Source organism: Zea mays, chromosome 2, assembly GCF_902167145.1.
Source record: "Zea mays cultivar B73 chromosome 2, Zm-B73-REFERENCE-NAM-5.0, whole genome shotgun sequence".
NCBI classification, from domain to species: domain Eukaryota; kingdom Viridiplantae; phylum Streptophyta; class Magnoliopsida; order Poales; family Poaceae; genus Zea; species Zea mays.
The window spans coordinates 240,144,099-240,216,187 of NC_050097.1; the positions used below are offsets into that span (position 1 = coordinate 240,144,099).

The 72,089-nt window shown below is 42.7% G+C and overlaps 1 protein-coding gene and 1 long non-coding RNA gene across 3 annotated transcripts; both read left to right on the plus strand.

Moving 5' to 3' along the window:
- The first annotated feature begins 19,947 nt into the window (after positions 1–19,947).
- LOC103648260 (uncharacterized) lies at positions 19,948–20,396 on the plus strand. The gene is made up of 3 exons (XR_002750040.1): positions 19,948–20,101; positions 20,196–20,269; positions 20,385–20,396. It is a non-coding gene; the product is annotated as an uncharacterized lncRNA (long non-coding RNA).
- A 14,306-nt stretch (positions 20,397–34,702) lies between these two features.
- LOC103648261 (aspartic proteinase) lies at positions 34,703–36,149 on the plus strand. 2 transcript variants are annotated; one of them, XM_008672748.2, is made up of 6 exons: positions 34,703–34,858; positions 35,203–35,230; positions 35,319–35,438; positions 35,606–35,694; positions 35,807–35,937; positions 36,004–36,149. In XM_008672748.2, the coding sequence occupies exons 1-5, from the start codon at positions 34,755–34,757 to the stop codon at positions 35,889–35,891; spliced, it is 426 nt and encodes a 141-aa protein (XP_008670970.2). In that variant the 5' UTR covers positions 34,703–34,754; the 3' UTR covers positions 35,892–35,937; positions 36,004–36,149. The 2 variants fall into 2 exon arrangements, with proteins under 2 accessions (XP_008670970.2, XP_008670969.2); XM_008672747.2 differs by having other exon boundaries at positions 35,807–36,149.
- The last annotated feature ends 35,940 nt before the right edge of the window (positions 36,150–72,089 follow it).

Sequence of the window (72,089 nt, forward strand, 5' to 3'; positions counted from 1 at the left end):
TCGATTCTCCAGACTCTCTCTCAGCAGCAGGCTCACCTGGCAGCCGAGCAGGCCCGTATATCCGAGAGGATGCTCTCAATGTTTCAGAACATGCAGGACAGGCAGGATGCACTTCAGCAGCAGCTTATTCAGGATAGGGCAGAGAATAGGGCATTCATGGCCCTCATGCTTCAGCATTCTGGTATCTCAGCACCTCCGGTTCAGTCTGCTCCGCCTCCTCCGCTTCACGCTCCAGTGGTGCCTTCGATCTTGTCTGGACCCCCTGCTGGTACCTCTCCGCTCCGGCCGGTCACTTTGGCGTTCACCTCTCCGGCTCTCAGCTCTATCTGTCCGCAGCCGCCAGTGCCACCAGCATCTGCTGTTACCACTACCGCTGTGGCAGTATCTGTGACCGCTTCTGTTCCGGTAGCTCCTGCAGCGCGGCCTCCGTCCGAGTCAGTACCAGCTCCAGCTTCTACCGCAGATCATGGATCCGAGACTGACTCTGACCCTCCGCCGGCGTTCGCTCTGCTACCTCGACCTCGACCGGATGCGCCCCCGCCGCCTCCTCCTGCTTCAGATGTTTAGGTTCAGGTCCCTTTTGGTGTTTGACGCCAAAGGGGGAGAGATATGAGTTGTGAGAGCTAGGGGGAGTTAGAGAGTTAGTAGAGAGTCAGAGTCATTTTGATGTAATGTATGTGCTTGCTACTCTCTGTACTAGCTTGATGTTTTTTGGCTCACAATCTCGTCATATACTCTCGTTGCGTATGATTGACTGGTTGTATTATGTTTTCACCTTATATCATATCACCAGTCTTCTAGCTCTTGTTTCATTAATTTACTCTCTCTTTTATATGAACAAGAATCTTATGATGTGTATGCGCTCACTCTTATTATTATGGTACACATTCCTTCTGTCAAAGATTACTGAGTATAACTAACCATTCTTTCTATTGACAGAATCTTCAAAACAAACTACTCTCTCACAACTTGTAGGGTTGTCATCAATCACCAAAAAGGGGGAGATTGAAAGCATCTAGGCCCCTGGTTGGTTTTAGTGATTAATGACAACGTAATATTATATGTGACTAACGTGTGTTTTGCAGAGACAAATGGTAAGTTAGGTCGCATGACAGGTAGAAGTACTACAACGGTGAAAACAATCCAAGAAATAAGAACTCGAAGCGACGGCTAAAACGACGGAACAAAAGGTGAAGGTCTACGGAGTCCGAGTGTCAAGGAGATGTGGACACTCGCGATTTAGTTAGGTCTTTTATTCTCTTTTAGCCGTACTATAAAGAGGGGTTGTCGATGAGTAGTTTGACCAAGAGAGTTCTAGTGTAGTGTTGGTGCACAATCACACTCATATACAGTGCTAGGTGTCACTCTAGAACTCACACACAAGTTAGAGCGAAAACCGATTTGAAAATCAGCTGAAAAACAAGACTTAGAGTTTCTGGCTTTGGGGCACCGGACTGTCCGGTGTGCACCGGACTGTCCGGTGCACCCTCTGCCAGGTGGGGCCAGGCTGGTCCACGGCAGTGTTTTTCCCTTCGCAGAAACCCGAGAGCGCAGCGTTCAGAGATGAATTTTAGTGGCACACCGGACACCGCACCGGACTGTCCGGTGTGCACCGGACAGTGGACTGTTCACTGTCCGGTGCGCCATGAGTCCAACGGCTCTCTGTCAGAACTAGCCGTTGGAAGTATCCGTTGGCGCACCGGTGGCGCACCGTTGGCGCACCGGTGGCGCACCGGACTGTCCGGTGCGCCATCGCGCAGTAAGTTGCCTGTAACGGCTAGTTGGTGGGTGAGGGCTATTTATACCCCCTCCACCCACCATATTCAATGTCTTGCACTCCACATTTATTCCAGCACCTTGGTAGAGCATTGCAAGCACCAAAAGCCTAGTGAGGAGATTAGAGAATCATAATCCGCGCTTGTTCCTCATTAGCGCTAGTGAGAGCCACCTAGAGCACACACCACTTGCATTAGGCTTCTCTTGGTCAAGCGAAAGTCTACGACTTGTTACTCTTGGTGATCGGCATCACCTAGACGGCTTGGTGGCGTTGGGAGCTTGGTGATCACCGTGAAGATCTTGTTGGTGACCCGACTCAAGTTTGTAAGCGGTCTCGAGGGATCCACCGCGCCGGAGTGGCAAAGGATCATCTCGTAGTGAGCACTTGGTTCTTGCGAGGACCAAGGGGGAGCGATACCCTTGCGCGGGTGCTCCAACGAGGACTAGTGGAGAGTGCCGACTCTTCGATACCTCGGGAAAAATTGGAGGAGTCTTCTAAACTTTGCTTTATATTCCGCACTTAATTCAAGCACTTTACATTGTGTATTTGTTTAGCAAGTATTTGAAGTATTATCTTAGCTTTGTTACATTGCTAGTTTTATATTCTTAGTGCTAGTTGTTGGGGTGAAGTTGGGCTCCTGTTTAGCTCTTGCTTAGGTTTTAATTAGTGTTGATTTTTAGAAAAGCCCAATTCACCCCCCTCTTGGGCATTGTGATCCTTTCAATTGGTATCAGAGCCTTGTTGCTCATAGATTAGCTTAACCGCTAGAGTTACGATGTCCGGTGGGGATGGACCTCCTCCCGTTTTTGATGGTGACGATTTTCCTTATTGGAAAATTCGTATGGAAGCATACTTAGAGGCTATAGACATTGGTGTCTATAAAGCCGCCACACAAGGGTTCCCCGAACCTAGAGATCCCACAAATCTTGTAGGTGATGAGTTCAATTATGAGAAGTGGAATGCTAAGGCCAAAAACACCCTTTTTAGAGGCCTTTGCAAAGATGTGTTCAATAGAGTAAGGAATCATAAAAATGCTCATGATTTGTGGATGGACATTTGTGCTCTACATGAAGGAACTAGAAGTGAACGTGAGGAAAGATATCACATAGCCATGCGAAAGTTAAATTCCTTTGAAATGCTTACTAATGAAAATGCAAATGCTATGTACTCACGACTTAATATTCTTGTAGAGGAAGTCAATGGATTGGGGCTTACTCAAATCTCACAACCGGATGTTGTGAGGAAGATTCTCAGTGTCCTCCCAATAGACAAATATGGACACATTGTCACTGTGCTACATCAAATGGATCTTTCAGTTACCACACCTACACAAATTTTGGGAAAGATCAATGCCCATGAAATGTACATGCACATCAACGACAAAGAAGAATCATCTTCCAAAAGAAAGGATTTGGCTCTCAAAGCAAATCATGAAAGAAAAGGAAAAGCAAAAATACAAGTTGAGGAAGAATCCTCAAGTGATGACGACCTTGATGCAAACATTGCCTTGATGGTAAGGAAGACCACCAAGATGTTGAAGAAGCTAAATAGAGAAGGCATCAAATTTGATTCAAGAAAGAAGAAGTTCTTTTCCAACAAAAGAAAGCCCATTTCTGAGATGGACTGCTACAACTGTGGTGAGCTTGGTCATCTTGCTCATCAATGCAACAAGCCCAAGAAGAACAAGTTCAAGGGCAAGAAGGAAGATGACAGCGATGATGAAAAGAAGGAAAAGAAATTCTTCAAGAGGAAGGATGGGAAGCAAAAGAGATTCCACAAGAAGAAGAATGGAAAGGCCTATATTGTTGGCGACTGGCTCACCGACATCGAATCATCAAGTGGGTCTTCTTCAAGTGAAGAAGAGAATGATGAAAAAGTTGCGGCCATCGCCGGGGACTTCTCTTCACCACCACCATCGCCATCATCCACTGCTCACCTATGCCTCATGGCTAGGGGTGAACGAAAGGTACAAAATGATATTAATATTGATGATGATAGTGATAGTGATAGTGATGAAGAATTTGCTTCACCTTCATATGATGAGTTAGCTGACTTGCTTAAAGAATATACTCAAATCATTAGAAAGTCAAAAGCTAAATGTGATAGGTTGAAAAATGAAAATGAATCTTTAAATGCCAAGTATGATATAGTTATAAAGGCTAGTGATGAAATAAAAGAAGAAAATAAAACTGTGTCATCAACCGGGTTAGCGTTAGAAATAAAATCGAGTCCGTTAGAGAGGGCGAAAACAAATCACAAGCAAATGAAAGTGGATGACACGGTGATTTGTTTTACCGAGGTTCGGTTCTTGCAAACCTACTCCCCGTTGAGGTGGTCACAAAGACCGGGTCTCTTTCAACCCTTTCCCTCTCTCAAATGGTCACCTAGACCGAGTGAGCTTTTCTCCTCAATCAATTGGGTCACTTAGACCCCACAAGGACCACCACAACTTGGTGTCTCTTGCTTTGATTACAAAGGTGTTGAGAATAAGAATGGGGAAGAAGAAAAGCGATCCAAGCGACAAGAACTCAAATGAACACAAATATCTCTCTCTCACTAGTTACTAATTGTTTGGAGTGATCTTGGACTTGGGAGAGGATTTGATCTCTTGTTTGTGTCTTGGAGTGAAGTCTAGAGCTCTTGTATTGAATGCAATGGCTGAAAACTTGGATGCCTTGAAGTGGTGGTGGTTGGGGGTATTTATAGCCCCAACCACCAAACCAACCGTTGGGGTTGGGCTACTGTCGATGGGCGCACCGAACAGTCTGGTGCGCCAACCACGTCACCCAACCGTTAGGGTTCGACCGTTGGAGCTCTGACAGCCTGGGCCACCGGACAGTCCGGTGGTGCACCGGACAGGTACCTGTTCACTGTCCGGTGCGCCTTCTGGTGCTGCTCTTGCTTCTGCGCGAACTGTCCGCACATTGTACCGCTTTTCAGGTTTCCATTGGAGTCGACCGTTGCGCTATAGCCGTTGCTCCGTTGGCACACCGGACAGTCCGGTGAATTATAGCGGAGGGGCTTTTCCAAAAACCCGAAGGTGGCGAGTTCGAGTTGATCCACCCTGGTACACCGGACACTGTCCGGTGGCACACCGGATAGTCCGGTGCGCCAGACCAGGGTTCTCTTCGGTTTCTTTTGCTCCTTTCTTTTGAACCCTATCTTGGACCTTTTTATTGGTTTGTGTTAAACCTTTGGCACCTGTAGAACTTGTAATCTAGAGCAAACTAGTTAGTCCAATTATTTGTGTTGGGCAATTCAACCACCAAAATCATTTAGGAAAAGGTTTGACCCTATTTCCCTTTCAATCTCCCCCTTTTTGGTGATTGATGCCAACACAAACCAAAGCAAATATATAAGTGCATAATTGAACTAGTTTGCATAAGGTAAGTGCAAAGGTTGCTTGGAATTAAACCAATTAATACTTTCATAAGATATGCATGGATTGCTTTCTTTCTTTTAATATTTTGGACCACGCTTGCACCACTTGTTTTGTTTTTGCAAATGTTTTTGGAAATTATTTTTCAAAATCTTTTTGCAAATAGTCAAAGGTATATGAATAAGATTTCGAGAAGCATTTTTAAGATTTGAAATTTTCTCCCCTGTTTCAAATGCTTTTCCTTTGACTAAACAGAACTCCCCCTTAATGAAATTCTCCTCTTAGTGTTCAAGAGGGTTTTACAAATTGAAAGAAGATCAAATATTTTAGATACTAATTTTTAAGAAACTCCTCCTTAAAATATAAATACCAATTGAGATAGAATTTCTTAGAGGAATATTAATTTCAAAGATACCAATTGAAAAACATTTAACAATTTAAACTTGGTTTGAAATTTTTTGAAAATTGGTGTGGTGGTGCAGTCCTTTTGCTTTGGGCTAATACTCTCTCCCCCTTTGGCATTAATCGCCAAAAACGGAGTTTTTAGAGCCCTCTTACTTTCTCCCCATTGGTACTAGTAATAAGAGTGAAGATTATACCAAGGTGGAGAGCGGTGCGGAGTGACGGCGAAGGATAAATAATACCGGTAGAGTGGAGTGGAAGCCTTGTCTTCGTCGAAGACTCCATTTCCCTTTCAATCTATGACTTAGCATGAAATGCACTTGAACACACATTAGTCATAGCAAATGAAAGAGATATGATCAAATGTACATAAATAAGCTATGTGTGCAAAGTATCAATTAAAATTCCGAGAATCAAGAATGTTTAGCTCATTCCTAAGTTTGGTAAAAGTTTTCTCATCTAGTGGTTTGGTGAAGATATCGGCTAATTGTTCTTTGGTGCTAACATAAGCAATCTCGATATCCCCCTTTGTTGGTGATCCCTCAAAAAGTGATATCGAATGGCTATGTGCTTAGTGCGGCTGTGCTCAACGGGATTATCTGCCATGCGGATTGCACTCTCATTATCACATAGGAGAGGGACTTTGGTTAATTTGTAACCATAGTCCCTAAGGGTTTGCCTCATCCAAAGCAATTGCGCGCAACAGTGGCCTGCGACAATGTACTCGGCTTCGGCGGTAGAAAGAGCTACTGAATTTTGTTTCTTTGAAGCCCAAGACACCAGGGATCTTCCCAAGAACTGACAAGTCCCTGATGTGCTCTTTCTATCAATTTTGCACCCTGTCCAATCAACATCTGAATAACCTATTAAATCAAAAGTGGATCCCTTAGGGTACCAAAGACTAAACTTAGGTGTATGAACTAAATATCTCAAGATTCTTTTCACGACCCTAAGGTGGACTTCCTCAGGATCGGCTTGAAATCTTGCATACGGAAAGCATAATATCCGGTCGAGATGCACATAAGTAGAGTAAGGATCCTATCATCGACCGGTATACCTTTTGATCTACGGATTTACCTCCCGTGTCGAGGTCGAGATGCCCATTGGTTCCCATGGGTGTCTTGATGGGCTTGGCATCCTTCATTCCAAACTTGGTGAGTATGTCTTGAATGTACTTAGTTTGGCTGATGAAGGTGCCCTCTTGGAGTTGCTTCACTTGAAATCCTAAGAAATACTTCAACTCCCCCATCATTGACATCTCGAATTTTTGAATCATTATCCTACTAAACTCTTCACAAGTAGATTTGTTAGTAGACCCAAATATGATATCATCAACGTAAATTTGGCATACAAACAAATCATTTGCAATAGTTTTAGTAAAGAGAGTAGGATCGTCTTTTCCGACCTTAAAGCCATTAGTGATAAGAAAATCTCTTAGGCATTCATACCATGCTCTTGGGGCTTGCTTGAGCCCATAAAGCGCCTTAGAGAGTTTATATACATGATTAGGGTACTCACTATCTTCAAAGTCGGGAGGTTGCTCAACATAGACCTCTTCCTTGATTGGTCCATTGAGGAAGGCACTTTTCACGTCCATTTGGTAAAGCTTAAAGCCATGGTAAGTAGTATAGGCAAGTAATATACGAATTGACTCAAGCCTAGCTACGGGTGCATAGGTTTCACCGAAATCCAAACCTTCGACTTGTGAATATCCCTTGGCCACAAGGCGGGCTTTGTTCCTTGTCACCACACCATGCTCATCTTGCTTGTTGCGGAAGACCCACTTGGTTCCTATAACATTTTGGTTAGGACGTGGAACAAGATGCCATACCTCATTCCTCGTGAAGTTGTTGAGTTCCTCTTGCATTGCCAACACCCAATCCGAGTCTCTTAGTGCATCATCTACCCTATATGGCTCAATAGAAGACACAAAAGAGTAATGTTCACAAAAATGAGCGACACGAGATCGAGTGGTTATCCCCTTATGAATATCACCGAGGATGGAGTTCACGAGGTGATCTCTTTGTATCGCTTGGTGGACTCTTGGGTGAGGCGGTCTTGGACCCTGATCATCTTCCTTGTCTTGATCAACTTCATCTCCCCCTTGATCGTTGTCCTCCTCTTGAGGTGACTCTTCTTGATCTTCATTTTCATCATCTTGAGCTTGATCCTCATCTTGGGTTGGTGGAGATGCTTGCATGGAAGATGACAGTTGACCTTGTGCTTGTGGAGACTCTTCGGATTCCTTAGGACACACATCACCAATGGACATGTTCCTTAGCGTGACGCATGGAGCCTCTTCATCATCTAGCTCATCAAGATCAACTTGCTCTACTTGAGAGCCGTTAGTCTCATCAAACACAATGTCACAAGAGACTTCAACTAGTCCAGTGGACTTGTTAAAGACTCTATATGTCTTTGTGTTTGAGTCATAACCAAGTAAAAAACCTTCTACAGCCTTAGGAGCAAATTTAGATTTTCTACCTCTTTTAACAAGAATAAAACATTTGCTACCAAAGACTCTAAAATATGAAACATTGGGATTTTTACCGGTGAGGAGTTCATAGGATGTCTTCTTGAGGATTAGGTGAAGGTAGAGTCGGTTGATGGCGTAGCAAGCGGTGTTGATTGCTTCCACCCAAAATCGGTCTGAAGTCTTGTACTCATCAAGCATGGTCCTCGCCATGTCAAGTAGAGTTCTATTCTTCCTCTCCACTACACCAATTGTTGAGGTGTGTAGGGAGAAGAGAACTCATGTTTGATGCCCTCCTCCTCAAGAAAGCCTTCTATTTGAGAGTTCTTGAACTCCGTCCCATTGTCGCTTCTAATCTTTTTAATCCTTAAGTCGAACTCATTTTGAGCCCGTCTCAAGAATCCCTTTAAGGTTTCTTGGGTTTGTGATTTTTCCTGCAAAAAGAACACCCAAGTGAAGCGAGAATAATCATCCACAGTTACAAGACAATACTTACTCCCGCCGATGCTTATGTAAGCGATCGGGCCGAACATATCCACGTGGAGTAGCTCAAGCGGCATGTCGGTCGTCATGATGTTCTTGTGTGGATGGTGAGCATCAACTTGCTTCCCTGCTTGACATGCGCTACAAACCCTGTCTTTCTCAAAATGAACATTTGTTAGTCCCAAAATGTGCTCTCCCTTTAGAAGCTTATGAAGATTCTTCATCCCAACATAGGAAAAGATTTGACCCTATTTCCCTTTCAACAACAATTTAAACTAATAACTTGATGCCCTGCTTATTTTAGGGAAATGAAACTGACAATTGTTGCACAAAGCTCAATAGATACAATTCAATTAATGCAACACTACTATTAGAAGTTGTCATCTGTTAATTGCAGGCTTTTAGTGAAACATGCCAACCAGAAGCTTGTATCCATGTGATGTAAAAGAGGTCAAACATTCCTATGTTCTCCGTCATCTTGGGCATCATGAAGACCATAAAACCAACCATCAACCCATGGGGCTCTTCAAAAGTGACATGACATAGAAAGGCTCCTTAACCTTGAAAAGGTTGAAAATGAAACATTTAAAGAGGTTGCTTTCATAATACTTGACAAAAGTAGAAAGTGAAGAACATAGTAATTACAACAATGAACCCTTTTAGCCCAAAGCAATAGCAAGTTGGGAAAGGCTAGATCAAACACAACAAGGACCAGCAGTGAGAAGCGAGGAAACAAGTATACACAAAATTATTTAGCAGTACCTACCTCAAAGTATTGATCTTCTTTCAGAGATTCCAAGACAAACTCATTTAGAACTCTTCTAGTTTCAGCCAATGCTGCTTGAATATAATCAGGATTCCTTGCACTGGCATCTACTCGAACCTATCATGCACTAGAAAGGAGAAAATACATGTGTCAATTTCCATTTACCTTACATAAGACACTGTGGACGAAACTGGTATTTTAATATAGTAGAGACTAGTTAGATGTCGTGTGTTGGTACAGTTTTTATATTGGGAAAAGTCTAAATTACTCTTTTCACGTATATATGATGTCTATACAACTCCCTAATGTTTGAGCTCGTTTAATACACCCTTAGCAAAATTTGTCTTTATTTCTGTATAAGAATAAGTCTATATAACCCTCTGATGTTTATATGGTGGTTTACTTCACTCTCTTGCCTCAAAACTGATTGTTTCACCATCTCAAGTTTATAAAACTAGTTAAATAACTCCATAAGCAGTTTTAGTTGGTGGTTTTTGAAAGGGAAATGACCTTAACCATTTTCTCTAATTGATTTTGGTGCTTGATGACTATCACAACCTTATGGACTAGTTTGCTAAGTTACAAATTCAGGTACTCAGAAAACGCTTCAAAAAGGATTGAAAGTTGCCTAGAGGGGGAGGGGTGAATAGGCAAGCAGAATTTTTTCCAACAAAAACTAGAAACGAACTGGGTAAAATCGGTTCAACCGGTGTCAAAATCGGTTCAACCGGTTTGCATGAGCTCAACTAAAGAATGAGATATAAAATTGAATTGATCTCGAAATTCACCCAATTATCTTTGTTAATGAGATGTCCTAGATGATCCACAAGGTTCAAAGTAGTAGATCTAAAAAGGGCACTTCTCAAAATCCACACACCAAAAATATATGAATAATTCTTCCACGGAATAGTGAGAGAACGAAGAACACGAACAAACACAATGAACAAGAACACAAGAGACATAAGATTTATCCTGAGGTTCGGTCACACTAGAAAAGGTGCCCTACTTCCTCGTTGAGGCACCCACAAAGAGTCGAGTCTCTTTCAACCCTAATCCTCCCTTCGCCGACCATAAATGTCAAGCCCCCACACTATTTTTTGCTCAAATAAGCGGATAATACAAACTTTCTTGTGGTCTTCCACAATATTTGGAGACTCACAAGAGACACCTAGTCGTCTAGGAGCTAGAAGCTTCAAGAGTAATGAATCCACAAAGAACTCGATGTAGTACCAAAACTCGAATCAAGAAGAACAAGAAGGATTTGGAGATGAAGCACAAAAACATCAGCTCTCAATCTTACTCAAAGATTTCTCTCCAAATATTTGAAATGTGGGAGGCAATAGGTGTGAGAGAGAGGGTGGGAGGTGTTTCTCAGGTTAGAAATGGAGTTCAAGTCATGTTCTTGTCTGGGGAGAGAGGTAGGAGTGAGTATATATAAGTGGGGCTTCAAAACTAGCCGTTGGGCTGATTTTGCTGTGGAGGACCGGTTGAACCGCCCCTAGGACCGTTTCAACCGCCTGGGCATGCTGACAGTCTGGCAGACTGTAGGTCAGACTAATAAACATGACCTGACACCGGTTGAACCGCCCCTAGGGCCAGTTCATCCGTCTAGTGGTCAGACTGATAGTCAGTCTGCCAGTTAGGAGGTCAGACCGGTCAGATGACCCTAACACCGGTTGAACTTGTCCTGGACACCGGTTGAACCTGCCTGGTCCCCGGTTGAACTTGTCCTGGACCCCAATTGAAGTTAAGTTCAACTTAGCTAAAAAAGCCCAACTCAGCTCAGAAAGTTCAACTCAGCTGAAAAAGTCAACTCAACTGAAGAAGGTCAACTCAACTGTAAAAGCTCAACTCAGCTAAAAAAACTCAACTCAGCTGAAGAAGCTCAACTCAGCTGAAGAAGCTCTACTCAGCTGAAGAAGTTCAACTCAGCTGAAAAAGCTTAACTCAGCTGAAGAAGTTCAACTCAGCTGAAAAAAGCTCAAATCAGCCGAAGAAGTTCAATTGAGCTGAAAAAGCTCAACTCGGCTGAAGAAGTTCAACTCAGCTGAAAAAGCTCAATTGCTTTTCAATAGAAACACTCTCTGTTTCTCAATCCTAACAACAGTCATACACAGAGTGTCCAAGGGATTTTGGTTTTCGAAATAGCTTTTGAATTTTGAGGCTTGAGATTTGGCAAACACCAACCTTTTTTGGACCCCTTGATAGTACGATGATTCCTATACTCAAGTTAAATAAAATATAATTAAGTAAACTCCTTGAGTCATTGGTGTCTCCTATGTGATTTCTCCATGGTGTTGCTTCATAAGGATCACAAACATCTTTGTCTCACCTTTTGAAGCAAACACAAATCAAGCCTGTGACTTGAACCATTTCACCAAATACGAGTTCAAATCATGGCTTCAAGTCACCTTACTGATGCATCAATACAATATAACTCTTCATAGCTGATTAGTTCATCGACTTAGTGCAAATACTCTCTTCTTCACCTTAGCCATTGGTACCTCGGTCCACAAGCCATCGCTTGGCCTTCACCTTCGCTTAGTCTATTGAAACCCTTTCCTTGCTATCTTCACCCTATCCAATCATTCTTGAGTCACATCATATTGAGCATCCATTAAGAGAATCATTTTCTTTAATATTGTGAACTCTGCTTAAATGTCTTCTGGATATAAATGCAAAGGTCAATCAAGCTCTAGTTTGATTCTCATAGAAGCATATATGGACTAATAGTAATATAGTCAAGCCAATTCACGATTCCTCATATCTTATTCACTTTGGCTTGACCAAACCTCTTAATCACTTTAAAAGGGAAATAGGGTTTAACCTTTTCCTATAAATAATTTTGGTGGTTGAAAGCCCAACACAAATAATTGGACTAACTAGTTTGCTCTAGATTATATATTCTACAAGTGCATGAAGGTTCAACACAAACCAATAAAAGATCAAGTCAGGGTTCAAAAGAAAGGAGCAAAAGATACCGAAGAGAACCCTGGTCTGGCACACCAGACTGTCGGGTGTGCCACCGGACAGTGTCCGGTGCACCAAGGCCGTACAGATACGAACTCGCCACCTTCGGGTTTTAGCAGCGCCGCTCCGCTATAATTCACCAGACTGTCCGGTGCACCAGCGGGGCAACGGCTAGCCAGCGCAACGGTCGACTGCAACGGTCGAGTGCAAGCTACAGTGCGCGGACAGTTCGCGCAGAAGTCAGAGCAGCCGCCAGAAGACGCACCGATCAGTGAACAGTGCATGTCCGGTGCGGCACCGGACTGTCCGGTGCCACCAGAAGATAAAGCTCCAACGGTCAAAACCGTCAGAACCCTAACGGTTGGGTGACGTGGCTGGCGCATCGGACACTGTCCGGTGGCGCACCGGACTGTCCGGTGCGCCCATCGACAGCAGCGTGCCCCAACGGTTGAATTGGTGGTTGAGGGCTATAAATACCCCCCCCAACCACCTCCACTCCAACCATCCAAGCATTCATCACACTCCATTCAATACAAGAGCAAAACACAACACTCCAAGACACAAATCAAAGCCTTCGATCCGATCAAAGTCCCCAATTCAATTCTAGTCTTTAGGACTTGTGAGAGGATCGTTCTTGTGTTTATTTGTTGCTCTTGTTGCTTGGTTGGCTTTCTTCTTCCTCATTCTTGTTCTCAAGACACGTGTAATCAAAGCAAGAGACACCAAGTGTGTGGTGGTCCTTGTGAGGGTCTAAGTGACCCAGATTGATTGAGGAGAAATCTCACTCGGTCTAGGTGACCGTTTGAGAGAGGGAAAGGGTTGGAAGAGACCCGGTCTTTGTGACCACCTCAACGGGGACTAGGTTCTTTAGAACTAAACCTAGGTAAAACAAATCACCATGTTCATCCGCTTTACTTCTTGGTTGATTTGTTTTTCCCCTCTCTCCTGGACTTGACATTTGTTCTAACGCTAACCCCGGCTTGTAGTGTGTTTAAAGTTGTAAATTTCAATTTCCGCCTATCCACCCCCCTCTAGGCGACTCTCACACTTCAACCTCTATTCTGATCATATTTATGCATAGTGATTTCTCAGGTCTTGTTCATTTATTCAAACCAATATAAAGACCATATTATATCCATTTGCATTATCTCATTGGTTATTTAACCTTGTGTTGAACCTTTGTTCACTGATCATTATACACTATTCAAGTATGTTCATCATACTGAATTTTCTATTCAACACTTAGCAAACTTGTTAGACCTTTAAAAGTGTTCTTATCCAAATCACCAAAACCCACAAAATGGATGTGGTGGTCCTTGTAAGGGGTCTAAGTAACCCGTTGATTAAGGAGAAAAGCTCACTCGGTCTAGGTGACCGTTTGAGAGAGGGAAAGGGTTGAAAGAGACCTGGTCTTTGTGACCACCTCAACGGGGAGTAGGTTTGCAAGAACCGAACCTCAGTAAAACAAATCACCGTGTCATCTGCTTCATTTGCTTGTGATTTGTTTTCGCCCTCTCTTTTAGACTCGGTTTTATTTCTAACGCTAACCCGGCTTGTAGTTGTGCTTAAAGTTTATAAATTTCAGATTTGCCTATTCACCCCCCCTCTAGGTGAATTTCAATTGGTATCAGAGCCTAGTACTTCATTAGAGTCTAACCACTCGAAGTGATGTCGGGAGCATCCGCCAAGAGGGAGATTGGGACCGGTGGCGACAAGTCCGCAAGCTCGGGGAGAACCTACTCAAGGGAGTCCGACCACAAGCACAAGGAGGAATCCTCATCCTCCATCAAGACACAACGGAAAGGTGACAAGAAGAAGAAGATGAAGAAAGTGGTCTACTATGAGATCGACTCTTCGTCACCTTCCACCTCCGGCTCCAAATTAGCATCTGCCACTTCTAAGCGCCATGAGCGCAAGAAGTATAGTAAGATGCCCCTCCACTATCCTCGCATTTCCAAACGCACTCCATTACTTTCCGTCCCATTAGGCAAACCACCGATTTTTTACGGTGAAGATTATTCTATGTGGAGTGATAAAATGAGGCATCACCTAACCTCACTCCACAAAAGCATATGGGATATTGTTGAGTATGGAGCGCAGGTACCGAAGGAAGGGGATAAGGATTAGGATTTGGAGGAGGTCCACCAAATCCGGCACTTCAACTCCCAAGCCACTACTATACTCCTCGCCTCTCTAAGTCGAGAGGAGTATAATAAGGTGCAAGGGTTGAAGAGTGCCAAAGAGATTTGTGACATGCTCAAGACCGCGCATGAAGGAGATGAGGTGACCAAGATCACCAAGCGGGAAACGATCGAGGGGGAGCTCGGTCGATTCATGCTCAACCAATGGGAGGAGTCACAAGCCATGTACAACCGGCTCAAAACCTTGGTGAATCAAGTGCGCAACCTCGGGAGCACAAAATGGGATGACCATGAAATGGTCAAGGTTATTCTAAGATCACTCGTTTTTCTTAATCCTACACAAGTTCAATTAATTCGTGGTGATCCTAGATACAAGCTAATGTCTCCCGAGGAGGTTATAGGAAAGTTTGTGAGCTTTGAATTGATGATCAAAGGCTCCAAACAAATCATTGAGCGAGGCGCCACCTCCACACCCGAGGTGCAACCCGTCGCATTCAAAGCGACGGAGGAGAAGAAAGAAGAGTCTACATCAAGTAGGCTCCCCATCGACGCCTCCAAGCTCGACAACGAGGAAATGGCGCTCATCATCAAGAGCTTCCGCCAAATCCTCAAGCAAAGAAGGGGGAAGGATTACAAGCCCCGCTCCAAGAAAGTTTGCTACAAGTGTGGTAAGCCCGGTCATTTATTGCAAAATGTCCTATGTCAAGTGATAGTGACAGGGGCGACGACAAGAAGGGGAGAAGGAAGGAAAAGAAGAAGTACTACAAGAAGATGGGCGGTGATGCCCATGTGTGTCGGGAATGGGACTCCGATGAGAGCTACACCGACTCTTCGTCCAACGAGGACGCCGCCAACATCGTCGTCACCAAAGGCCTTCTCTTCCCCAACGTCGGCCACAAGTGCTTCATGGCAAAGGATAGAAAAAAGAAGAAGGTAAAATCTAAAGCTTCCACTAAATATGCAACATCTAGTGATGATGAGGATGACTTGCTCACACTTTTTGCCAACCTAAACATGCAACAAAAGGAAAAAATTGAATGAATTAATTAGTGCTATTCATGAGAAGGATGAACTTTTGGATAGCCAAGAGGGCTTCCTTATTAAGTAAAATAAGAAGCATGTTAAGGTAAAAAATGTGTATGCTCAGGAGATAGAAAAATGTGAAAAATTGACTAGTGAGCTTAGCATTTGCTATGACACTATCTCTAACCTTATAATTGAAAATGCCAAATTAATTACTAAGGTTGAGAAATTAAATGTTTGTGATGATTCTCTTGTCAACCTTAAAAATAAAAAATACTAGTTTGACTGCTAAGATTGACAAGTTGAATGAATCACTTTCTAGCCTTAGGATTGAAAATGATAAATTAATATCTAAGGATAAAGATTTAAATGTTTGTAATGTTTCTATTTCCAATCTTAGAAATGAGAATGATATTTTACATGCTAAGATTGATGAATTAAATGCATGCAAACCCTCTACATCTACTCTTGATCATGTTTCCATTTGTACTAGATGTAGAGACATTAATGTTGATGCTATCCATGATCACCTTGCCTTAATTAAACAACAAAATGATCACATAGCACAACTAAATAGCAAGATTAATGAGCATGAGATAGAAAATGAAAAATTTAAATTTGCTAGAAGTATGCTTTATAATGGGAGACGCCCTGGCATTAAGGATGCCATTGGCTTCCAACACGGAGACAATGTTAAGCTTAATGCCCCTAAAAGATTGTCTAATTTTGTTAAGGGTAAGCCTCCCATGGCTCAGGATAACGAGGGCTATATTTTATATCCTGCTGGTTATCCCGAGCACAAAATTAGGAGAATTCATGCTAGGAAACCTCATAATGTTTCACATCAGGCTTTTATGTATAAAAATGAGTCTTCTAGCTCTAGGCAGTCAACCCATGTTAAATTGCCTAAAAATAAATCTCCTATTGCATAAAATGAACCTAATGTTTCATTTAAAACTTTTGATGCTTCTTATGTGCTCACTAACAAATCAGGCAAAGTAGTTGCCAAATATGTTGGGGGCAAACACAAGGGGTCAAAGACTTGTGATTGGGTACCCAAGGTGCTTGTTTCTAATGTCAAAGGACCCAAGACCGTTTGGGTACCTAAGAACAAGGCCTAAACTTGTTTTGTAGGTTTATGCATCCAGGGGCTCAAGTTGGATCATTGATAGCGGGTGCACAAACCACATGACTGGGGAGAAAAGGATGTTCTCCTCCTATGAGAAAAACGAAGACCCCCAAAGAGCTATTGCATTCGGGGACAGAAATCAAGGTTTGGTCAAAGGACTTGGTAAAATTGCTATATCTCCTGACCATTCTATTTTCAATGTTTTTCTTGTAGATTCTTTAGATTACAATTTGCTTTCTGTTTCTCAATTATGCAAAATGGGTTATAACTGTCTTTTTACGGATATAGGTGTTACTGTCTTTAGAAGAAGTGATGATTCAATAGCATTTAAGGGAGTGTTAGAGGGTCAGCTATACTTGGTAGATTTTGATAAAGCTGAACTCGACACTTGCTTAATTGCTAAGACTAACATGGGTTGGCTCTGGCATCGCCGACTAGCCCATGTTGGGATGAAGAATCTTCATAAGCTTCTAAAGGGAGAGCACATTTTAGGACTAACCAATGTTCATTTTGAGAAAGACAGGGTTTGTAGCGCATGCCAAGCAGGAAAGCAAGTTGGTGCCCATCATCCACACAAGAACATCATGACGACTGACAGGCCACTGGAGCACCTACACATGGATCTATTCGGCCCGATTGCTTACATAAGCATCGGCGGGAGTAAGTATTGTCTTGTAATAGTGGATGATTATTCTCGCTTCACTTGGGTATTCTTTTTGCAGGAAAAATCTCAAACCCAAGAGACCTTAAAGGGATTCTTGAGACGGGCTCAAAATGAGTTCGGCTTAAGGATCAAGAAAATTAGAAGCGACAACGGGACGGAGTTCAAGAACTCTCAAATCGAAGGCTTCCTTGAGGAGGAGGGCATCAAGCATGAGTTCTCTTCTCCCTACACCCCTCAACAAAATGGTGTAGTGGAGAGGAAGAATCGAACTCTATTGGACAAAGGACTTGGTAAAATTGCTATATCTCCTGACCATTCTATTTTCAATGTTTTTCTTGTAGATTCTTTAGATTACAATTTGCTTTCTGTTTCTCAATTATGCAAAATGGGTTATAACTGTCTTTTTACAGATATAGGTGTTACTGTCTTTAGAAGAAGTGACGATTCAGTAGCATTTAAGGGAGTATTAGAGGGTCAGCTATACTTAGTTGATTTTAATAGAGCTGAACTCGATACTTGCTTAATTGCTAAGACTAATATGGGTTGGCTCTGGCATCGCCGACTAGCCCACGTTGGGATGAAGAATCTTCACAAGCTTCTAAAGGGAGAACACATTTTGGGGCTAACAAATGTTCATTTTGAGAAAGACAGGGTTTGTAGCGCATGTCAAGCAGGAAAGCAAGTTGGTGCCCATCATCCACACAAGAACATCATGACGACCGACAGGCCACTTGAGCTACTGCACATGGATCTATTCTGCCCGATAGCTTACATAAGCATCGACGGGAGTAAGTATTGTCTAGTTATTGTGGATGATTATTCTCGCTTCACTTGGGTGTTCTTTTTGCAGGATAAATCTCAAACCCAAGAGACCTTAAAGGGATTCTTGAGATGGGCTCAAAATGAGTTCGACTTAAGGATCAAAAAGATTAGAAGCGACAACGGGATGGAGTTCAAGAACTCTCAAATTGAAGGCTTTCTTGAGGACGGGGGCATCAAGCATGAGTTATCTTCTCCCTACACACCACAACAAAATGGTGTAGTGGAGAGGAAGAATAGAACTCTACTTGACATGGCAAGGACCATGCTTGATGAGTACAAGACTCTGGACCAGTTTTGGGTGGAAGCAATCAACACCGCTTGCTACGCCATCAACCGTCTCTACCTTCACCGAATCCTCAAGAAGACATCCTATGAACTCCTCACCGGTAAAAAGTCCAATGTTTCATATTTTAGAGTCTTTGGTAGAAAATGTTTTATTCTTGTTAAAAGAGGTAGAAAATCTAAATTTGCTCCTAAGGCTGTAGAAGGCTTTTTACTTGGTTATGACTCAAACACAAGGTCATATAGAGTCTTTAACAAGTCCACTGGACTAGTTGAAGTTTCTTGTGACATCTCTACTACTACTTATGTTAGTATCGTAGGCGTGCACAATTGTGGTTCTGTCGTGCCTCCACGCCCCTCCGCCCCGCCCGAAATCTTGGATCGCATCAACAGCCGCGATGCCTCGCCTGCCCCACGAATCTCGCCTGCCCCTGTCTCCGCGAATCTCGCCTCCCCCGCCCCCACAAATCTCGTCGTCGCCATTATCTCAAGTTCTCAACCCGTCCACAACCTCCTCTCCAACAGCAAGCGCCGCCGCCGCCTTGCCTCGGCAAACCCGGCTCCAGGGCGACAGCTCCCGCCGGTGGGACAACATACTTCAGCGCCGTGAAGCCGTCCGTGATCCAGCTGCGGGGGCCCACCAAGGTCAGCGTCTTCATCGCCAGCAACGACGCCGAGCAGGCCTGCCGCCTGCGACTTCAGGATCACCGGAAGCTACCACGACAGCGCATGTGCCGTCTCCCTCGGTGACTCCGACACCGTCATCACCAAGGCAAGTGCGCTCTAGGCTCTCCCTCCTCCTACCCACCCGTTCTTGGACCACCGAGGACGTCGCGGCAAGCTCGCCCTCACCCCAGCAATCTCGTCGGCCCCCGCGGCCCGACCTCGGCAAACCCGGCTCTCCATGGAAGGTACGCGCAGTCCACTCCTCCATGGAAGGGCGCGATCCTCGACCCGGCCACCACGCAGATCCACTCTACCCGAGCAATGCATCTCTCCCTTCTATCGTCAGAGATCTCGCCCTTCCGCGTGGTCCCAAGCTCTACAGATGGTGGATAGCCAGAGATTTTGCCCTTCCATCCTGTCCTTCCCACCATCCTTGCCCCAAGCCAGAGATTCGCGCCGTGGATCCGCCACCCAGTACCGCGCCGTGGATGGCAGACCTCCCAGTACCGCGCCCGCGTCGTCCGCGCATCACTAGCAGCAGCAGCCGCAGACCCAGACACCATCACCACCATCTCGAATTTGACGTCTCGAGGTCGCCGTGCCAGAGAGCTTGGGGGCTAGGCGGACGATGCAGATGGCGGGGAGGTCTACGACAGGCTTAGGCCCTAGCGTAGAAAGTTGCTTGCGTCCATGGCTAGCTCTCGTGGCCCTCGATTGTCCGCCTCGCCGTCGTCGACGTCGTACCCTTCACGTTCCCCGTCGAGAAGGTTCGACCTTCTCTGATCTCCATCCTGCCCCTGGCAAGCTCGTCACTGCCATTCCTAGCATGGGCGCTGGGGCTTGACTCCTGCGTCGTACTCATCTTCCTCAACACCTCACCTACGCCCACCAGGTGTTCGACAGAGTGCCATCTGTCCGTCTTGCAGGCTGGTACGAGCATCGCTGACATAGCATCAATCACTTCCTTATCTAGATAGTTTGTTTTGTATAATTTTGTCAATTATTTAGAATTAACTAAATTTTGTGATTCTGTCTTTGCAGGACATGGACATCGGCCACCATGTGAATGGCCTGCGTAAGCACCCATCCAACGAGGTCCGGCAACTGGTGAAGCTGCTCGTTAGGTTATGAATCAGCTGACTGCTCCATTGGATCGATAGGACATAACTGTCTTCCGATAATCTGATTGTGGATTTGTCTTTGTCTTTGGTTTTGAAGGAAATGGAAGGAAATAGTGGATGATTGGGTGAGGCTGCACAACTCAGGTGGTGATGGTAGTGGCTCCATCATATGTATGGTGCTGTACAGAATGTTGAACTTATCTAATGTGTTGTGTTTAGCTCCAAAGCTTTTGGAATTACTTCGTGTTTGGTGATAGTTTTGATACCTTTTCATTCATGGTGGCAGGCGATGGTGACTGTGACGGAACCTCCCAAGTAATTAGGCCCACCTACAGTTGTCCTTGTCCATCGGACATCAGACACCCTGTAGATGTTCCTAAGTCACTTGACAAGTTCGGTATCTTTCCTTACCTTACCAGGAACGTCTCACCCGTCTTGCAGACATTACAGAACATCGGAGATAAAGAAATGCGGAAGCGAATTACATAAACTTACATTTATTTCAAAAGCAAGCTTGAGTTATTTTATTACAGACCAGACTAAAAGTGAGTGCAGAGTAGTAATATTATACAAACCAAGGGAGGCACAAACTCCTCCCGACAAGCTAAAAGCAAAAGATCCTAAGTGGAGGACCGAGTCCTCCCGCACTTCAGTCTTGTTTTTCCTCGCTTGGTACCACCTTGGAGCAAAAGCAACAAAAGTTTGTCGCTTCCTCACCTAAAAACAACAAAGGGATAAACCCTGAGTATGGAATACTCAACAAGTCTTACCCGACTAAGGAAAAGACTCTCAAGGGTATGCTGGATAAATAGGAGTTAAGGAGAGGCTTTAGCAAAAATCAACTTATACTTTTGCAGAAATAGCTTACTAAAGTGAGTCCTTACTTTCAGTCTTTTAACGCCATGTTAAGTATTAATAGACTCTATTTGCATCTAGTCTAATTTCACATCACATCAAGACAACATCATTTTTATCCATCGTGTTCACATCCTGACTTTAGGTTGCAGGGAAGTGACCAAGTCTTCATAACCGCGAAGGTACGGCGATCCGAATCGATTATACTCAGCTGAGGATCTCCAATCACACGACATATGTAGCACTTAACCCTTGCATATGTCAACCCGCCACCGGGGTTCTTAAGACCGGATCAGGTTCACGCAAACCGAGAGCACAGATACACCACCGTCCAGCCTCTTGCTACGGAGGGTACACGCTACTCTCGCCACCGCTCCACGCCCATTTCGTGTTATCTTATTCCGGCCTTAGTCTGCCCGAGGCAAGGCTTACCCATGACGAGGCATGTGACCAGTTAAAGGGTCCTCGGTCAGCACGCCTACATACGCGTTAATCCTTAACCAACCTGGGTAGAACATCACCTGTTCCTAACCCAAGTTTCAATTTAAGTATTTCCATCCTTAGGATTGTGTCTGTTCCTTAGGATGAAAGAGCATCACAGGGAACTTTTGCAGTAAGATCCCACTATTGCTCCAAATGAAAATATTCTTGTAGGTAGAAGCCATCCTCTCCATGGTTAAATTGAGGATAACCTCTATCCACAAGATCTAAGCAAGGCTAAGCATTTTTGTAAATCATATTTTGATACTTCACAGAAGTATCTATAAAGGTATGGATATCAAGGAAAGCAATGCATCAAAGGGTTTCAAGTAACTCCTATGAACCTAATGCACATTTCACTAGACTTAAGTGTGCAAAAAGTATTTAAAAACACAAGGAAAGGGGTTGCATGCACCGGGGCTTGCCTTCGTTCACAGGTGAATCAGGCTCAGATCCACAGATATCAAAGTAGAAATGATTCCCGGTCTGAGACTCCGAAGGTGGTGGTGTCTCCTCTTCAGTTACTTCTATCTCTTCTTCTCGTTCTAATCATAACCATACATAAGTATAAGAATGGATGCCATGGGATGCTCATGAGGATGCAAAGATAATATAAACTTATTATCTATGTCTTGAATACAACTTTCCTTCACGGAGTTCCGGGAACTTAGGGTTTCCGGAGTCGGTAAAGGAGTTCATAGGGCAGGGGGGTGTTTTGGGGTTTGGTGATCAAACAAGGTCCAAATCAATTCAAACTCTACCCAAGGCTTCTAAATATTATGAGGAACTTATATAAAAATTTTGAGCATTTTTGGACTTACCATTTGTTTTCTAAAAATCCTTAACCAACATTTTTAACCACTTTAAATACCCTAAAATTTCTTACTTTCACTAAAAATCACAAACTTATTTTTACTAAATTCTAGGGAAAATAACAAGCCTAGTAAAATTTGTTTCACAATTTTAGCATTTTTCTACATTTTTCTATAATTGTTTTGGCTCTGGGGATAAAAGAAAAAGAAAAACACTTGAACAGCGCTGGGCCGAATCCAGCCCAGGCGGCCCAGTTAAGGCAGAAAGGCGCCCGCGCGCGCCCGCGCTGGCAGCTTTGCAGAAAGGACCTCGGGTCTCTGGTTAAATGTGAACGAGTTCAGTTACTATTTGTATCAGTCGCTGACAAATTGCACCGGGGTCCCTGAGGTTCTATTTCTCCACAGGTGAGGTCCCTGACGTCGGCAGCGCGCGGAGGAGCTCCGGCGAGCGCGTAGACCGGCCGAGCGGGGTCATGACCGGGTTCTCCGAGCGGCGGACATGAAATTGGGGTCAGCCTGACCATTTCCCCTAACTTAATCGCGCTAGTGGTCAACTACGGAGCTCTGGCCACGGTGGCCGTAAGCATAGCGGCTATGTGGTCGTGTTCCCGGCGACCAGAGGATTCTCAATCCAATTGCATGCATTGGTGAGTTTGAGGGAAGCTTAAGGATGCTAAAACGAGATTAGAGAGGGCGTGATCGGACCTGGGGAGGGCTGGCCACGACGAGGTGCTTTCACGGCGGCGGAGAACTGTTTTGGGGAGAAATTGAAATTCGCGGGCACTGGTGAACAATCGAGGGTGGGAGCGGGTGCTATGGCTTCAGGATGATCTAGCGCAGTTGCCCGGGCCTTCAATTTATAGGGCTCGCAAGCGGTGGCCGGTGAATCGGACCGGACGCGCGGCGGCCAGAGGAAGAAGAAGACCACGGGCGCGGTGGATTCGTGTCCACAGTCGTGGCAATTACTCCGGCGAGCCACGGAGAGCGAGGGTAAGTCACGGCGGTGCGGTGGAAAAGCTTGGACACGCGGCGCACAGCCGGGAAGCGGCGGTCACCGGCGAGGTAATCCACTTCGGCTGCCGGGCAAGGGGGAGAGTACGATGGGGGTCCTCGGAGTGGAGTCCAGCTCACCGGCGGCGAGGATTTTTACCGGACGGAACTTATCCGATGGCCACGGTGCACGAATCGTAACGACTGGCAATCAACGGCGACGGCCACCGGCGGCGAGATCTTTTGGGCGCTGGCGGTCTGATCTTCAACAGAGCACTGTACCATGGTGAACACCCCCTTCAGAGCGACTGACAGAGCAAGTTCAAGTCACATTTTCTCTAAATTTTCCTTAGCAACTCATCCAAGGCTCTGCATCAAAGTTGTAGTGCTACATACCAGCTACAACTCGACTATAGGGATGAAACTTATTTGAGTACTGGATCAAGGTGGAATTCATACTCAAAGTTGATCCTGTTACACTGAAAGGCTGAATTTCAGAATGAACTAGCCTGACAGTCAAACTTTGATTGGGTTTTTCTCCAAATTTCTTATAAGATCATGGCTTGAATCCTTAAACAAAGTTGTTCCCCTATGATTTGTCTTCAACTTTGATGTGGTGACCTAGGGCAAAAACCCTATAATTTGAAAGTTACAAGGGTTTCAAGTTGAGGCAATCACACTGAAATGCAGACTTAACCAAAAAGGGTTAAGTATGGCTCTTTTGCACTTAAGTCCAAATCTCAAGTTTTGGATTGCAAATTCACATATGATTGACCCAAATGACCTAATATACTTATTTAACTTGATTTTTGCACTTTAGCCCAAAAGTGGACTAATTTGCACATAAGCCCCTAGGGTTTGGTTTCAGGGTTTTCCAGGGTTCTAATTAGGGTTTCTGGTATCCCAAGGGTATAAAAGTGATTCAAGTTTATTCTTAGGGTCATTTTATGACTTTTACCCTAAAGTATTTAGGTTTTCTTAACTTGGGTTAAGTTTTACCCCTTTAACCACTATTTAGGGTTAAGTCCATTAACCAGGGTTCCATTTGCAAAAACATTAAAACAATACAACTTGTTTGAAATTTTTGCCTAGTGAATGCACTCTAGGTGTGTCAAACATATGCAATGCCAATGCTCATGATGCCATGCTCAAGTTTTAGTTATAGTAACACCAGGGGTGTTACATCCTTCCCCCCATAAAAGAATCTCGTCCCGAGATTAAAATCCTAGGGTAGGTAATGGTAAAGGAAACACATCACATTTTTATTTCCTTAATTTTGGTACAAGGCAGGGGTGATGTGGGGGTTACTTCTTTATTACAACAGCTATACAGGCTTTACAATTTACATGAGGCTAGAAAGCCTGGGAAATTCTTATCTAAAAAGTCTTGGGTTTCCCATGTAGCCTCATCTTCCGAATGCTGGTTCCACTGTATCTTGTAGAACTTAAGAGTCTTTCTCCGGGTAACCCTGTCCTTTTAATCCAGAACTCGAATAGGATGTTCCGAGTATGTTAAATCTGGTTCCAGGACAACATCAGTCACTTCAATGGTTCGATCAGGAACCCGAAGACACTTCTTCAGTTGTGACACGTGGAACACATTATGCACAGCAGACAATGTTTCGGGGAGCTGAAGTCGGTATGCCACTGGTCCACATTGCTCAAGTACCAGGAATGGACCAATGTACCTGGGTGCAAGTTTCCCTTTAACCTCGAAACGCGATACACCCTTCATTGGTGAAACCTTTAAGTAGACATAATCGTCTACCAGAAAACATAAGGGTTGTCTTCGTCGGTCTGCATAACTCTTTTGTCGAGCCTGAGCTTTCTTCATATTATAAATAATTTTCTGAACCTTTTCTTCGACCTCTTTCACCATATCAGGCCTAAAGAAGTATCTTTCTCCAGGTTCAGACCAATTTAGCGGAGTTCGACACCGTCGTCCATATAAAGCTTCAAAAGGTGCCATCTTGATACTTTCTTGATAACTGTTATTGTATGAAAACTCCGCTAGGGGCAAACATTCATCCCATTTTGGTGAGAAGTCCAGGACACACGCCCACAGCATATCTTCAAGTATTTGGTTCACCCTCTCAGTCTGCCCACTGGTTTGAGGATGATAAGCCGAACTGTGGAGTAATTTAGTACCCAAGGAGTTGTGAAGTGCTTCCCAGAACTTGGCTACAAATTGAGGTCCACGATCCGACACAATGGTCTTCGGAACACCATGCAGACTGAGAATACGGCTGATATATAATGCTGCATAAGTGGCTACTGTGTATTTGGCTCTGATGGGTAAGAAGTGGGCAATCTTTGTGAGTCGATCAACGATAACCCAAATAGAATCATACCCTTTTATTGTCCTGGGCAGTCCCACAATAAAGTCCATACTGATGTCTTCCCATTTCCATGTTGGGATTGGCAAGGATTGTAATGGACCAGCAGTTTTCATGTGTATGGCCTTGACACGTCTGCAAGTGTCACATCTAGCCACATAGCGTGCAATTTCAATTTTCATCTTCGTCCACCAATAATGTTGCTTTAAATCTTGATACATCTTAGTGCTTCCGGGATGAATAGAATAACGACTAAGATGTGCTTCATCCAGAATTTGCTGGCGGAGCTCTTCGTTCTTTGGCACTACTATGCGGTTTTTGAACCATATCACACCTTGATCGTCTTCCTTGAAACACTTGGCTATTCCAGCCTTTATCTTCTCTCGAATGTGCTTCATACCCAGATTATCCGTTTGAGCATCAATTATTCTTTGCAAAATGATTGACTCAAGCTTTAACTGATTTAGAGTCCCTTGTTGGATTATTCCCAGGTTTAGCTTTTCCATTTCCTGACACAAAGTGTTCTCGGAGGTCTTCGCCATAAGACAGTGGCAGGAAGTCTTACGACTCAATGCATCTGCCACCACATTGGCCTTGCCTGGGTGATAATGGATCTCCAGTTCATAGTCTTTGATGAGCTCAAGCCATCGTCTTTGCCTCATATTTAACTCTGACTGGGTGAAAATGTACTTCAAACTTTTATGATCTGTATATATGTGATAGATATTTCCCAGCAGATAGTGACACCAAATCTTTAGGGCATGAACCACAGCAGCTAGCTCCAGATCATGAGTTGGATAGTGCTCCTCATGTCGGCGCAACTGCCTTGAAGCATACGCAATCACTCGGCCCTCTTGCATCAGTACACAGCCGAGCCCACTGCCAGAAGCATCACAATATACATCAAAAGGTTTAGTGATGTCCGGTTGAGCCAATACCGGAGCAGTGGTCAATAGTGTCTTCAGTTGCTCAAAGGCTTCATTACACTTAGAAGACCAATTGAACTTAATGCCATTCTTCAACAAACTTGTGATTGGCTTCACAAGCTTAGAAAAATCTGGTATGAATCTGCGATAATACCCAGCTAGTCCAAGAAAACTCCGGACTTGGTGAATAGTTGTTGGGGGTTTCCACTCCAGAATATCTTTGACCTTGCTAGGATCTACCGCAATTCCTTTAGCCGATAACACGTGCCCCAAAAATTGAATTTCTTCCAGCCAGAACGCGCACTTGCTGAACTTGGCATATAGCTGGTGTTCCCTGAGGCGCGTCAATACAATTCGTAAATGCTGAGCATGGTCCTCTTCATTCTTAGAATATATCAAGATATCGTCGATGAAGACTACCACGAATTTGTCCAATTCGGGCATGAACACCGAGTTCATCAAGTAGGTGAAATGGGCAGGAGCATTTGTAAGCCCGAAAGACATTACCAAGTATTCAAACAATCCATACCGCGTAGTAAACGCGGTTTTCGGTATATCCTCGGGTCGAATACGGATTTGATGATAGCCCGACCTGAGATCAATTTTGGAAAATACCCTCGCCCCAGTCAGTTGATCAAATAAGATGTCGATCCTGGGAAGAGGGTACTTATTCTTGATAGTGACCTCATTCAGGGGTCGATAATCCACGCACATTCTCAAGGTTTGATCCTTCTTCTTAACAAAAATAGCGGGACAACCCCACGGGGACGAGCTTGGCCGGATGGATCCCTTATTCAGTAGATCTTGTAATTGAATCTTCAGTTCCACCAACTCATTAGGGGGCATGCGGTACGATCTTCGGGAGATGGGAGCCGTACCGGGCTTTAGCTCAATTACGAATTCTACATCTCTTTCAGGGGGCAGTCCAGGCAAATCTTCCGGAAATACATCTGGAAACTCACATACTACCGGAATGTTCTTGATCTCCGGTACAATGGCTTCATAGACTCTACCAGAAGCTTTGGCTGGATTGGTTGCGGGGAGAGTCAAAAGAATCTCTTCTTGGTTATAGCTCAACCTGACGGTTCTGAGTTCAGTGTTGAGAATTGCCTTGTGTTGGGTTAACCAATTCATACCCAAGATTACATCTATATCCTGGCCCTTCAGAACAATCATGTTAGCAGGAAAGTTCCGCCCGGCCATTGTTACTGGCACTCCATAGGCCACTTCTCTAGTATAAATGTGTCCCCCAGGTGAATGAATTTTAAATCCCTCCTTTGATTCATGGTATGCAATATGATGTTGTTCCACAAACTTCTTGCTAATGAATGTATGTGAAGCACCAGAATCAAAAAGAATAATTGCTGGGTGACTGGCCACGGGAAACGTACCCATCATCACCGGCTCTCCTTCCGGTGTAGTAGCCACTTGAGTGTAATACACACGCCCCGTTTTCTTCATATTCTTCCCCATAGCATTTCCTTTAGGCTGAGCTGATTTCCCAGATCCTTGCGAAGCATTAGATTGATTTTGCCTAGGATATGGGCAGTCTTTGATGAAGTGTCCCGACTTGCCGCAATTAAAACACCCAGTTGAAGAACTAGGCAAGGCAGGGAATCGAGTGCCTGGGGCACCCGGCTGTTTTGGGGGTAGTGGGGGCATTGTTGGGGCGGATAATGATTGGCTGTTTGAAGGGAAATGAAGGTGGACGAGAAAAGGGCGATTTTGGCTTGAAGGTCGGATCACAAACCGTGGTTTCTTCGCCTGGCCCTGATTAGGCCTCTCACCACCGAATCCCTTATTCTTCCCAGAATTTGTGTGCTTTGCTTCAACAGATAAGGCTGTGCTGACAGCCTTTCCATACGTGAGATCTATGCATGTGGCCATTTTCCTTTGTAGCCGATCATTCAGTCCCCGCATAAAACAGTTCTTCTTTTTAAAATCCGTATTCACCTGGTCGATGGCATACTGCGACAGGTGATTAAATTTGTTGAGATATTGAGTGACGGTATCTCCACCTTGTTGTAATTTCATAAATTCCTCTTGTTTCATATGCAGCACTCCTTCGGGAATGTAGTGTTCACGGAAGGCTGCTTTAAACTCATCCCAGGTGACTTGATGGTTGACAGGTTGAATAGCCATGAAATTTCCCCACCAGGTACTGGCAGGACCACGGAGTTGTTGTGCTGCAAACAACGGCTTCTGCGTCTCTGAGCAACGGAGAAGACCAAACTTTTGCTCGATAACCCGAATCCACTCATCAGTTTCTAGGGGATCCTCTGCCTTGACGAATAGGGGTGGACAGGTTTCAGAGAAGTCCAGATAGGTGGTCTCACGGGGACCTTGCTGAAAACCCCTTCCAGCCTGCTGCTGGAATTGCTGCTGACCCGCCATTTCCCTAAGGAAGCGGGCATTGTCTGCGGTGGCATTCACCAAGGCGGCTATCGCCTCGGCTAACGTGGGAGGAACTGGAGGTGGGTTTGGGGTAACATCCCGTCCCCCAGAAGTTCCTGCTGCATCCTGTCCTCGAGTCCTGGTCGGCATCTGTGGCAAAAACATTTGAAGTAAACATAATGTGCCAGAGAAAACCTTCCATTTTACATTACTATAAAAAGTAATGATACAGACTCGATATTACATAACAGGATACAATACCCATTATACAAAAGTTCAACCTATTATACAACAGTACACCCTACAATACCCTACAATACACTACTCTACCTCTATTACACCATTATTCCTGCTTATCATTACTCTTGGCGGCTTCATCATCAGGTGTGGGAGTCCAGACATCAACCAACCTCAAGGAAGGAGGGGGCTCAAAAAGGTCTAACTCCCCACCCAGCGCACGTCCCGCAACGTGAGATGGTCCAGCTTCCGCCTCAGCAGGTTGTGCAGGCTCACTTGGGTGTAGTTGTGAGTATAGTATATGGACTTCCTCGTGCAACGTATTGCAGTAAACCTGCAGGTTATCAACAGTCGAGCTAAGTTCTTTAATTCGGGCCTGAGCCCTTGCTTCCTTAGCACACATTAGCAAACGAGACTGTACGGCCCAGTCAAGTGCTAAGTCTCGATCAGCGAGTTGATCCTGCAAGTGTCGGATGTCCCTTCTCAGTTCATTGATTCTATCTCCGTCGACGACCCAAGCATCAGTCCTATGTTGAAGTGCTGCTTGAAGTCGACTCACACGAGCTTCAAGGTCTCCGATGGGGTCGTTACTTCCACTGCTGCTGCTTTCATGTCGGGGAGCCAATTGATGCCGAGGCACCCCAATTGGTCCCGTAGACTTGCGTGCCGTTAGCCTGGTGCGTGGCGGCATCTTTTCTAAGGGGGAAAATGTTATTAGTATAGTGCTTAGCATGATGCATGTATAATTACGGAATCAACCTTAGTCGATTCAACCTTCTATACATTGCACTCTTCCTATCTGGTCTTTAAAATAGACTCTTCAGAATACTTAGGTAAGAAGGGAAAAGAATTTCTAGGTAAGACTTTTGAAAATCCTTTTGAAGATGCCTCATAATATCTGCCAAGAAGGGCTACGCTCCGATACCAGCTGTGATGGAACCTCCCAAGTAATTAGGCCCACCTACAGTTGTCCTTGTCCATCGGACATCAGACACCCTGTAGATGTTCCTAAGTCACTTGACAAGTTCGGTATCTTTCCTTACCTTACCAGGAACGTCTCACCCGTCTTGCAAACATTACAGAACATCGGAGATAAAGAAATGCGGAAGCGAATTACATAAACTTACATTTATTTCAAAAGCAAGCTTGAGTTATTTTATTACAGACCAGACTAAAAGTGAGTGCAGAGTAGTAATATTATACAAACCAAGGGAGGCACAAACTCCTCCCGACAAGCTAAAAGCAAAAGATCCTAAGTGGAGGACCGAGTCCTCCCGCACTTCAGTCTTGTTTTTCCTCGCTTGGTACCACCTTGGAGCAAAAGCAACAAAAGTTTGTCGCTTCCTCACCTAAAAACAACAAAGGGATAAACCCTGAGTATGGAATACTCAGCAAGTCTTACCCGACTAAGGAAAAGACTCTCAAGGGTATGCTGGATAAATAGGAGTTAAGGAGAGGCTTTAGCAAAAATCAACTTATACTTTTGCAGAAATAGCTTACTAAAGTGAGTCCTTACTTTCAGTCTTTTAACGCCATGTTAAGTATTAATAGACTCTATTTGCATCTAGTCTAATTTCACATCACATCAAGACAACATCATTTTTATCCATCGTGTTCACATCCTGACTTTAGGTTGCAGGGAAGTGACCAAGTCTTCATAACCGCGAAGGTACGGCGATCCGAATCGATTATACTCAGCTGAGGATCTCCAATCACACGACATATGTAGCACTTAACCCTTGCATATGTCAACCCGCCACCGGGGTTCTTAAGACCGGATCAGGTTCACGCAAACCGAGAGCACAGATACACCACCGTCCAGCCTCTTGCTACGGAGGGTACACGCTACTCTCGCCACCGCTCCACGCCCATTTCGTGTTATCTTATTCCGGCCTTAGTCTGCCCGAGGCAAGGCTTACCCATGACGAGGCATGTGACCAGTTAAAGGGTCCTCGGTCAGCACGCCTACATACGCGTTAATCCTTAACCAACCTGGGTAGAACATCACCTGTTCCTAACCCAAGTTTCAATTTAAGTATTTCCATCCTTAGGATTGTGTCTGTTCCTTAGGATGAAAGAGCATCACAGGGAACTTTTGCAGTAAGATCCCACTATTGCTCCAAATGAAAATATTCTTGTAGGTAGAAGCCATCCTCTCCATGGTTAAATTGAGGATAACCTCTATCCACAAGATCTAAGCAAGGCTAAGCATTTTTGTAAATCATATTTTGATACTTCACAGAAGTATCTATAAAGGTATGATATCAAGGAAAGCAATGCATCAAAGGGTTTCAAGTAACTCCTATGAACCTAATGCACATTTCACTAGACTTAAGTGTGCAAAAAGTATTTAAAAACACAAGGAAAGGGGTTGCATGCACCGGGGCTTGCCTTCGTTCACAGGTGAATCAGGCTCAGATCCACAGATATCAAAGTAGAAATGATTCCCGGTCTGAGACTCCGAAGGTGGTGGTGTCTCCTCTTCAGTTACTTCTATCTCTTCTTCTCGTTCTAATCATAACCATACATAAGTATAAGAATGGATGCCATGGGATGCTCATGAGGATGCAAAGATAATATAAACTTATTATCTATGTCTTGAATACAACTTTCCTTCATGGAGTTCCGGGAACTTAGGGTTTCCGGAGTCGGTAAAGGAGTTCATAGGGCAGGGGGGTGTTTTGGGGTTTGGTGATCAAACAAGGTCCAAATCAATTCAAACTCTACCCAAGGCTTCTAAATATTATGAGGAACTTATATAAAAATTTTGAGCATTTTTGGACTTACCATTTGTTTTCTAAAAATCCTTAACCAACATTTTTAACCACTTTAAATACCCTAAAATTTCTTACTTTCACTAAAAATCACAAACTTATTTTTACTAAATTCTAGGGAAAATAACAAGCCTAGGAAAATTTGTTTCACAATTTTAGCATTTTTCTACATTTTTCTATAATTGTTTTGGCTCTGGGGATAAAAGAAAAAGAAAAACACTTGAACAGCGCTGGGCCGAATCCAGCCCAGGCGGCCCAGTTAAGGCAGAAAGGCGCCCGCGCGCGCCCGCGCTGGCGGCTTTGCAGAAAGGACCTCGGGTCTCTGGTTAAATGTGAACGAGTTCAGTTACTATTTGTATCAGTCGCTGACAAATTGCACCGGGGTCCCTGAGGTTCTATTTCTCCACAGGTGAGGTCCCTGACGTCGGCAGCGCGCGGAGGAGCTCCGGCGAGCGCGTAGACCGGCCGAACGGGGTCATGACCGGGTTCTCCGAGCGGCGGACATGAAATTGGGGTCAGCCTGACCATTTCCCCTAACTTAATCGCGCTAGTGGTCAACTACGGAGCTCTGGCCACGGTGGCCGTAAGCATAGCGGCTATGTGGTCGTGTTCCCGGCGACCAGAGGATTCTCAATCCAATTGCATGCATTGGTGAGTTTGAGGGAAGCTTAAGGATGCTAAAACGAGATTAGAGAGGGCGTGATCGGACCTGGGGAGGGCTGGCCACGACGAGGTGCTTTCACGGTGGCGGAGAACTGTTTTGGGGAGAAATTGAAATTCGCGGGCACTGGTGAACAATCGAGGGTGGGAGCGGGTGCTATGGCTTCAGGATGATCTAGCGCAGTTGCCCGGGCCTTCAATTTATAGGGCTCGCAAGCGGTGGCCGGTGAATCGGACGGGACGCGCGGCGGACAGAGGAAGAAGAAGACCACGGGCGCGGTGGATTCGTGTCCACAGTCGTGGCAATTACTCCGACGAGCCACGGAGAGCGAGGGTAAGTCGCGGCGGTGCGGTGGAAAAGCTTGGACACGCGGCGCACAGCCGGGAAGCGGCGGTCACCGGCGAGGTAATCCACTTCGGCTGCCGGGCAAGGGGGAGAGTACGATGGGGGTCCTCGGAGTGGAGTCCAGCTCACCGGCGGCGAGGATTTTTACCGGACGGAACTTATCCGATGGCCACGGCGCACGAATCGTAACGACCGGCAATCAACGGCGACGGCCACCGGCGGCGAGATCTTTTGGGCGCTGGCGGTCTGATCTTCAACAGAGCACTGTACCATGGTGAACACCCCCTTCAGAGCGACTGACAGAGCAAGTTCAAGTCACATTTTCTCTAAATTTTCCTTAGCAACTCATCCAAGGCTCTGCATCAAAGTTGTAGTGCTACATACCAGCTACAACTCGACTATAGGGATGAAACTTATTTGAGTACTGGATCAAGGTGGAATTCATACTCAAAGTTGATCCTGTTACACTGAAAGGCTGAATTTCAGAATGAACTAGCCTGACAGTCAAACTTTGATTGGGTTTTTCTCCAAATTTCTTATAAGATCATGGCTTGAATCCTTAAACAAAGTTGTTCCCCTATGATTTGTCTTCAACTTTGATGTGGTGACCTAGGGCAAAAACCCTATAATTTGAAAGTTACAAGGGTTTCAAGTTGAGGCAATCACACTGAAATGCAGACTTAACCAAAAAGGGTTAAGTATGGCTCTTTTGCACTTAAGTCCAAATCTCAAGTTTTGGATTGCAAATTCACATATGATTGACCCAAATGACCTAATATACTTATTTAACTTGATTTTTGCACTTTAGCCCAAAAGTGGACTAATTTGCACATAAGCCCCTAGGGTTTGGTTTCAGGGTTTTCCAGGGTTCTAATTAGGGTTTCTGGTATCCCAAGGGTATAAAAGTGATTCAAGTTTATTCTTAGGGTCATTTTATGACTTTTACCCTAAAGTCTTTAGGTTTTCTTAACTTGGGTTAAGTTTTACCCCTTTAACCACTATTTAGGGTTAAGTCCATTAACCAGGGTTCCATTTGCAAAAACATTAAAACAATACAACTTGTTTGAAATTTTTGCCTAGTGAATGCACTCTAGGTGTGTCAAACATATGCAATGCCAATGCTCATGATGCCATGCTCAAGTTTTAGTTATAGTAACACCAGGGGTGTTACAGTGACTCACCTGACAAAGTCCAATCCAAGTACCATCAAAATACTCATGTAACTATTCTTCCACGCTCCAATTTAGGCTGATCTTCTGTTTCTTGTATATAGTAATTTAGTAATTGCAAATAAAATAATTGTGCCACACCAGATAAAAAAACTCGACCTACCAGTGGTAAGACAGCCACATGGTGTCGGATAGACAAGGGGAATTTTTTTAACCCACGACTGGTGCCAGGACCTTAGACCAGTGCTTCGGCAATAGGACAGACAAAGGGATTTTTTAACCCCCGCATAAAATTTGCTCTCACAGAGAGTCAAATTCAGAACCTGAGGAGTGCTACTCAGATCACCTAACCAACTCAGTTAAATCCTTTTTATGAAAGATTTGAAAGGTGTGTAGCTCAATTTCCCTTAATGTTGTCATTCTACATAAAAGCACCGCCCTCCCGTGGTTGCTGATTCCCTGTACCAGGCACTTGGTATTCCTCCCACGTTCTTTGCGATAGGGACTTGGTATTCCTCCGAGCACGGCTTCAACGGCGGCAACTGCGACCAGGCACGCAGGCACCGGGTGGTGGTCGAATCGAGGGAGGCCATGCCCCTGTCCTTCGACATCTCCGCCACCGAGGATTCAGCGGCTGCCGTGAAGCCTAAGCCCAAGGTCAGGGTCAGGAAGAACCCCATGAAGCAGTCATGCTTCGACTTCACCAAGGTGGACGTCGTGCTTCTCCCCATCGTCTTCCTCCTCGTCCGCCCCAATGTTGGCAAGTCAGCCCTCTTCAACAGGTGAGAGGCACCTTAGGAAGGCATCAGTCATTGCCTCTCGCCTGTAGTTTCTATGCCGCTATGAGGGGTGGTGGCATTTCCTCAAATACGTTGCATGTACCACTGTAACTGTTCTTCCCCTTCTATTACCATTAACCCATGCATCTAATTACTTGTATATTTTACGTTACCGTTTTCCTGTTCTCAACATTTCAGATTCTAGATGATGGTACGACAAATTATTTTAGGAGTGCTTTGCCATAATTTAAAGCTTGGAAGGGAGCTTTCTATGATTTATTTTTCTGACTGTTTCATCACATGTTCTTTCCCTAGATGAAAGTCTTGATTTATTTTTGGTTCTGCAGGATCATTGCGTCTCTGCGAGCTAATCAGGTTGGGATACTTTGTTATGTTTGGACAGTTCTATGATTGGGAACTGTGTAGAATGTGACAACATTTCTTATTTTAATGTGCATTGCAGCTCTGTGAGCGTCTCCCTAGCCCCAATGGCGAGTCAACTATTGATTGCCATCAGATCTCAAAGATGCCAAATCTTGCATTCACCATAGCAAATAAGACTTTCACCTTAACACCAGAGCAGGTAACTCCCTACTTACAGTTTCTTCAGTGTTTGAATTAGTAGTGAAACATTGTCTAGGGAACCATGATCTCATTTTCAAAGTTACAGTTCATTTATTGGATATTCTTTGGTGCAAACATATACTTCTTCTATTTCTCTTGAATCCACTGATTGCCTTTGTGCTGCAGTACATAGTGAAGCTGGAGCAAGCAGGACAAACTATCTGCATCAGTGGGTTTATGGCATTTGACGTACCGCCTCCTCGTGGTCCTCTCTGGTACGCTGAACATATATGTACATAAGTGGCAGTAATCCACACTCTACACAGTCTTTGCTTTCTCTAGCAAGAATCAAGCTTGCAATCTGACATCTATCTTGTAAACATTCAGGATACTTGGTGATGTTTTTATGGGTGTCTACCACACTGTTTTTGACTTCGGCGAGAACATGATTGGGTTTGCCAAATCTGCATGAGGACTGGAGTTCTGCGCTTTAGTAGCATGTCCAGTTTGTTATCCCGGTATTGTACATATATATGTTGCCAACTGGTGTAATCTGCAGTGTTTAATAGTATATATTCATGCAGAAATCTAGAAGATTGTGGCATGATATGTGTTTGCAAATGGAGCTATGTTATGTATGGAGCTCCAGGACCTAGAGTTTTATGTAAAGGGAGACGATGAGGATTAGGGCTTTTAACCTATTCTCATCACGTTATTGTCCTGATTACTATGTGTAAGTATGGTTGCTGAGCTTGTTTGGGAGCAAGACAATTGGAGGGGATGAGTGGACTAAAATTCCCTTCCTATCAAAAATTGAATATGAAGAGTATTTTAGATCTCTCAATCTTCTTCAATTCTCTTGCTCCCAAACATATCCTTATAGTTTGGGGGTGTGCCTCTTTTTGCGTTGTAGTTTGGTTTTGATGTTCGATATAACATAATCTTGAGTCATGCAGGTTAAGGTTTCTAGCTAATTTGTACACTAAGTAGATGCCAAACCTTCTAATTTTGTATAACTTCTATGAATCCTTGAAAAAACATTGTTGCTTTGTAACTGGGTATTAATCACTACCTCTTTTTTGCATTTGTTTACTTGATCTCTTCTCTGGGATATCAGTAATGCCTTCTTTGATTTCATTATATCAGTAACTGAGTAATGCCTTCTTCGATTTCATTATATCAGTGACGCTTTATCATACCATCGTAGACAATGATGAAGATGGCTACCTCAACAGCGTACTGTCTGTGACCCGGGCTTTAGGGGATTGGGACATGAAACTACCACAAGGCTCGCCATCGCCTCTATCACTGAACCAAAGATCCGCTGACCACCCTGATGGAAGATGATGAGTTCCTCATCATTGTCTACGATGGGATATGGGACGTGATGACCAAAAACATGATGTGAGCACAGTCCGCAAGGGCTCTGGAGGCGTGATAATTTATGTTCCATCGCAACGCATAGCAATGCATATGCACTCTACGATTATATATAAAGTTTGTATGGTACTGATGGTTTAATATAATGGTGAAATAGCTAGATTAAAATAACAAAATTCACGTATGGCTAGAATTATAAATAGATTATGAAACATTTTCTCAAAAACAATATGGCACGCATTTGTATATAAGTTATCGTGGTATTATATGTTCCCGTTGCAACGCACGGGCACCCACCTAGTTGTGTTTGATGAGACTAATGGCTCTCAAGTAGAGCAAGTTGATCTTGATGAGCTAGATGATGAAGAGGCTCCATGCGTCGCGCTAAGGAACATGTCCATTGGGGATGTGTGTCCTAAGGAATCCGAAGAACCTCCACAAGCACAAGATCAACCATCATCTTCACATCAAGCATCTCCACCAACTCAAGATGAGGATCAAGCTCAAGATGATGAAAATGAAGATCAAGAAGAGCCACATCAAGAGGAGGACAATGATCAAGGGGGAGATGCCAATGATCAAGACAAGGAAGATGATCAGGGTCCAAGACCGCCACACCCAAGAGTCCACCAAGCAATACAACGAGATTACCCCGTGAACTCCATCCTCGGGGATATTCATAAGGGGTAACCACTCGATCTCGTGTCGCTCATTTTTGTGAACATTACTCTTTTGTGTCTTCTATTGAGCCATACAGGGTGTAAGATGCATTAAGAGATTCGGATTGGGTGTTGGCAATGCAAGAGGAACTCAACAACTTCACGAGGAATGAGGTATGGCATCTAGTTCCACGTCCTAATCAAAATGTTGTAGGAACCAAGTGGGTCTTCCACAACAAGCAAGATGAGCATGGTGTGGTGACAAGGAACAAAGCTCGACTTGTAACCAAAGGATATTCACAAGTCGAAGGTTTGGATTTCGGTGAAACCTATGCACACATAGCTAGGCTTGAGTCAATTCGTATATTACTTACCTATGCTACTTACCATGGCTTTAAGCTTTACCAAATGGACGTGAAAAGTGTCTTCCTCAATGGACCAATCAAGGAAGAGGTCTATGTTGAGCAACCTCCTGGCTTTGAAGATAGTGAGTACCCTAATCATGTTTACAAACTCTCTAAGGCGCTTTATGGGCTCAAGCAAGCCCCAAGAGCATGGTATGAATGCCTAAGGAATTTCCTTATCACTAATGGCTTCAAAGTCGGCAAAGCCAATCCTACTCTCTTTACTAAAACAATTGCAAATGATTTGTTTGTATGCCAAATTTAAGTTGATGATATCATATTTGGGTCTACTAACAAATATACTTGTGAAGAGTTTAGTAGAATCATGATTTAAAAATTCGAGATGTCTATGATGGGGGAGTTGAAGTATTTCTTAGGATTTCAAGTGAAGCAACTCCAAGAGGGCACCTTCATCAGCCAAACGAAGTACATTCAAGACATACTCACCAAGTTTGGAATGAAGGATGCCAAGCCCATCAAGACACCCATGGGAACCAATGGGCGTCTCGACCTCGACACGGGAGGTAAATCCATAGATCAAAAGGTATACCGGTCGATGATAGGATCTTTACTCTATTTATGTGCATCTCGATCAGATATTATGCTTTCCGTATGCATGTGTGCAAGATTCCAAGCCGATCCTAAAGAAGTTCATCTTAGGGCCGTAAAAAGAATCTTGAGATATTTAGTTCATACACCTAAGTTTGGTCTTTGGTACCCCAAGGGATTCACTTTTGATTTAATAGGTTACTCAGATGTTGATTGGACAGAGTGTAAAATTGATAGAAAGAGCACATCAGGGACTTGTCAGTTCTTGGGAAGATCCCTGGTGTCATGGGCTTCAAAGAAACAAAATTCAGTAGCTCTTTCTACCACCGAAGCCGAGTACATTGCCGCAGGCCATTGTTGCACGCAATTGCTTTGGATGAGGCAAACCCTTAGGGACTATGGTTACAAATTAACCAAAGTCCCTCTCCTATGTGATAATGAGAGTGCAATCCGCATGGTGGATAATCCCGTTGAGCACAGCCGCACTAAGCACATAGCCATTCGGTATCACCTTTTGAGGGATCACCAACAAAGGGGGGATAGCGAGATTACTTATGTTAGCACCAAAGAACAATTAGCTGATATCTTTACCAAACCACTAGATGAGAAAACCTTTACCAAACTTAGGAATGAGCTAAACATTCTTGATTCTCGGAATTTTGATTGATACTTTGTTGTAGCATCCCAAAAAATTCAAATCTTAAAAATTTCTCAAACTCGCTTTAAATTCAAAATGAATTTCAAATTTCATTTAAAAATGTTTGTTTACGAGTTGATATCAGCAAATAAATTATAGTGGTCTATATTCTCTCCAAAATCCTCCTCAAAATATCCCACAAATGTTTCTCCAGTGTTCCCCCTCAAATTCTTTACAGAAATACTGCCCAGATATTTCCCCAGTAACTCCCCTTCAAGTTCTTTCCAGAAATATTGCCCAGATATTCCACCGATATATCTCCAAGTATTTTCCTCCTGAGAAATACCTTCAGAATCATTTTTAAAGTCCCTACAAATATTTTCTTATAACTTTCCTCATGCTCATACGTATATGTATGCCTCCGGTGTCATACGGTGAGCTCTACAAGCTAATCTCACTTATACAAGACAAATACATGCTAATCTCCCACTAATCCTCTCATCCTCCCACTAATCCTCTCATCCCTCCCCCTAATCCCCCACCATGGCTATAAATAGATGGGCAAGGGCCTCCTCTCATCCCACCCCAAGCCATTTCATGGCAACTCTCTCCACCCCCCCCCCCCCCACACGCCCACTCCACCTCCCACACAAGCACACACTAGCACAAGGATCATTCGGTCGTTCTTCGATCGTTCGTCCATATGTTCTTAGTTTGTTCGTTCGTTCGTTCGTTCGATCGTTCATGGTTCGTTCGTCCGTTCGTCCAATCGTTCGATCGTTCGTCCGTTCGTTCGTCCAAATAATCTTTTTCCTGTCGTTATGCTGCCAAAATTTCGATCGTTCGTTCATTCGATCATTAGATCATTCATCGTCCATTCATAGTTCTTATTCATCGTTCATCGTTCGTTCATAGTCCCTATTCATCGTTCTTCCAGATAATCTTTGTCCTGCCATTATGCTGCCGAAATTCCGATCGTTCGTTCGTCCGTTCGTTCATAGTTCCTATTCATCGTTCATCGTTCGTTCATAGTCCCTATTCATCGTTCTTCCAGATAATCTTTGTCCTGTCGTTATGCTGCCAAAATTCTGATCGTTCGTTCGTCCGATCATTCGATCGTTCGACCGTTCGTTCATAGTTCCTATTCATCGTTCATCATTCGTTCATAGTCACTATTTATCGTTCGTTCATACGACTATTCACCATCACTATTCACCAGTACTATTCGTCGTTACTATTCATCAATGATATCTATGGTAACTTTTCATCATTACTATTCATTGTTACTATTTATCGTTACTATTCATCGATCATCCGATCGGCCCAAATTTCAACTACTCATCCATCATGTTGTCCAGTCCACCTAAGACCAGCCAGACCCATATTCCAGTCATACGAACTCCGGTGACTGTGATTTTCCTTCCAGTGGGAACTTCCCATCTGGTCACCCATCCCAGGTTTCTCCAAGTTAAGCACGCTTAACTTTGAGATTCCTTCGAACCAGGCTTCCAATCTCCGATTCCAATAATTCTTGTTTCTAAATTCTTATCAAACTATTCCCTATCCAACCATGTCATCCCTTAAGCATGGTTCATGTTCCAGAAAACTCCCAAAACACTCTTGTCCCATTTTCTGCCTATAACTCTCATGTTCATACTAAGTTAGACGATTCATTTGTCACTATTCTCACCAACGATGAACTTCACTGTGTTACACCACATACACCCAGCTATAAATACACCCAGCTACCCTCTCCCTCTCAACACACACTCAACACCCTCAGCCAAGGGAAACACCCCACCCACTCAGTTACTCCGCTCTGCCGGCTACACGCATAGTGTCGCTTCGCCTCTAGTCCACCCTCCTGGTAAGCACCTCCGCTCCACCACTAGTAGTATCTCAACACCACATGACACAGATTCTACTCAAGACTCTACCCATCCATATATCGCCATTCTGACCACTATACTAAATATTTGTTGGTATACTTGTTGGTTTGTATGTTTTCTTATTCATGTTGCATAGTTATCGGAGCGTTCGTGTCGTCTCATGGAGGGCAGATCTGCAAGTCTACGCCAGGCAGTGGAGCTAGAAGCTAGTTCCGCGAGCCCCCCTTCCCCCTTCGCCAGATAAGCATGACAAGCTCACTGGATCCCTTTGATGCATAAATTACCTATGATTTTTCAACCACAACCCTCAGCCTGTTATTTTATGCATGATATGATTTTGAGACAAGTTATTATGGCCACCCAGCCGCTTGCCGCAATCAATCCTTGGTATATTTGTTACAAATGATTTGAGAAAAGGTGTGAGTTTTCAAAAGAAAATGCTTTTCAAAATGTGTATGATGAAGGGTTTTCACCCTTATCACCTTTGAGTAGAGATGATTAGGGACTCCCTGGTTTAGGGGAGGGTCTAAGGTGATGACTCAGCTGGTTTAGGTGTGAGCAGAAGGATTGTCCCCTCACATAAGGACCGGTTTGTCATCCTTCACTACCTATACTCATGATAAGTACAACCACTCGAGACTGCATGGGCAGTCACTCAATCTGAACTTGTATGGTCCAAACCCCAGGGTTATGAAGCCTAGGGAGCACCAGGAGGATAAGGAGGGGGAATGTTTTGTCCGGTTTGGACATGGCGGTGGCCTGACTCCTTCCGATATAATCGTTAAGGTAAGGACGTGCGAGGAAAGAAAGAGATTCGGCATTCGGATCTCACGACGGTGAGATTGCAGAAACCGGACTAGTGGGTAAAGTGTACCCCTCTACGCAGAGTTCAAACCTATTCGAATAGTCTGTGTCCACAGGAATGGACGAGTCTGGTGTGGTATGACAATTAGTGTTTTGTTTTCAAAAAAAGGGTGCGTTTGAGAAAAGTGGTTTTTAAAAGGTCTGGCGGTTGAGCCGTGAGCTATCGTGGACGGGAAGTCCAGTAGCTGTTTTTGAAAATGAAAACCAGTGGGAAACAGCTGAGATACCTGGATGGTTTAGTCCAGGGGATTTTATTCTATATTGAAAAATTTCCTCCTCCTTTGGGAGAGGATGCGCTTTGAAAAATACAAAATGTTTTACAAAACAACCCTGCATAAAATATTGTTGTTTCTGCAAAATATCCTGAGCTCCACATATTCCATGCATTATATTTGATTTCCACATTCTGCGGGTGAAGGTGGCCTGCTGAGTACGTTTGTACTCACCCTTGCTTATTTGTTGTTTTTCAGAAAAAGGAGATCGGGTAAGAGTTACAACTGTTCCCAACCTTGCCTGTGGCTATTGGACCGCTGATTTGCTTCGCTGCGTATATCGGGCTGCTTCAGCCCCACTCTGATGATATGTCCCGAGTTGTGGACCAACTCTTAAAGTTGATCGCCACCTTTATAGGTTTGTCTCGTTTAAACAGATCTAGAATCATCTGATGTATAAATGTGTTTACTAGCCTCCTGGGACTAGTAATTGTATCACATTTGAGTCCTAGAGGATTGGGGCGCTTCATTTACATACCTTTGATCATATCTCTTTCATTTGCTATGACTAATGAGTTTTTCAAGTATATTTCATGCTAAGTCATAGATTGAAAGGGAAATGGAGTCTTCGGTGAAGACAAGGCTTCCACTCCACTCTACCGGTATCATTTAACCTTCGCCGTCACTCCGCATCGCTCTCCAACTTTGGTATAATCTTCACTCATATTTACTTGTAACTTTGGGGAGAAAGTAAAAAGGGCTCTAAAGGCTCCGTTTTTGGCGATTAATGCCAAAGGGGGAGAGAGTATTAGCCCAAAGTAAAAGGACTGCACCACCACGCCAATTTCAAAAAATTTCGAAACAAAGCTTAAGTTGTTTTCAATTGGTATCTTTGAAATTAGTATTCCTCTAAGAAATTCTATCTCATTTGGTATCTATATTTTAAGGAGGAGTTTTTCAAAAACCGGTATCTAAAATATTTAATCTTCTTTCAATATATAAAACCCTCTTGAACACTAAGAGGAAAATTTCATTAAGGGGAGTTTTGTGTAGTCAAAGGAAAAGCATTTGAAACAGAGGGAGAAAATCTCAAATCTTAAAAATGTTTCTCGAATTCTTATTCATATATCTTTGACTATTTGCAAAAAGACTTTGAAAAAGAATTTCCAAAAAAACATTTGCAAAAACAAAACAAGTGGTGCAAGCGTGGTCCAAAATATTAAAAGAAAGAAAACAATCCATGCATATCTTATGAAAGTATTAATTGGTTTAATTCCAAACAACCTTTACACTTACCTTATGCAAACTAGTTCAATTCTGCACTTATATATTTGCTTTGGTTTGTGTTGGCATCAATCACCAAAAAGGGGGAGATTGAAAGGGAAATAGGTCAAACCTTTTCCTAAATGATTTTGGTGGTTGAATTGCCCAACACAAATAATTGGACTAACTAGTTTGCTCTAGATTACATATTCTACAGGTGCCAAAGGTTCAACACAAACCAATAAAAAGTTAAAGTTAGGGTTCAAAAAGAAAGGAGCAAAACCAACCGAAGGCTGCCCTGGTCCGGCGCACCGGACTGTCCGGTGCGCCACCGGACAGTGTCCGGTGCACCAGGGAGATCAACTCTGAACTGCTCAGCTTCGGGTTTTTGGAGAGCCACTCCGCTATAATTTACCGGACTGTCCGGTGTAGCACCAGACTGTCCGATGTGCCATGCGGAGCAACGGCCACTGTGCCAACAGTCGTCTGCAAAAGTGAACAGTGCGCGGACAGCGCGCGCAGAGTCAGAGCAACGCCAGAAGGCGCACCGGACAGTGAACAGTGACTGTCTGGTGCGGCACCGGACTGTCCGGTGCCCCAATCAGTCAGAGCTCCAACGGTCGAAACCGTTAGAACCCTAACGGTTGGGTGACGTGGCTGGTGCATCGGACTGTCCGGTGCGCCCATCGACAGACAGCCTTCCCAACGGTCATTTTGTTGGTTGGGGCTATAAATACCCCCCAACCATCACACTTCAAGGAATCCAAGTTTTCAACCATTGCATTCAATACAAGAGCTCTAGACTTCACTCCAAGACACAAACAAGATATCAAATCCTCTCCCAAGTCCGGAATCACTCCAAACATTTAGTGACTAGTGAGAGAGAGATTTTTGTGTTCATTTGAGTTCTTGTCGCTTGGATCGCTTTTCTTCTTCCTCCATTCTTGTTCTCAAGCAACTTGTAATCAAGCAAGAGACACCAAGTTGTGGTGGTCCTTGTAAGGGGTCTAAGTGACCCGTTGATTAAGGAGAAAAGCTCACTCGGTCTAGGTGACCGTTTGATAGAGGGAAAGGGTTGAAAGAGACCCGGTCTTTGTGACCACCTCAACAGGAGTAGGTTTGCAAGAACCGAACCTCAGTGAAACAAATCACCGTGTCATCTGCTTCATTTGCTTGTGATTTGTTTTCGCCCTCTCTTTCAGACTCCGTTTTATTTCTAACGCTAACCCGACTTGTAGTTGTGCTTAAAGTTTATAAATTTCAGATTTGCCTATTCACCCCCCCTCTAGACGACTTTCAGAAAGCTTACAGGGTTCAACACAAGTGAACGAGTGTGATGGTCCAAAGACTAGAATATCTATAGATAATGGACATCACAATTAAGATGGACATTATGATAGTAGACGCGGCCCGATCTTCCGTGAGATACGGTAACTTGATTGAGTGGAGATCTCGACGTTGATAATCCAAGGCTCCGAGCGAACGGTTCCTCGCAATCACTACACCACGGCTTCGTTGGTTATCACCCGTAACACACGAATGACCTCGCCACGAAGGCTTATCCCTGCAAGCGCAATCAAGAACACAAGCAAGAATAGGAAAGAAACGCAACCAAAATTGTATTGATTACGGGATGGGGTCTCACAAACCGATGACGGCGATACTGTTCGATGACAGAATTGATCTAAGCAAAACCCCAAACCTAAATGTGGCGGCGGCTACTGAATAAATAGAGTATTAGGGCGTGCGTGGCCCCTGGACTCGCCCCTAATGGGCTCCGACGCGATACACGGCCCAACGGCCCAACAGACGGTGTCGCAGCACCAAAATAGAATCTGAACGCTGACTTGTTTCGACTATTCCCGTTGACTCCGGATGAATTTTAGGGTGGAACCAGTTGGGTTGGTTAGATAATCTCGTTATCTTTCCAACCATATCCAGTCCGTCACAATCGGAGTCAAGATGCATCTTGGGCGTCCATTTTAGTGCAGACTGGTCCTGTAACCCGAGATGGAGTCACAGCTGACTCGAACTTGATCTCCTTCCTGTTGTGGACGCCCTTGCTGCTCCTCCTCAACACCTAGGCCTTTCCCAAGTCCTTGATGGTCCTCTCCAAGGTTCCTAATCCTCAAAACATCCATGGCCCCAAGCGTAAGCTCTGAAACACAATTGACTAGGGTAGAATGTACCTGGAGATTTAGCTGTCGTGCACGTGATCGTGTTATCGGTCCATTCATTGTATGTATAGAAGTGATGTCCTCATCCTCCTCCTCCTCTTGAATTGGAGTCGTCCTCGACTCGATCTCATCTTTGTCACCCATATATGGCTTCAAATCTGAAATGTTAAAGGTGGGACTAACCCGAAAATCTGGAGGCAACTCAGGTGGTAATCCAGGGGGTATCTTAGAGGGAAACACATCCATATACTGTTGCAAAGGGTTAGCAATAGCCGGTGGCAAAGTAATAGACTTATCATCAATGGAATAGAAAGCATTTTTGCACACTAAGGCATAGCAAAGTCCAACAGAGGCATGTAACTCATCAAGATCAGATCTAGTGGCTAGCAAAGTAGAAGTTTTTAACTTAATAGGTTGCTGATTTTCAGAGTTCAAAACACCTTTTTGCTTAGCATTAGTCTTTTTCTCATGTTCAAAGTGGACAATTTCAGTGGGAGTCATAGGAAGCAACACAATTTTCTTTCCCTTATGCATGAAAGTATATTTATTAGATCTACCATGGTGAATAGCACCAGTATCAAACTCCCAAGGTCGTCCCAGTAAAAGAGAGCAAGCATCCATAGTCACCACATCGAAATCAGCAAAGTCATGGTAAGAGCCAATAGAAAAATGCACCCTTGCTGTTTTTGTTACCTTGAACTTACCGCTGTTGTTAAACCATTGAATGTGATAAGAGTGGGGATGCTCTCGTGTGGTCAAGCCAAGCTTCTTGACCACCTCAACGTTCACCAAGTTGTTGTAGCTACCACCGTCAATGATGGTATGTACACGGCAGTCCTTGACGATGAGGAACATGTTGAAAAGGTTGTGGCGTTGTCTGTTGTCGTCGTCACTAGCCGTGGTACTCAAAGCTCGTTGCACAATCAAGGCCTTATAGGTCTCGGTCGCTGTTGTACCAAGAACCTCTTCATCACCATCATAAGTCTCTGCAATGTTAGCTCCAACAGTATCTTCATCTTCAACATCAGAAGCACTAACATACCCACCATCACCAGTAGCAATGTATGCCCGTTTGCTGGGGCAATCTCGCTGAATATGACCAAGTCCCTGGCAGCGGTGGCACTTGATGTCAGAGGAGCGGCATGTGGAAGAGGTGGTCGTAGCAGGTTTTGCTGCAACACCCGAAGGTACAATGGAAGATGTGGACGTCCGTACGCCCGAAGATGATGACGCCTTGGCTGGCGCCGGTGGCTGGCGTGGAGCGAAAGTGCTGCTCCTCCGTTGTTGACGACCCTGCAATTCTTTTTCTGCCAACATAGAAAGATGGAACAAGAGTTGTATAGAATGATATTCTTTATAATCAACAATATCCTGAATCTCCCGCCTCAATCCCCCATAAAACCTAACCATTTGATCCTTCGGATCCTCAACTACCCCACATCGTAGCATACCTTTCTGAAGTTCTTGGTAGTATTCCTGTACTGACATGTCTCCCTGATCTAAGTGTTGCAACTTTTTTTGAAGATCACGTCTATAAGAAGGGGGAACAAAGCGAGCTCGCATCTCCTCTTTTAACGCATTCCATGTTTGTGGTGCAGCACATGTGTTAACAAGTTCATTCCACCAAATGATAGCAAAATCTCTAAATTCACTAGTGGCTTGTCTAACCCTATGCTGCTCAGGAACAAGATGGGAATTAAATTTTTGTTCTACTGTCATCTCCCAGTCCAAGTAAGCTTCAGCATCATAAGAACCCATGAACGGTGGAATAGAAAACTTAATCTTAGCAAATGGATCATGGTCTGGTTCAGGATTATGATGACGACGTCTACCATTACCTCTCATACCTTGTCGATTACGTGCAAAGCGTTGTGGCAGCGGTGCATAAACATCGTTGTCATCGTTGTCGTCGTCCACAGGAGAGTGAGATGGGGCTGGAGTTGTTGGTGGGGGACGAGCCTCCAGTACGTCCATGCGTGTAACAAGTTTATCAACTCGTCGATCAAGCTGCTCATAGGATGTCGTCGCAGAGTCCTGGTATTTTTAAAAGCTTCAGTCATCGCGCGCATCATCTCCTTCAATTCCAGCTGAGAGACACACTCATCGTCGTTAAGCTTAGGCCCCTTGTCCTTGTCCATTTGATTCATTGGTCCTGTCATTGTTAGCACAAAACAGAGACAAAAAGGCAACAAACAATGTGAACCCTACAACTATCTCTCAGGGTGGTGGTGGTGGTGGTGGAATACAAATTATGAAGCGTCTTACCCCGCTCTTACAACGTTCTTACCAGCGCTGCAGGTGGCAAACAGTGACCGGTGTGACTGTCCAACGAGCGTGGGTGTGATTGCAAAGGAGTACCTGTTCTGCTCGAGAGAAAGCTGGAGTTCTGGGAAGGCTGACTAAATATATATATGTGGCACACAAGTCAGTAACAGATAGCAATGCTGAATAAGTGTTCCAAGTACTCATCCTAGTTGCTGGCCTAGAAAATGTAATAGAACAGTTGGACCAAGGCACAAGAAAGGAGGTACAAGTATATGGTGCAGCAAGAAAACAGGCTTGGGGCAAAATAATCACAGAGGTGCACAGAACACTGGCGTTTCTGGTTATGTGCTGCCCTTCTTTTTTTTTGCGATTTTCTTTTTTTTCAAATATTTTTTTTATATTTTTCTATTTTGCAGCAACACATAATAAGATAACACACCAAGTTTCAGATTTTTTTGTGCAATGATGCGTCCGCTGGAATTTCTGCAAGTTTGCCCTAAAATCGGAATAAATGTTTGAAAAATGAAAAGTCCTATTTCCCAGCCGAATTTGGGAATTTTAAAAACAGCAAATCCGGCAAAGCCGGAAAGAATCGGATGCAAAATTTAATTCTGTGCGATTTGAAAAAAATGGGCCCGATTCGAGTTCCGAGGCGAAAGTTATGGTCGTTTTAAGTTTGGACTCTGAATCAGAGTTTCTGGCGAGGTGTTGGAAGAGTGGGGGGTTCGGTTTTGTGGATAGAGTCGGTTTTAGAGATAGGATCTATTTTGTAGATACGGTCGGTTGTTGAGATAGGATCTATTTTGTGGATAGGGCCGGTTTTAGAGATATGATTTGTTTTGTGGATATGGTCGGTTTAGATACAGGATCTGTTTGGAGATAGGATCGGTTTTAGAGATAGGATCTGTTTTATGGATAGGGTCGATTGTAGAGATAGGATCTGTTTTGTGGATAGAGTCGATTGTAGAGATATGATCTGTTTTGTAGATAGGGTCGGTTTTGTAGGATGGAAGAGGATGGACACAATCAAACTGAACCAAAACAAATCTAATCTAGCAACTAAACTCAACTAGAACATGAACTCAGAAATGCGGACTCTAAAACGGAATTGTGCAAAGGCTAAGGCGATGGTTTTAGGTCGGAATAAACTGATCGTAATTTTTTTGGCTTTTTGTGGCCTATGGGATGAAACAAAACTAATCTAAAGGTAGAATTATACCTCACGGGCAACCTGGAAATCTGATACCAATTGATAGTAGACGCGGCCCGATCTTCCGTGAGATACGGTAACTTGATTGAGTGGAGATCTCGACGTTGATAATCCAAGGCTCCGAGCGAACGGTTCCTCGCAATCACTACACCACGGCTTCGTTGGTTATCACCCGTAACACACGAATGACCTCGCCACGAAGGCTTATCCCTGCAAGCGCAATCAAGAACACAAGCAAGAATAGGAAAGAAGCGCAACCAAAATTGTATTGATTACGGGATGGGGTCTCACAAACCGATGACGGCGATACTGTTCGATGACAGAATTGATCTAAGCAAAACCCCAAACCTAAATGTGGCGACGGCTACTGAATAAATAGAGTATTAGGGCGTGCGTGACCCCTGGACTCGCCCCTAATGGGCTCCGATGCGATACACGGCCCAACGGCCCAACAGACGGTGTCGCAGCACCAAAACAGAATCTGAATGCTGACTTGTTTCGACTATTCCCGTTGACTTCGGATGAATTTTAGGGTGGAACCAGTTGGGTTGGTTAGATAATCTCGTTATCTTTCCAACCATATCCAGTCCGTCACAATCGGAGTCAAGATGCATCTTGGGCGTCCATTTTAGTGCAGACTGGTCCTGGAACCCGAGATGGAGTCACAGCTGACTCGAACTTGATCTCCTTCCTGTTGTGGACGCCCTTGCTGCTCCTCCTCAACACCTAGGCCTTTCCCAAGTCCTTGATGGTCCTCTCCAAGGTTCCTAATCCTCAAAACATCCATGGCCCCAAGCGTAAGCTCTGAAACACAATTGACTAGGGTAGAATGTACCTGGAGATTTAGCTGTCGTGCACGCGGTCGTGTTATCGGTCCATTCATTGTATGTATAGAAGTGATGTCCTCATCACATTGCTTAAGTGAGACTCGTTGTGCGTAACTCGGAGATAACTAATCAAGCCAAGGATGGAGGCAAGAAGAGCTTCGAGGTACCGAGTGCACGGGGGAAGGTCAAAGAGGCCGAGGAACCTAAAGCCAGGGGTGAAGGAAGACTTGAAAAGTCAAGGTTGATCGAGTTGAGAAGATATATGGTGCATCGAGGATCATGACTTAAGAACGTGACCTATAACTAATGAAGTATGTAAGGTCCGAGCGTTAAACTATGTTGCATACACCTCTTACTATAAGTTTGGTGCTTTGGTTTGCTCTCTAACTCTTTCTGTAGAGAAAGTGCCATTCTGAGATCTGTTTGACGAGAAATAGAAAAGTTTGGAGAAGAACGGGAAAGAGGAAAGTTTTTAGAACTAAGTCAATTGGATTATACTCTAAATGTGTTTGTTTAAGTCTCAGGAAAACCATCCCAAAAGTTGAAGTCAAAAGGAGAAAGAATGGAGTAAAAAGCACTTAGTGTGTCGTTGGCTTGTGCACAGGATAGTGAATAGTAACTATCCGGCGCATAGGACAGTGAATAGTAACTGTCCGCTGCACACGACAGTGAATAGTAACCTGCCCGGTGCACATGACAGTGAATAGTCATGTACAGTGCACGCATGATAATGAATAGTAACTTGTTCGGTGCACCAACAACTAGCCCTTTCAGAGAAGGACACTGCCAATCAGATTCGTTATTGTGCACTGTCTGGTGGACCCGTAGACAGGGAAGGCTGGGAGCTTCCAAATGAAGCTCCGACGGCTCCTAGGCCCCTTGGGAATATAAAATGGACCCCCTAGGCGCCTCCAATAAGAGCACAAGAGTAGCCAACAAGTCCATACACCATTTCGATCAATTCTTTCTCTCCCTCTATTGTGTATCTCTTTAATTTGTGTAGAGGCGAAGTTATAAGCCTTTAGAGAGAGGGGAAGTGCTACTGAGAGCTAGAGCAAAATCTTGAGCGCATTGTTACTCTACCGGAGTGCTGTCGAGAAGATTGTAAGTAGCCACAACATCGTTGTAACTGATATCAACATAGTGGAAGGCTCAAACTGTCGCACTGACAAATCTGAGCAAACGGAGGAAGGAGTTAAAATAGACTCCAAGCCAAGGTGTGGCTAACTCCAACGAGGACTAGGCAAGCATTTCAGGCTTGGCCGAACCTCAGGATAAATCCCTATGTCTATGTGCTCTGCTCTGCGATGTGTGTTGTTTCTCTGTCTTATTTGCTTTTTATACTTGCACTTCAATACTTATCTGTGGTACAAGTTGTCTTTCAAGTGCAGAGTATTTTAAGACATGAACTTTAACTCCGCTGCAACATACTCGAAGGGTCTTTCATTCCACTGCGATCCAGTCTTCGAGTAGAGTAAGAATTTCCAGTTTTTAAGTGTTAACTTTTATTCGCCTATTCACCCCCTCTAGATGACATCTGGATCATGTTCTCGGACAAAGGGAACTTTCAGAGGGGCCCTCATCTAGGGAGACAACAACGTGAGGTCGTCTCAAGTAGAGGGCTCCTCAACCTAGGAGACCGCCGAGTGATGGGGACTCACCGGGGAGGAGTAGCATCGAGTAGGGATGGCAATCGGGCGGGTAGAAGGCGGATATATGTTCCGCATATCCATACTCGCGAGGTAAAACCTAATCCATACCCATACCCATTTACGCTCGTGGGTACGGATCTATATTCATACCCGTACCCGTTGGGTATCCATGATCCAATGGATATTCGTTACCCGCACACCCACTAAAATTACAGCAACATTCCAGCATCATTCTAACAAAAAAATTATCACAAATTAACGTTCCAACAACATCAAATAATATTTTTAGTACCAAAACTCTAAATCGAAACACAAATTTATCCAAGCCATTTTAATTTACCAGAGAATACGAGAGAAGACAGCCGTGTGGGCGACGCGTGATTCTCCGCTCAGCTCGGCGCACCGCTCGGCCGGCCTGCTGGGGGCTTGCTGCTCGGCGTCTCGGCGCTAGGGATGGCAGTGGGTGCTCGCTGCTTGGCGGCTCGACTGCTCGGCCTGCTGGGTGCTCACTGCTCGGTGGCTCAGCGCCCTGTGTCCCTGTAGGCCTGGTGGCTGGCGGATGCCAGATGGCCTACAACCCTGCACGGCTGGAGTGCTCTGGATGCCCGACTGCAGACGGGCAATTGGGAGTTGGGACTTGGGAGCTTGGCGGCTAGGGTTAGAAACTGAGAGACAAGAGAGAGTGAGAGAGAGAGACCGAGAGGCAGAGGTTGTTCGCTTGGACCTGGGCCGCTTGGGACCTGCTGACCTGGTGCTGGACTGCTGGCCTTGCAGCCTTGCTGGTTGTGGCTGATCGAAACTCCGTGAGCCCGTGAACAAGCCCCAAAGAGGCTGGCCGCTGGGACCTGGGATACACCCACTAGGTGTTTGGGTCCATATGTCATATGTCCATCGGGTGACGGATATGGATAGCAGATATCCATACCCGCGAAATTATTACCCGTGGATACCGTATAGTATCCATACTCGTACCCGCAGATATGAAATTCTACTATATTCGTACCCAATGGGTAAATAACCGTGGTTATTTACCCATATCCGTACCCACTGCCATCCCTAGCATCGAGGTTTCATGGGGAGGATCGACGAGCAACGATTAGTCACACGTATCAGCAGCGGCGTCGTAGTCTGGACATCAAACCATGAAGGGGTCTGCTGGATGTATTTGCGGTGGATTAGTTCATATGAGGGATTTTTTGTAAAATCGTAGAGAATCCGAGGGAAGACATGGAGGGTTTGATTTGTAAATTGGGGAGCTGACGTTGGATTACAGTGCTATGACTGAGATGATCTGAGTGCATGAGTGCACCAAACCCCACGATTGCACAACAAATGTCACTCTCTCTAAGTTCTCTTGCTTATTATTTTGAGTTGGCTCCCAAAATTATTGATTGAGCAACTCATGGCAAGATGAACTTTTTTCTACACTCTGATTATACCAATACTTGTTCTAACGCTAACCTCAAATGAAGTTTTATATCGTTAAAGTAACTATAATATCTAATATTTAATATTTCAAAACAATTATGAAAACTCATAATAATTTTTTCTAGACTAGGTTATGTTATTAACTACCAACCAACAAAAAATGAATCGAAAAATCAGTTTGTATGTAAAGAAATAAAAAAGACAGATTTTGTTAAATGGTAGTGTTGGGGACTTGTTCTCAAATTCTATGAATTAAGAACAAGGCAACACAAAAATGTTAAATGTTAATGCCCTTCGTCCTTCGAAGCATTATTTCCCTTAGGATATAATGATCTTCAGACGAAGGTTATGAAAGACATACATTTATCATCACAGTATATGTTAATAAAAGAAAAAGTATATGAAATATGGAAAACAACATAAACAATCATATACCACTATTAATTCATTCTCATTATATTATCATGGAAAGACAGAAACTATATTGAATTACAAATGTACCCTCGGCTTGATAGAAGATAAAAGTACAAGCGTGACGCGCAAACGAGTACAAGTCAGCGTGAACAGTACGGGGGGTACTGTTCATCTATTTATAGGCACACGACGCAACATGTGCAAAATTACATTCATGCCCTTCATGTCTCACACCCCCCCACAGGTCAAGAACAGGTACCGCAGGATGAGGCGCATGGAGGATGCTGCGATGAGTTCGTGAGAGATCTAGGTCGTCGTCTCCCAGTCAACTTTGGGTTGCTGGACCGTTGTCTCCTTATAATGTATTTATTTATTTATTTTGTATAGAACTCCTGTTATATAGTAAAGATGTGACATTCGATCCTGTGCCATAATTCATCATATGTGTGAGACTTGGTCCCAGCACACCTGGTGATTATGTTCGCGCCTGGGTCTCGGTACCCCAAAATCCGGGTGTGACAGAAGTGGTATCAGAGGAATGTTGACTGTAGGACGAAACCTAGATAGAACTGGACAACCATTTTCTACTTACCTTTGCCACTCTGATTCTTTCTAAACTTTTCTTAATCTTTTCTCATCTATTTCCGCTTGACTCTGATTACTCTTACCTTTTTCCTTCTAAAGACAAACTTGGATTTCACACTTTGAAATCATGTGCTTAAAGTGACTTTTAAGAATAGGAGACCTACTCTTAGGAACAAAAACAAAACTATTTTTTTAGTATCTATATGCTTGAGTGCTTGTTCTCATGATACTTGTCTGATTTGGATCTTTGATTGAGTGTGATGGGTTGTGGATCAATGTCCACAATAACATCTGCATATATAGCTAGGCATAAAGGATAGTATTTATAAAATAACTAGACAATCTAGATTACCTCCATTAAAATGTATCTAGTATTCCGTATCTATCTCACCTTGACAGATTCTATATTAATCTTATTCCCCAACTCCGATGATATACGCTGACCCTGACTCAACGAGACCAAGACCAGAAATAGACAAGATCAACCTCGTCATGAAAAGAGAGAAGTCAAACTTGATCTTTAGATTCACTACCATCCAACACTGAGTTCTTCTCACCAGAAACTGTCTTACCCCACGCTATTCTTACCCTAACCTTCTTATCTTTTATCCTACATAATAAAATGGCTATACGTATAGACACTCATGCTTTCCTAATCATTTTCTAACTAACAAGAAACTTCTTATTCTTAAACTAATTAGAAACTAAAAGTAAACTATAAATAAGGCTTTTTACATCTCTTTTCTTACAAATCTCGAGGACGAGATTCTTATTAAGGGGGTAGGATTTGTAAGACCTAAAATTGGTTGGAGAAAAAACACATATATCATAAAATAATAAAATAAAGAAATAAGAACATATACTAGTTTTGGGAGAATTTTCAAAGACCCTTGAAAATCTAATAGAAATCTCCCTCCTCATGTTTAAACAATAATATTAAGTTAAATTAAGTGACCAACAAATAGGTAATGAGAAGTAGACCTCTTGCCAATGACTTTGTAGTAATGCATATTATGGACAACATAAATTATACCTCTAATTTTAAATGAAGACATTAGATTAGAAAATGAGAAAAGGGATTTATCATGAAACCATTTATCTAAATGAGTAAAAACAATTAAAAGTAATTCTACGTCATGCTGGAGTTTTGTATGCGCATTTAGATTAATTTGATGATCCAAACTAAATTTGCAATAGAATTTTATTTTGAAAGCTAAACCGAAAACAGAAAAGGATTAAAACAAATCAGAAAACAGAAAAAGGAACCCTACGACCTTACCTTTGCATGTTGGCCTGTCAACCCATATTCCTAGCTAGCTCCCGCGTAGCCCACAAGCCCTTCCACATTTTTTTAATTTTTTTTAATGAGCTAGACGCTTGCATCAGCAGGGCGTTAGCTACGCAGGCGACTCCAACGTCCTGGCCAGTGTTCGGGTTCCAGAACCATACCTGCATGTACCGTGAAGCCTCAGCAGCCGATGTAGAGTCCGCGTGTAGAACGGTAAACCCTTTGATCTTGTTGTCTGTTACAACAGAAGTCGTGATATACGCCTCAGCCGTTTCACCCACGTATTTGCGGCTATAAAACTTGAGCTCGACAGCCGCCTCGCCATCGAGTAGAGATGTCGTAGCCACCGCCGTACGCATCTGCGTCGAGCTGAGACAGAGGAATCGAAGAGAGAGAGACCGCGGGATATACGGTAATCTCGTGCGCGATCGTGGGGGAAGACTCCGGTGATTTGTGGGGAGGAGCGCGACGCTTGATCCTGTCGGAATCTGGCTGATCATAGCCAGGATTTGTCGCCGGACTTCGCAGTGTTGCCGATCCGCGTACCCCAACGTCGTCGTGCTGCTCTGCTGAATGATCAGCGGTGTGTACCCTTCCTTTGCATTTTGCAGTCCCTCTATTCGTTTAGCACCTGGGTAATCGGAGTTTAGCGCGCGAAATTGCCAGTGGGGGTCACCGGTACGCCCTCCGCCGAGGCTCTATACAGCGCCGCCAGGCTGGGTCACCGAGGGGAAGAAGACGAGCTCGCGGTCGTTGCCTTCGCGATGGACGGTCTGGATCGGAACTTAGATAGCGCTGGGTTATATCAAATCATATCCGTCTGATTCTGATCCAGTGGCCGAAATTTGGTACCGGTTCGGTATAGATAGGTTCTAATCTGGGACACTGAAATCTGATCGGATGCCTCTAGCTCACCCGTACCCCCTTCGGTCTGGCAAAAATCGCTAGAGTCCCTAGGCTTACTGATAAACAACTCGCAGTCCTGCTGCTGGTGCTCTGTGTCTTAGAAACTATTACTCCGAGGCCCCTGTGCTTCTCTGAAATTAGTGCGCAGTCCAGTCAGTGAATAACATTTATAAAACCATTTAGAAAATAATTTATAATGTAAAAATAATTGTTAGAACTGGTTTAATTCATAGAAAATTCATATTAGGTCCAAATTGACCCATTCCAATTTCTATAATTTTATAATATTATTTTTTATCAAATAGTGCCACTGATTTGGCATGAAAGCCACTTTAAAATTTATTTCCTAATTAATCCTATATCAAATACATAAAACCCTTGGATATTTATAACTCCTTCGTTTTCATTCCGATTTGACCCGTTCCAGTTGCGTTAGCTTCATTTAAATATTTACTACGCAATAACAGCACTTATTATACCATGTCTCATTCTTTTATAATTAGGTTTTTATTTAACTTATGATTGGTTAGTCTTGTTAATCTGCTTATCATTATAATCTATTCAAATATGATCTATGACCCATTTATAACTTAGATCAAAGTGAGTTAATTATTTATAAGATATTCTCTCATATGATTTATACTAACCAATTTATAATATAGTTTAATATTTTAATCACGCAGATCTTCTATAAAATCATAACTCCTTAATTGTAACTCCGATCTTAGTAGTCCTCGGTTTTGCGATCTCGTAGCAACACGTAAATTATTATTATTCAGTTTGTACTTAGGTTTGGTGTAATGTTAATCTTGTCTATACCATGTTTGTATTGCTACGACTAGCGCGAGGACACTGTCATCTGAATAGCAAGTTGGTAACTGGAATCTCAAGTGCCAGGCAAGTTGTGCCCTTGATTCACTTTTTACCCAATAATGTTCTTTAATATCATTTATTCATGCATAGGTTAATTTTGATGGGACCCAATAGGTTACCCTAGATTGTTTATCTCATTACCTTGTTTACCCCTGAATCACTTGGGTAGTTTGCTATTGCTTTACATGGATTTGGGATAATTATTTATCATATCTATGTTCCAGTTATTTTGTTATTCTATTTATGTTCATGTCAAGATCATTAATGTTAATTGGAACATAGAGCTTAACTTGAGAAACACGTGCCACCACAAGGGTTTATGGACGCCCTTGGCTGATTAATTAGGAAAGCTAGTGGAGGACTACCTTACCCGAAAGGGGCAAGGGCAGTAGGGGAGTGGTCAGTGTAGGGAGGTCCTTGGTTGATTTTGCTGCGATGGCGGTCAGGCAAGAACCCTGCATTGGAGCTTCCTATAAACTGTAGCGGGTTTTCTGAAGCTAGTGGAACTTTGTAAAGGCCTCGTAGTGGATCCCTAGCCATTCACCTCGGTAGTGTCTAAGGGCCTTGCAAACCCTGGCGACATGGGATACACGACTTGTGGGTAAAGGGTACCACCTCTGCAGAGTGTAAAACTAGTATACTAGCCGAGCTCACGGTCATGAGCAGCTCAGGACTCTCTGATGATTAATTTATGGAACTAAATTCAATTTGTCATATGCATTGCATCGCAGGTGATGATGTTACTTTTGTTCTACTACTTAATTGGGTTGGTATTTACTTATACTTAGTAACTGCTAATAAAATTTTGACCAACTTTAAAAGCAATGCTCAGCTCTAACCATCCTCTTTGGTAAGCCTTACACTTCACGTGAGCTCCCACCTTTGGCGAGTTCATGCACATTATTCCCCACAACTTGTTGAGCGATGAACGTATGTGAGCTCACTCTTGCTGTCTCACACCCCCCCCACAGGTCAAGAACAGGTACCGCAGGATGAGGCGCATGGAGGATGCTGCGATGAGTTCGTGAGAGATCTAGGTTGTCGTCTCCCAGTCAACTTTGGGTTGCTGGACCGTTGTCTCCTTATAATGTATTTATTTATTTATTTTGTATAGAACTCCTGTTATATAGTAAAGATGTGACATTCGATCCTGTGCCATAATTCATCATATGTGTGAGACCTGGTCCCAGCACACCTGGTGATTATGTTCGCGCCTGGATCTCGGTACCCCGAAATTCGGGTGTGACAGAAGTGGTATCTGAAAGTTGCCTAGAGGGGGGGTGAATAGGCAAGTTAAAACTTTTTCAACAAAAACTAGAAGCAAACTGGGTAAAACTGAATTGATCTCGAAATTCACCCAGTTAACTTTGGAAATGAGATGTTCTAAATGATCCACAGGGTTCAAAGTAGTAGATCTGAGAAGGGCACTTCTCAAAATCCACACACCAAAAAGATATAAACAATCTTCCACTGAATGGTGAGAGAACGAAGAACATGAACAAACACAATGAGCAAGAACACAAGAGACACAAGATTTATCCTGAGGTTCGGTCACACCACAAAAGGTGCCCTACTTCCTCGTTGAGGCGCCCACAAAGAGTCGGGTCTCTTTCAACCCTAATCCTCCCTTTGCCGACCACAAAGGTCAAGCCCACACAATAATCTTTGCTCAAACGAGCGGGTAATACAAACTTTCTTGTGGTCTTCCACAAGATTTGGAGACTCACAAGAGACACCTAGTCGTCTAGGAGCTAGAAGCTCCAAGAGTAATGAATCCACAAAGAACTCGATGTAGTACCAAAGCTCGAATGAAGAAGAAGAGCAAGAGAGATTTAGAGATGAAGCACAAAACCGCAGCTCTCAAGCTCACTCAAAGATTTCTCTCCAAAGATTTGAAATGGGAGAGGCAAGAGATGTGTGAGAGAGAGGGAGGTGTTTCTTGGGTTAGAAATGGAGTTCAAATCGTGCTCACTGCTGTGGGGAGAGAGGTAGGAGGTAGTATATATAGGTGGAGCTCAAAACTAGCCGTTGGGCAGATTTTTCTGCCTGAGACCGGTTGAACCGCCCCCTAGGGCGGTTGAACCGCCCCTAGCAGGCCTGGCAGCCTATCTACCAGTCTGACTGGCAGACTGACGCGCAGACTGACCGCAGACTGGTCAAAGTTGACCAAAACCGGTTGAACCGCCCAGGGGGGCGGTTGAACCGCCCCTGACAGCTCCTGGCGACCTGTTTGCCAGTCTGACTGGCAGACTGCAGATCAGAGGTCAGAGAGGTCAGAGACCAGCTGAACTGCCCCTCAGGACCAGTTCAACCGGTCTTGACCAGTGAGTTTAGGAGAGAAAACCCCAGCTCAACTGCCCGGAGGCAAGTTCAGCTGGTGTATGGTCAAAGAGGTTCACAGCTGAAGTTGAGTTCAGCTGAAGTTGAGAAAGCTCAACTCAGCTGAAGTTCAGCTCAGCTGAAAAGCTCAGCTGCAGCTGAAGAAGCTCAACTCAGCTGAAGTCAAGTTCAGCTGGAAAGCTCAGCTGTAGTTGAAGAAGTTCAGTTGCTTTTCAGCAAGAACACTCTAGGTTTCTCAACCCTAACCACGGTCAACCATAGAACATTAAAGAGATTTTTGCTTTTCAAAAATAGCTTTTGAATAGAGAGGTTTGAGCTTTGGCAAACACCAACCTTCTTTTTGGATCCCCCTTTATAGTACGACGATTCCTATACTCAAGTTAAATAAAATATAATGAAGTAAACTCCTTGAGTCATTGGTGTCTCATGTGTGATTTCTCCATGGCATTGCTTCATAAGGATCACAAACATCTTTGTCTCACCTTTTGAAGCAAACTCAAATCAAACCCAGTGACTTGTACCATATCACCTTATATGAGTTCAAATCATGGCTTCAAGTCACCTTACTGATGCATCAACATGTTATAACTCTTCATAGCTGATTAGTTCATCGACTTAGTGCAAGTACTCTCTTCTTCACCTTAGCCATGGTACCTTGGTCTACAAGCCGTCGCTTGACCTTCACCTTCGCTTAGTTCCTCTAAGCCCTTTCCTTGCTATCTTCACCCTATCAAGCCATTCTTGAGTCACATCAAATTGAGCATCCATTGAGAGAATCATTTCTTCAATATTGTGAACCTTGCTTGAATGTCTTCTAGATATAATTGTCAAGATCAATCAAGCTCTAGTTTGATTCTCATAGAAGCATATATGGACTGACAGTAATATGGTCAAGCCAATTCACGATTCCTCATATCTTATTCTCTTTGGCTTTACCAATCCTCTAAATCACTTTGTCCTCTATTCTGGTCATATGTATGTAGTGATTTCTCAGGTCTTGTCCATATATTCAAACCAATATAGAGATCATATTATATCCATTTTCATTGTCTCATTGGTTATTTAACCTCGTGTTGAACCTTTGTTCACTGATCATTATACACTATTCAAGTATGTTCATCATACTGAATTTCCTGTTCAACACTTAGCAAACTCGTTAGACCTTTAAATGTGTTGTTATCCAAATCACCAAAACTCACAAAAGGGATGAATGCACTTTCAATCTCCCCCTTTTTGGTGATTGATGACAACACATTTAAAGCTTACATAAGATTTGATAAATAAGATTTTAAATCCTATAATATAGTTTCCTCCCCCTAAATATGTGCATTTTAGAAAATAACACTTTTGTACTCAAATGCCAAAAGCACATATTTAGGTCAAAGTATAGACAACTTATATCATACTATTCATAGGGTGCAGTGTGTCATAAAATAAACGTGATGCTCATGACATGGAATGCACTTATCAACTTTCTTCATCTTATGTTTTTCTTATGACTTCCCTTTTTTGTTAATTATTTCTCCCCTTTTTAAAAGTCTTCTAACACTTAGTTACATAAGACTAAAGGTAAGCTTTAATGCACAATTTCTCCCCCTTTGTCATAAATCTCCAAAAAGGATACAAAGAATATAAAGGATAGAAATTATGATTAAGCGAGATGTGAACACACTATCATGAAAGGGATCCTTAGATGGCACAAAGGTAATGGATAAGTGTCACAAGTGATGTACCTTTGCGTTTTACCTTTTCAAGGGGTTTCTAGACTTGTGTTGTATTTAGAGTTCATTTTGCAATCTCTTGTCGGCATAATTGTGACATAGGTCCAAGATATCAAATGAATATTGTCATACTAATTGAAAGATAAATCTTGATACCTGGAGTCTAGATGTCACCTAGCATTTTCTTATCATAACAAGAGGCAGCATGAAAATTGCATAAGTATGGATTATACAACTAGTGATCATGTATGAAAAATATCAATTAAAAAAACACCAATTGATACAATTTGATAGATAAGCAGATCACTAATAGCATATTACACTAAGTTCTCCTCAAGTTTTTAGGGCACACATATATATGAATTCAGTTGATATCTGTTGAGAGTACTTATTTGCAACTTAAAGTACCATTGGCATAAAAGGAGTATCAATTGAACATAATCTTGCAACATAAGAAACATGTGCACTATTTAATCAATTAAGTTCTAGACAGGAGAATCTATAAGCTATGCTACTTCAGATATTTGTAATCCAAAAAGATGTGATACATATTTACCAATTTTAGATGACGTTGGAGTAGCATATACAAGAGAAACTCATTATCTTATGAAATGTATAGAAGATACATTTATTGGAGCAAAGAATCTTTGATACCCATCAAAATTTGCAGTGGAAGTGATTGTCTTTGCTTGAAGATTTCTTTCTAATTTGAGACTACACACATAATAGACTTGAAAATGAAGTTAGTCTCAAAGATTCAAATTATAGACCATTCTCCCCCTAAATGTGTGCATACAAGTGATGAATACTTGTTTTACCTTATGCACTTGGGCTTATGAGGCTAGTGGATTAAGTTCTACAATTTGAACCTTGGTACAAATAAAGTATGAAAATATGAAATTGCACCAATTTAAGGAATTACTCATAATCAAACGGTATACTAATATACATGCATACACTAACTTGTAAGAGTCTAGATACACAAATGTAATACAATAGTTCATGGAGTGACACACCTTTGTTCCATGCCATATGGTCTTCATTATAATCATGAATTTCTATCTTAGCTTTTGATAGGCTTGACATTTCAAAGAGAAACTTATCCTCTTTAAACGATCAAGAGAAACTCATTCTCTTCAAAGAACTACACAAATTCACTAAAAGAAAATGTTAGTCTTTAAGGACACAAGATATAGAATGAGCTCCCGCTAAATGTATGCATCAAGTACTTGAATTACTTGTAACATGCACTTGATTCAATTAAGATTCTTAGAGGAGTTCATCATATATCTTGGTCAAGGCATAATATATTTGAAACAATTGAATTTATGCTAGAGAACACATATCGTTCCCCAATAGAACTAACCCATGGGGTGACATGTGGTAAATATTTGATCATTTCCTTGGAACCACTCATCCTCATTTGATGTTCTCCAAGGTGTGAGACTACAAAACATGAACTTGAAGAAACCATTAGCCTCACAAGATATAGGCTAAACTCTTCCTCAATTTGTGCATGCAAGAGTACACAAAGTACACTTATGCACATTAACAATACGAGGTTAAAGGAGATGTTTGCACTATATCTTGGTTTAACATAACATGCTTTACATAGATGATGAAAATTAAACCAATTAAAAGTTTAAGAACTAAAAGTATATCAATTGAAATCTTGGAGGGTAAAGCATGCTAATATGAACCTCAACCTCATAATGAAGGATATCATATAAATATGTCACTACATCTTCATTATTTGGTTGACAAAAAAATATAACTCCCTTCTTGATTCACTGTGATTTCTTTTCTCTTTATGATTTCATCCAACCAAGCGATCTTGAACTTCATTCATCTTTGCTTGGTTCGATCATGCTTAATATGAGACCCATTGAAACTCAATGATTGAAAGAACCAAGACTCTTATATTTGTAGATTTTGAATCCATCTTGAAAGCACTTGGAAGGACCTTGTTGAAACACTTAGAAAAGAGATCATTAAAAACACAAGAGAGGGTTTCACAAATGATGATCCTTATATGTGGATGGCAAATGAATCATCATTATTGAAACCCAAAAGGATAGACTAAATTCCTTTAAATTAGTGCATACATATAGTTGATGTCAAAGTTTTATGCACCATTGAACATTTTATATTGCAAGGAATTTAACCTATACTATGGTACATCCCACTAAGGATAGAATACTAAAACAACTGAAGGAGAGGAAGTTTTCATACCTTGGCCTCTTATCAACTTCATCTTACTTTAGTTCAATAGTATCCTTTAAGCTTGTGATTTATCCAATGTAAAACAAGCACCATCTCTTAACATAGATTTTCTATGGATAAACTCAACATAAGAGATGACATTAGTAGCACAAGCACTAGTTTCTTATTTAGCAACCCTTTATATGTGGGAGGCAAGCGAGTTGCTAAAATAGAGAAACATCATAATATGGACTAAATTTCCCTTGAGCCCTCATGCACAATATATTTTGAATGACATGGATAATATGCATGGTTGTTCAATGAAGTCTAAAGGGCTGACTTAATCCATATTATGGTGAGTGTCTAATAAAGAAGAATCAAATCCAAATTAACTAGATAGAGAATACGTCACATAATTTTGGATTGTTCACCATATGATAATATTCATTCATCTTCCAATTAGACCTTTATTTCATAATCAACAACTGATGTATATCCTTAAGTGCTTCTTTTTCCTTAGTGGCTACATAAGTCACAAAAAAGATAAGATTTGAAAATAATATGCACTTGAGATTCAGTTGTTACCACCCTTGCTACTATCTCCAAATATGATTTATACATTCATTATCGAGCACCCAACTTGATCATTGAAGGCGTGATCCTGCAAAACAAGTTTAAGATGCATATCTTGGTACCCAATTTGAATTGGGTCCTTTGACATTAGTAGGAAGAGCCTTGAGTACCCACACAATCCTTATTGTGGCCTTTCTCTTTGTGTAGGCACCCACATATACTTGACAACCATCTTACATGGTTTCAAGTCAATATTTAATCACATAGATAAAAACTAGAGTTAAGAATAGGAGCCTTTTCTCCTTTTATTAATACATCGTTGTGTTGCCTTCTTGATGATGAACCTACCTTGACTTTGGGTGCACCTAGCTTATCAAGGTTAGTCGCACAAGCATTCATATCATAAAGACAAGTTATGCATGGAATTTACAACTTGGTGATCCAATTCAATGTGAAGCATATGGATACCGATTGAAGTAGATTTCTAAGATAACAATTTGTAAGTTTCCAAAAATTTAGAGAGTATTGATCACTAATTGTACCTTTTACAGTTTAAGAACATATCCATGTTAGTGCATATGTGTGTGATGAATATCAACAAAAAGATTCTTATGCACTTTTAGAATTAACGATAAGGGAATTTTAAACTGCATCAAGAGTAGCTATTTAGAAAACAAAGATTACAATCCATATGAATGAGATATAGATTTACCATTTTGGATTGTCTTAGTATAGCTTACTCAAGTGAAACTTATTCTCTATGACACAAGATATATAATGTTCTCTCACTAGATATGTGCATCAAGTATTTGAATGACTTGCCACATCCACTTTTAATTCAGTTAAGAGTCTTATGAGGAGTAAATTACATATCATGGTCAAAGCATGACAAATTTGCAATGAATTAACTTATGCCTAAGAATACTTACCACCACATAGAATGTACCTTTTGTTATACCAATTTGACAGATCTTACTATCTGTGGTGGTGTCACCTTAGTATTCTTCTTTTCATCATTTGTGGAGACTTCCTTCTTTGTTTTCTCTTTTCCTTTTAAAACTAGTCGATAAAACACTTTGAAAAGAGGTATTGGTAGTACAAGGAAGTATTTAATGAATGATGATATCTATATATGAATGACAAACAAATCATCATTTATGAGACATAAAGGCATAAATTAAATTCCTTTTAAATTAATGCACATGGATGAGTGAATTAATAATATGCACCAATTTACAAATTTAATCCAAAAAGAATTAAACTTTCATATTGACATTTTTTTTCATAAAATAGATTATTACCAATTGAAAGAATGCCACTTGAAAGGAACTATTATTGGTCACATACCAAATGAAACAGTAAATGTCTGCAAAAATAAAGCTGAAAAGTACTGCAAAAGTGACTGAAAAAGTGCTGCAAAAGTTGAATGAAAAAGGTGCTACAAAAGTTGATCTGACGCCTGAAAAAGGTGCCATCGCAGACTGAAAAAGGCATCTGAAAAAAAGGCTGACGCAGTCTGAAAAAATGGTCAGACTGGCCGGTCAAACTGTGCCAGACCGGTTCAACCGGTCCTGGACACCGGTTCAACCGGTTTCAGCCAGGGGGTTTCCTGGTGAATACCAGCCGAACTGAAGTTCAACTCAGAAGTTCAGCTGGTCTCCCCAGCTGAGCTAGAAAGTTCAGCTGGTCAGACCAGTTGAGCTTGGAATGAAAATTTTAAAATAATTTTCCACAATAAACCTCATTTCAAATTTTAAAATGTACGCATAGATTGAATGACACACTCTATTTTAGAAACACATTCTCATGTTGTGAAACTACATAAATCACTCAGATAAGAACATTAGTCTCAACTTTAGTCATATAGAGAATTCCCCTTTTGATAAGTGCTTTAAGAATTTGAATTTCTTACTTAGCACTCTATTCATTTAAGAACATGGGATAATCCTCTTTATTTCTAGGTCATGGCAATAATATGATGATTAACTTGAAATATGCCACAAGATACATACAATCAATTTAAAGCATGTAGATTGTCACAATATAAAAATATGAACTTGCAATCTACCATATAATTATATCCTTTCCAAAGCAAGGTAAAATCTTTTAAGTTCATTTTCAAGTGCTTCATTTTTCCTATGTGGATACAAAAGACACAAAGGAATATACCAATTAAAAGCAATGTGCACTTAAGAATTAATTGTTACCATCCTTTGGATATCACTTGGTTGTAGGCCTTTTGCTTGATTCCCACAAAGATTAATCCTTATTCCCTACAACACAAGTTCTTGCTAGAGATGAATATGAAGTTAGTGATATAACAACTCAATTCATCTTTGGGTCAATCTTAAAGGATAGACAATGTAAGATTGTTAGCTTGAGGTAAGAATTGAGTTAAACCGCTCAGGCACCCCAAAGCTTCATATCATCTCTGGGTACCTGCAAAACTTATTAAGTACATTTTGGTACCCATCTCATGATGGGTCCATCAAGGTTAGCCAATAAGGACTTAGGCACCCAAACAGCCTTGGTCCTAGAATGTGGTGAACTCATCACCTTTCTAGCACAAGAGTCAAATTTGGGTCTCCTAAGCATATTTGAATGTATTGACAAGTTAGGCTTAGGAGTTTTACCATTTGGACAAACCTTGAATAGATGACCTTTTTTACGGCAATTGTAGCAAATGCGGTGCTTGTCCTTGCAATGCATTTGCCTTTTGCTTTCATCTTTCTTGATGATCATCTTTCTTGATTGTGCAAGGTCTTGGTTCTTCATGTGGGGGCATGAACCAATTTCATGACCCTTCTCCTTGCATCCATAGCACCTTCTATCGCTTCTCTTTGATCTTTCTTTGTTGAAGCACATAGGCACATTGTTAGAGCAAATAGTATGATCATTAATTTTCTTGCCATGGATTTTGCTCATGCCCTTCTTGAAAAGCTTGGTATTCTTTTGAAGGGGTTTTGTGCATGCTACGGTTGTCCCCTTCTCAAGCTTTTTCACCATATTATCACGGTTATCGTGAGAAGGTTGAGCATGACACTTTCCCTTCAAAAGTGTTAAGCTCATTCTTAGCCTTCCAACTTCTTCCTTGAGCTCTTTATTTTCTTGTGTGATAGAAATATCACTAATTCCTGAAATTTCTAGCTCAATGGAAGATTGGCTTGCTTGATAACAACAATTGTTAGCACATGGTGATATAGTTTCAATTTCAACACATGTGCACATGTGAGGTTGGTATGATTTCAAATTAGTTAACACAACCTCATGAGCCATTTCTAACATGATATGTGAATCCATAAATTTATTATGAGAGCATACAAGCATATCATGTTTTTCTTGCAAAGCTAGATTTTCAATGTTTAGCTTTTCTACCGTGTTCTTGAGCATAACATTTTTATTTTCTAATTGAGCAATATATGATGAATGATTAATAGCTTTAATTTGCTCAATTGAAATGTCTTCATACCTTTGGACCAAATCATCATGAGAGCACTTTAGCTTCTCATGCTCTTTGGTCAACTTCTCCAAGTCTTTGATTTTTTCGATGAGGATATCTTCTTGCTTATGAAGCATTTCCTTTTGTTCTTCCGCTCTTTTCATGAGTTTGAGCAAGCTCATCCGGTTCTTCTTGCTTAGTTGAGCGAAGAATTTTTGAAGATCATCCTCATCTTCACTATCACTTTCATGCTCCTCCTCATCCTCACTTTCGCTTTCACTGTCACTCTCATTAGCAACAAAGCACATATGAGAAGTGGATTTGAAAGACGAACCTTGTGAAGAGGTGGATTCGTCGTTTGGTCTCCATCGATCATTTTCTTCTTCTTCAATACTTTTCTTCGCCTCATCTTCCTTCATTTTGAGGAACATCCTTTCGGCGATTCTCATGGCAAGATCTATTGCCCTAGGATCAACATCTGCACCAAAAGATGAAGTCAAGACAATCTCAACTTTTTCAAGCTTAGAAGCACTTTCGTTTCTTAGTCCCCCCGACATGATCTTTCCTCACGCGGTTAAGCGTTAGAACGAGGATTAGGCTCCGATACCAATTGAAAGTTGCCTAGAGGGGGGTGAATAGGCAAGTTAAAACTTTTTCAACAAAAACTAGAAGCAAACTGGGTAAAACTGAATTGATCTCGAAATTCACCCAGTTAACTTTGGAAATGAGATGTTCTAAATGATCCACAGGGTTCAAAGTAGTAGATCTGAGAAGGGCACTTCTCAAAATCTACACACCAAAAAGATATAAACAATCTTCCACGGAATGGTGAGAGAACGAAGAACATGAACAAACACAATGAGCAAGAACACAAGAGACACAAGATTTATCCCGAGGTTCGGTCACACCACAAAAGGTGCCCTACTTCCTCGTTGAGGCGCCCACAAAGAGTCGGGTCTCTTTCAACCCTAATCCTCCCTTTGCCGACCACAAAGGTCAAGCCCACACAATAATCTTTGCTCAAACGAGCAGGTAATACAAACTTTCTTGTGGTCTTCCACAAGATTTGGAGAGTCACAAGAGACACCTAGTCGTCTAGGAGCTAGAAGCTCCAAGAGTAATGAATCCACAAAGAACTCGATGTAGTACCAAAGCTCGAATGAAGAAGAAGAGCAAGAGAGATTTAGAGATGAAGCACAAAACCGCAGCTCTCAAGCTCACTCAAAGATTTCTCTCCAAAGATTTGAAATGGGAGAGGCAAGAGATGTGTGAGAGAGAGAGGGAGGTGTTTCTTGGGTTAGAAATGGAGTTCAAATCGTGCTCACTGCTGTGGGGAGAGAGGTAGGAGGTAGTATATATAGGTGGAGCTCAAAACTAGCCGTTGGGCAGATTTTTCTGCCTGAGACCGGTTGAACCGCCCCTGGCAGGCCTGGCAGCCTGTCTACCAATCTGACTGGCAGACTGACGCGCAGACTGACCGCAGACTGGTCAAAGTTGACCAAAACCGGTTGAACCGCCCAGGGGGCGGTTGAACCGCCCCTGACAGCTCCTGGCGACCTGTTTGCCAGTCTGACTGGCAGACTGCAGATCAGAGGTCAGAGGGGTCAGAGACCAGCTGAACTGCCCCTCAGGACCAGTTCAACCGGTCTTGACCAGTGAGTTTAGGAGAGAAAACCCCAGCTCAACTGCCCGGAGGCAAGTTCAGCTGGTGTATGGTCAAAGAGGTTCACAGCTGAAGTTGAGTTCAGCTGAAGTTGAGAAAGCTCAACTCAGCTGAAGTTCAGCTCAGCTGAAAAGCTCAGCTGCAGCTGAAGAAGCTCAACTCAGCTGAAGTCAAGTTCAGCTGGAAAGCTCAGCTGCAGTTGAAGAAGTTCAGCTGCTTTTCAGCAAGAACACTCTAGGTTTCTCAACCCTAACCACGGTCAACCATAGAACATTAAAGAGATTTTTGCTTTTCAAAAATAGCTTTTGAATAGAGAGGTTTGAGCTTTGGCAAACACCAACCTTCTTTTTGGATCCCCCTTTATAGTACGACGATTCCTATACTCAAGTTAAATAAAATATAATGAAGTAAACTCCTTGAGTCATTGGTGTCTCATGTGTGATTTCTCCATGGCATTGCTTCATAAGGATCACAAACATCTTTGTCTCACCTTTTGAAGCAAACTCAAATCAAACCCAGTGACTTGTACCATATCACCTTATATGAGTTCAAATCATGGCTTCAAGTCACCTTACTGATGCATCAACATGTTATAACTCTTCATAGCTGATTAGTTCATCGACTTAGTGCAAGTACTCTCTTCTTCACCTTAGCCATGGTACCTCGGTCTACAAGCCGTCGCTTGACCTTCACCTTCGCTTAGTTCCTCGAAGCCCTTTCCTTGCTATCTTCACCCTATCAAGCCATTCTTGAGTCACATCAAATTGAGCATCCATTGAGAGAATCATTTCTTCAATATTGTGAACCTTGCTTGAATGTCTTCTAGATATAATTGTCAAGATCAATCAAGCTCTAGTTTGATTCTCATAGAAGCATATATGGACTGACAGTAATATGGTCAAGCCAATTCACGATTCCTCGTATCTTATTCTCTTTGGCTTTACCAATCCTCTAAATCACTTTGTCCTCTATTCTGGTCATATGTATGTAGTGATTTCTCAGGTCTTGTCCATATATTCAAACCAATATAGAGATCATATTATATCCATTTGCATTGTCTCATTGGTTATTTAACCTCGTGTTGAACCTTTGTTCACTGATCATTATACACTATTCAAGTATGTTCATCATACTGAATTTCCTGTTCAACACTTAGCAAACTCGTTAGACCTTTAAATGTGTTGTTATCCAAATCACCAAAACTCACAAAAGGGATGAATGCACTTTCAGTATCAGAGGAATGTTGACTGTAGGACGAAACCTAGATAGAACTGGACAACCATTTTCTACTTACCTTTGCCACTCTGATTCTTTCTAAACTTTTCTTAATCTTTTCTCATCTATTTCCGCTTGACTCTGATTACTCTTACCTTTTTCCTTCTAAAGACAAACTTGGATTTCACACTTTGAAATCATGTGCTTAAAGTGACTTTTAAGAATAGGAGACCTACTCTTAGGAACAAAAACAAAACTATTTTTTTAGTATCTATATGCTTGAGTGCTTGTTCTCATGATACTTGTCTGATTTGGATCTTTGATTGAGTGTGATGGGTTGTGGATCAATGTCCACAATAACATCTGCATATATAGCTAGGCATAAAGGATAGTATTTATAAAATAACTAGACAATCTAGATTACCTCCATTAAAATGTATCTAGTATTCCGTATCTATCTCACCTTGACAGATTCTATATTAATCTTATTCCCCAACTCCGATGATATACGCTGACCCTGACTCAACGAGACCAAGACCAGAAATAGACAAGATCAACCTCGTCATGAAAAGAGAGAAGTCAAACTTGATCTTTAGATTCACTACCATCCAACACTGAGTTCTTCTCACCAGAAACTGTCTTACCCCACGCTATTCTTACCCTAACCTTCTTATCTTTTATCCTACATAATAAAATGGCTATACATATAGACACCCATGCTTTCCTAATCACTTTCTAACTAACAAGAAACTTCTTATTCTTAAACTAATTAGAAACTAAAAGTAAACTATAAATAAGGCTTTTTACATCTTTTTTCTTACAAATCTCGAGGACGAGATTCTTATTAAGGGGGGTAGGATTTGTAAGACCTAAAATTGGTAGGAGAAAAAAACACATATATCATAAAATAATAAAATAAAGAAATAAGAACATATACTAGTTTTGGGAGAATTTTCAAAGACCCTTGAAAATCTAATAGAAATCTCCCTCTTCATGTTTAAACAATAATATTAAGTTAAATTAAGTGACCAACAAATAGGTAATGAGAAGTAGACCTCTTGCCAATGACTTTGTAGTAATGCATATTATGGACAACATAAAATATACCTCTAATTTTAAATGAAGACATTAGATTAGAAAACGAGAAAAGGGATTTATCATGAAACCATTTATCTAAATGAGTAAAAACAATTAAAAGTAATTCTACGCTGGAGTTTTGTATGCGCATTTAGATTAATTTGATGATCCAAACTAAATTTGCAATAGAATTTTATTTTGAAAGCTAAACCGAAAATAGAAAAGGATTAAAACAAATCAGAAAACAGAAAAAGGAAGCCTACGACCTCACCTTTGCATGTTGGCCTGTCAACCCATATTCCTAGCTAAACCCTAAACCCACAAGCCCTTCCACATTTTTTTTAATTTTTTTTAATGAGCTAGACGCTTGCATCAGCAGGGCGTTAGCTACGCAGGCGACTCCAACGTCCTGGCCAGTGTTTGGGTTCCAGAACCATACCTGCATGTACTGTGAAGCCTCAGCAGCCGATGTAGAGTCCGCGTGTAGAACGGTAAACCCTTTGATCTTGTTGTCTGTTACAACAGAAGCCGTGATATACGCCTCAGCCGTTTCACCCACGTATTTGCGGCTATAAAACTTGAGCTCGACAGCCGCCTCGCCATCGAGTAGAGATGTCGTAGCCACCGCCGTACGCATCTGCGTCGAGCTGAGACAGAGGAATCGAAGAGAGAGAGAGACCGCGGGATATACGGTAATCTCGTGCGCGATCGTGGGGGAAGACTTCGGTGATTTGTGGGGAGGAGCGCGACGCTTGATCCTGTCGGAATCTGGCTGATCATAGCCAGGATTTGTCGCCGAACTTCGTAGTGTTGCCGATCCGCGTACCCCAACGTCGTCGTGCTGCTCTGCTGAATGATCAGCGGTGTGTACCCTTCCTTTGCATTTTGCAGTCCCTCTATTCGTTTAGCACCTGGGTAATCGGAGTTTAGCGCGCGAAATTGCCAGTGGGGGTCACCG

Excerpts from the sequence above, each read along its gene's own strand:
- LOC103648261 (XM_008672747.2), top strand. The coding sequence starts at position 34,755 with ATGAAGCAGTCATGCTTCGACTTCACCAAGGTGGACGTCGTGCTTCTC. Across the intron at positions 34,859-35,202 it reads AAGTCAGCCCTCTTCAACAG|GATCATTGCGTCTCTGCGAG; the intron begins GTGAGAGGCACC and ends TTGGTTCTGCAG. Across the intron at positions 35,231-35,318 it reads CGTCTCTGCGAGCTAATCAG|CTCTGTGAGCGTCTCCCTAG; the intron begins GTTGGGATACTT and ends TGTGCATTGCAG.